At 37.9% G+C, this 72089-nt stretch overlaps 2 non-coding genes across 2 annotated transcripts; both read left to right on the forward strand.

Annotated features, from left to right (window-relative positions):
- Positions 1 to 42366: 42366 nt before the first annotated feature.
- On the forward strand, positions 42367 to 42472 carry LOC112704437 (small nucleolar RNA R71). The gene has a single exon (XR_003155062.1). It is a non-coding gene; the product is annotated as a small nucleolar RNA R71 (small nucleolar RNA).
- An 8953-nt stretch (positions 42473 to 51425) lies between these two features.
- LOC112704562 (small nucleolar RNA R71) lies at positions 51426 to 51529 on the forward strand. Its single transcript, XR_003155181.1, has one exon. It is a non-coding gene; the product is annotated as a small nucleolar RNA R71 (small nucleolar RNA).
- Positions 51530 to 72089: the final 20560 nt, after the last annotated feature.

Raw genomic sequence — 72089 nt, forward strand, 5'->3', positions numbered from 1 at the left:
TTCTCAAAATTTTTTTTTGGTGACTCTTTTATTCTCAAAATTAATTGTTGGTTCTTGGTTGACGAATATTAAAATAATTTTATATTTTTATTTAATTATATAATATCATATCAGTTAAAATAAGACTTAATTGTTCTATTATTTTTATAATTTTATTAAACTTTTAATTAAGTGTGTTTTAAGTGTGTTCTATTCACAAATATAATTAATTGATGTTTTAAGTGTGTTTTCTTGCTGGTTTTGGTATTCCATTAATTCTCACTGTTTGTTGCCTTTTGCCTAAACAGTATTTTCACCTCTAATGGCCTTATTTATTATTAGCTTTCTCCTAAAGAGGTTTTAAGTTACTGACTTTATATGATGTCATTTCTATTGGTGGATTGTGACTTTGTGAATGAATTTTAAGATAATCATACAATCGTCTTACTTATCAATACTTGATATGATGTCGTTTATTTGAACTAATTAGTTACCTTTATTCTTTTTCAGCATGGCACTCTCGGGCCACTTGTCCAAGATTCTGTTAAGAGCCACTACGAGACCCCATTTTACTATTTTCCCTTCCCTTCCCCTGCTCCAATTCTCTGCTTTCCAGGTTCCCCTTTCATCTCATTTGATTTTATTTCTGTTTGATTAATCTGGTTTAGCTCATTCTGTTTAGCTTGTTTAGTTCAACTAATTTAGTTTAGTTGAATTAGGTGGTTAGAGAATCTGGACTGGTTAGTGGATGTAGGTTTTGTTTTGTTTACTGCTGCTGTTCGGAATGAATTTGTCTTTCCTCTGAAAGTTGCCCTGGATGAACTTGTTTATTGTGCTGTTTTGGTGTTGAATTCTGGACCTGTGATTGCTGTTTGTTGTATTTTTTTTCATTGTCTAAAATAGATGCTGTGGAAGTGTTACTGTTTCATTAATTTTTCTTGGTTTGTTGTTGCTGAGTTCTGCTTTGCTTGTTGCTTGGTCCATATTATATGAACTGCAATGATTTCAGTTTGTGGAACTGGTTAAGTCATATGAATTCTGTTTGGTGCTTGCTTGAACCTGGGAAACATGCTATTTACTGCTGCTGTTTATTAAGTGTTGCTGCTTCCTGCCATGTGTTAGCAACTCGTTTCCTTGTTGAGATTCTTTGTGGTTATTATGCATTCATGCTCATTACATCCTTAATCATTGGCTGCTGCTGATTTCTCAATTTGCATTTCCTCTTCTGCTCACTTTCTATGCATGCATATATGATGTTCATTCTTGGATTCTTTTTGAGGGGGGGGGTTGCCTAAATTTGCTTGGCATTGGGAAATTGTTGTGTGATCATGCAATTGCACTTGGATTCTTTTGCAACAATTATTCATGGATCTTATTTTTCATTTTCTTTTCACCATTAAGTAAATAATTAAATTAATTTCACATTGTACAAAAGCACATGGGACTGTGGCCTAAAACATTGGATATCTGAAAGTAAATAGAAATTAAATTGATGTTTTCAGTGAGAAGGATTTCTGCTAATTCTGAGAGATTGAGGTTATTCATTTGTTTGTGATAGAAAACATTGTGTCCCTACTTTGATGTGGTTTCTGATGCTTGCATTGTGTTGCCATTATCTAATATAATCTGAAATTCTGAACAGCCATTTGAATTTGTATTTGCATTTCTCAATCATGCACTATTATTATATTGTCTATTGTTAATTCAAGTATAGTACACACGTCCTTTTCTTTTCTTTTAGCAAAAAAAAATCCTGAAAATATATAGAATAACATTGGAAGTATTATTTTTGCAGTAACAACCAATAACAACACTGAAGCTATTGAGAGAGAAGAAGAACAAGTTTGAAGAGGTTCCACTGTTTTGGCTTTGGTCCTTCCTCCCTGCTGGTGCCTTCGTCTCTGTCATTCCCTACTCAGTCTTCTCTGCCATTAGTCTTCTCCTGTGGATACCTCAAGTAGCAAAGCAAAAAATACTCCTCGCTCCTCCGAAGCAACTCACATTCCACACAAAGATGATGTAGGTAAAATTGTGGCATGATTCACATTTATTATTTTGTTAAAAAAGAGATAAAATTGAGAGAGAAATAGTCAAATAGTAGGCTTCAATTTCAAAAAAGGTGAGTGCTATTTCACTTTGATAAAGTCTATTCAAGTCTTGTATTTACTAGCTGGAGGAGTTTTATCTATAGAAGTCCTACTTAGCTTGACCAGGTTAGTTGATCTCTAGTTGACTAAGGATAGAACTGATTTAGGATTGTAAGTGAAGAAAGAAAAATATCCTGCTAGTAAATGGAGATTCAATGACTGAAACCGCTGGATTAGAAAAATATTCTGTTATTTTGACTCCTTAAAAGACTTTATTACCAGCAATGTCTCTGGTCTTTTAGAATGTAATATTTTTGTCTATGTCTGTATTTTTCCACTATGATTGTTTATGTCTGTAATACATTTGATGACTTCTTCCATTTAGATATTAGTCTACATGTTAAAGCTTCTGCCTGCTGTTTAGTTGCTTTGATGATGTCCACATAATTATAGTTCCAAGCTTGTCATGCTCAAAAAGCAGATGAAAATAACGTAGATCTACTGAAAATATTATGCATTTTCTGTTTTTTTGAATATGTTATATCAATGCATTGAAGATTGAAGATGCTTGTTTAGCATATGCTTACATTCTCTTTGCTTTTTGAATATGTTATGTCAATTTGTAGTTGTTCATTTGTGTTTTTTATTTTGCAGGGCACAGGTCAAAACAATTTACCTTGCAATGATGATGCATGAAGTACAAGAAGACTTTGATTAGGAATTCTAATTCATGTATTAGGAATTTCACACTTTTGGTATTTTGAAGACGACTTTGATTAGAAATTCTAATTCATGTATTAGGAATTCATGAGTAGTTATGATTTTCACTTTTGGTATTTTGTTAATGTATGTTGTTATGTGATCACACACTTATTTTGGTGACAATTTTATGAAAGTTGGACTTGATAATTGGTTATTGACTAAATTATAAAATTATCTATGAATTCATATTAGGTTTTATATATTTATGAAGATTAAAAAGGGAATTAGGTAACTGGCCATCTTTTTCGCCACGCTTTAAAAACGTGGCCATAGGGCCATATCTCTGTCTATTGCCACGCTTAGAAAGCGAGGCTGTATCTAAGCTTTTCCGCCACGTTTTTCAAGCGTGGCCAAATCTCCTCTACTACCACGCTTTTGCCACGCTTTAAAAGCTTGGCCATATTTCGTCTACTGTCCCGCTTAAAAAGCATGGCCAGATCTACCCTATCGCCACGCTTTTAGAGCGTGGCCATATCTGGTCTACTGTCACGCTTGAAAAGCGTGGCCAGATCTACCCTATAGCCACGCTTTTACAGCGTGGCCATATCTCTGCCTATCGCCACGCTTTAAAAGCGTGGCCGTATTTCCCACCTATAGCCACGCTTTTACAAGTGGCCGTTTGTAAAAAGCGTGGCTAACAAAAAGCGTGGCAATAGGCTGCAAAAAGCGTGGCGATAGAGCAACCGCCACCCTTTGATAGGTCACCCTTTCAAAAGCGTGGCGGTAGCTCAAAAAGCGTGGCGAAAAGCTATCGCCACGCTTTTTTGAGCTTTTCGCCACGCTTTAAAAGCGTGGCAAAAAACGTGTTTTCTTGTAGTGTGATTTTCGTCACTGCGATGCGTCTGCGTGGAGCACGCATTCGCATCGCTTAGCTATATGGCCACTATGGCAAATTATATATTAAATTGAAGCTCCGAACGTTAGCTTTCCAACACAACTGGAACCGCATCATTTGGATCTTTGTAGCTCAAGTTATGACCGTTTGAGTGCGAAGAGGTCAGGCTGACAGCTTTGGCAATTCCTTCAATTCCTTGTATTCCTTCCACTTTTGTATGCTTCCTTTCCATCCTCTGAGCCATTCCAACCCTGTAATCTCTGAAATCACTTAACACAAATATCAAGGCATCGAATGGTAATAAGAGAGATTTAAACATAGTAAAATTTCAAGTCAAAAGAAGCATGTTTTCAATCATAGCACAAAATCCGGAAGGAAAAAGTAAAACATGCATATCATATGAATAAATGGGCAAAGAGTTGATAAAAACCACTCAATTGAGCACAAGATAAACTATAAAATAGTGGTTTATCACAGAGTCTTATGCTTAAGTCATAAAACAGAGGTGGCGAGGTATTACGACCTCTAAAAGTAAAATTTATTATATATAGTAGTGTGAAAAAGGTTTATAACTAGAAGACTTAGAAGAAAATGGGTAAATCAAAACTGTTAAATTAAAAAGCGCAACACTCCAATTGAATACGTAAACGAAACATATAAAGAATAAGCTAACGCGAGAACATATACAGGAGAATGCCAAAAATACAGATATCAAGGCTCGAGACTCGGTTTGCGAAGGTAACCGGTCCGAGCATAAAAGTATACATATATATATATATATATATATATATATATATATATATATATATAGTAGGAAATCCCAAAAGAACCCAAAACACAAGTGGTGGACGAAATTGTGATCACTATTTTGTGCCTTTTGGTATCATTGTAAAATTATGGAATTTAAGAAATTGGCATGAGTGGACACAATTCCGTTCAACTAACCAGCAAGTGTACTGGGTCGTCCAAGTAATACCTTACGTGAGTAAGGGTCGAATCCACAGAGATTATTGGTTTGAAGCAATCAATGCTTATTTTATTAATCTTAGTCAGGAGGCTAAAGAAGTTATTTGGATTTATTTGTAAAAAGCCAAACTACAAATTTCATAAAATTGTAAGTTAAAATAATAGAGTTACTTGATTTTCAGTACTGGGGAATATGTTGGAGTTTTGGAGATGCTTTGTCCTCTGACTTCAACTCTTCCTTGAAATCCTCTTCTCACACGCAGGTTCCTTCCATGGCAAGCTCTATGTAGGGTGTCACCGTTGTCAATGGCTACTTCCCATCCTCGCAGTGAAAACTATGCACGCACTCTGTCATAGTACGGCTAATCACCGGTTGGTTCCCGCTCCTACTGGAATAGAATCACTCTTTTGCGTCTGTCACTAACGCCCAGCAGGTTAAAGTTTGAAGCACGTCACAGTCATTCAATCCCGGAATCCTACTCGGAATACCACAGACAAGGTTTAGACTTTCCGGATTCTCATGAATGCCGCCATCAATCCGGCTTATACCACGAAGATTCTGTTGGGGAATCTAAGAGACATTCATTCAGTCTGATGTAGAACGGAGGTGGTTGTCAGGCACACGTTCATGGGTTGAGGAAGGTGATGAGTGTCACGGATCATCACCTTCTCCACAGTTAAGCGCGAATGAACATCTTAGATAAGAACAAGCGTGTTTGAATGGAAAACAAAGGAATTATATTAAATCATCGAGACGCTGCAGAGCTCCTCACCCCCAACAATGGGGTTTAGAGACTCATGCCTTCAAAGAGTATGTAATTCAGATCTGAAAATGTCATGAGGTACAAGATAAGTCTGTAAAAGTTGTTTAAATAGTAAACTAGTACCCTAGGTTTACAAAAAATGAATAAACTAAGATAATTGGTGCAGAAATCCACTTCTGGGGCCCACTTGGTGTGTGCTGGGGCTGAGACTAAAGCTTTTCACGTGTGGAGGCCTTTCTTGGCGTCAAACTTCAGGTTGTGACGTGTTTTGGGCGTTCAACTCCGGATAATGACGTTTTTCTGGCGTTTAACTCCAGACAGCAGCATGAACTTGGCGTTTAACGCCAAGTTACGTCGTCTATCCTCGCTCAAAGTATGGACTATTATATATTGCTGGAAAGCCCTGGATGTCTACTTTCCAACGACGTTGAGAGCGCGCCAATTGGACTCCTGTAGCTCCAGGAAATCCATTTCGAGTGCAGGGAGGTCAGGATCCAACAGCATCAGCAGTCCTTTTTCAGCCTAAGTCAGATTTTTGCTCAGCTCCCTCAATTTCAGTCAGAAAATACCTGAAATCACAGAAAAACACACAAACTCATAGTAAAGTCCAGAAATATGATTTTTGCCTAAAAACTAATATTATTCTACTAAAAACTAACTGAAACATGCTAAAATCTACATGAAATTACCCCCAAAAAGCGTACAAAATATCCGCTCATCACAACACCAAACTTAAACTGTTGCTTGTCCTCAAGCAACTAGATGAATAAAATAGGTTTTAACAGAAATAAAGAAGTAATAATATTCTCGAATTTTAAATGAAGCTCAGAGTCTTATTAGATGAGCGGGGCTTGTAGCTTTTTGTCTCTGAACAGTTTTGGCATCTCCCTGTATCTTTAAATTTTCAGAATGATTGGCATCCTTAGGAACTCAGAATTTCGGATAGTGTTATTGACTCTCCTAGTTAAGCATGTTGATTCTTGAACACAGCTACTTATGAGTCTTGGCCGTGGCCCTAAGCACTTTGTCTTCCAGTATTACCACCAGATACACAAATGCCACAGACACATAACTGGGTGAACCTTTTCAGATTGTGACTCAGCTTCGCTAAAGTCCCCAGTTAGTGGTGTCCAGAGCTCTTAAGCACACTCTTTTGGATCACGACTTTAACCACTCAGTCTCAAGCTTTTCACTTGGACTTTCATGACACAAGCACATGGTTAGGGACAGCTTGATTTAACCGCTTAGGCCTGGATTTAACTTCCTTGGGCCCTCCTATCCATTGATGCTCAAAGCCTTGGATCCTTGCTACCCTTGCCTTTTGGTTTTAAGGGCTATTGGCTTTTTCTTTTTCTTTCTTTTCTTTTTTTTTTCGCCTCTTTTTTTTTTCACTGCTTTTTCTTGCTTCAAGAATCAATTTCATGATTTTTTTCAGATCATCAATAACATTTCTCTTTGTTCATCATTCTTTCAGGAGCCAATATTCATCAAATTCAAAGTACATATTATGCACTATTCAAGCATTCATTCAGAGAACAAAAAGTAGTGCCACCACATATAATTAATTATAAATTTTATTATTAAGAACTCGAAAAATATAGATTACTTCTTTATTCTAAAAAAAATCTACTACTTTATTCATGCCTAATGATGATGAGAAAAATAAATTATAGCTTAATTGGAAATAAAATCAAAATAGACATACTAATTACTACTACTACTATATAACTTCTAAGGTAAAATCCTATAATCATACTATCACAGAGTTAAAGCTGGAATTAGAACTTAACAACCTGTATTTTGGGAAGTGGATGTTCCTCTAATCTGTGGAGTGCCTTCAAGAATTAATTTCTGACGCTTCAGCTCCCTTAAGTTCACATCCTTGCTCTTCCTGTTCTCTTAGGTGCCATGATCTTAATGAGTTTTAGCTCAGTGATCATGGCAAATCACACCAAACTTAGAGGTTTTCTTGTCCTCAAGCAAAAGAAAGGAAAGGAGAGGAGTAGAAGGAAAGGCATTTTTCAAATAAAGATAAGATGAGTTGAAAAAGATATGAGAAGAAATTAAAAATATTTGAAAAAGAATTGGATTGGAAAAAGATTTATGTTTATGAGTTAAGATACATTTGATATTTTTGAAAAAGGGATTTTAGAAATTAGGGTTCTTTAGAAAACCAATTTGATTTTGAAGGGTGACATTTTGAAACATGTTTATGCAAGAAATCATGAATTGAAACATAAAAATTTAGAAAAATTGTAAAGAAAAACGAATTTTACCTCCTCCCCACCATCCTGGCGTTAAACGCCCAACTGCTGCATGGTTTGGGCGTTTAACGCCCAAATGCTGCTTCTTCTGGGCGTTCAACGCCCAGCTGATGCATCTTTCTGGCGTTTAACGCCCAGATGCTACCCTTACTGGCGTTAAACGCCCAGTGGGTGCTTCTCATGGGCGTTCAACGCCTAAATTGTTTCTTACTGGCTTTTTCACGCCAGTGAGCTTCCAATTTTCCTTGTAACTCTGTGACTTCAATCAATTGCTATTTCACCTTTTGAAGATACTCTAGCATCTACCTGTAAAACTAGATCAAATAAAATTATATTTTGTGAGTGGCTGGGTTGCCTCCCAGCAAGCGCTTCTTTAATGTCATTAGCTGGACTGAGTTTTAATCAAGTCTCAGTTTTGAGCATTCTTGCTCAAAATTGCCCTTAAGATAATGTTTGACTCTTTGTCCATTAACAATGAACTTTTTGTTAGAGTCATTATCCTGAAGCTCTATGTATCCATATGGTGATACGTTTGTAATGACATATGGACTTCTCCACCGGGATTTTAATTTCCCAGGGAATAATCTGAGCCTAGAATTGAATAGCAGAACTTTCTGCCCCGGATCAAAGACTCTGGATGACAATTTCTTATCATGCCATCTTTTCACTTTCTCTTTGTAAATCTTTGCATTTTCGAAAGCATTGAGTCTAAATTCCTCTAGCTCTGATTCGAGACTCTCAGCCATATTGACCTCTCTTACCAGAGAGTCAATAATATCAACACTCATACAGTCATTTGGGGTGTCTGGATGTTGCATGGCTTTAACAACATTCAGCTTGAACTCTTCCTCATTGACTCTCAAGGTTACTTCCCCTTTTTGGACATCAATGAGGGTTCGACCAGTTGCTAGGAAAGGTCTTCCTAGAATGAGAGTTGCACTCTTGTGCTCCTCCATTTCCAGCACCACAAAGTCAGTAGGAAAGGCAAATGGCCCAACCTTGACTATCATGTCCTCAATCACGCCTGATGGGTATTTAATGGAGCCATCAGCAAGTTGAAGACATATCCTGGTTGGTTTGATTTCTTCAGTTAAACCAAGCTTTCTGATAGTAGATGCAGGTATTAGGTTGATACTTGCCCCAAGATCGCATAAAGCTTGCTTGGTACAAACACCTTCTAATGTGCATGGTATCATAAAGCTCCCAGGATCTTTAAGCTTCTCAGGTAAGCTTTTTAGAATGACTGCACTGCATTCTTCAGTGAGGTAAACTGTTTCAGTTTCCCTCCAATCCTTCTTATGACTTAATATCTCTTTCATGAACTTAGCATAAGAAGGTATTTGCTCAAGTGCTTCTGCAAACGGAATCTTTATTTCAAGAGTTCTGAGATAGTCTGCAAAGCGGGCAAATTGCTTATCCTGTTCCGCTTGGCGGAGTTTTTGAGGATAAGGCATTTTGGCTTTGTATTCCTCAACTTTAGTTGCTGCAGGTTTATTACCTACAGAAGTGGGTTGGGAAGCCTTTTTAGAAGGATTGTTATCAGCACTTGTATGTGACTGATCACCCACTGGCGTTTGAATACCAGGGGTGGAAGCTGGGGTGGCGTTAAACGCCACCTCCCTGCTTGTTTCTGGCGTTTGAACGCCAGAACCATGTTTCTTTTGGGCGTTCAACGCCAGATCCATGCTTGTTTCTGGCGTTGAACGCCAGGAATGAGCATGGTTTGGGCGTTCAGCACCAGCTTTGTCCCTTTCTGGGCTCGGACTGTCTTCAGGAGGATTTTGAGTATCCACTTGTTTATTTCTTGGTTTCCTGCTGCTTTGAAGTGAGGTATTTAATGTTTTCCCACTTCTAAATTGAACTGCTTGACATTCTTCTGTTATTTGTCTTGACAGTTGTTTTTCTGTCTGCTTTAATTGTACTTCCATGTTCCTGTTAGCCATTCTTGTTTCCTGTAACATTTCCTTGAATTCGGCTAGCTGCTGAGTTAGAAAGTCTAATTGCTGATTAAACTCATTAGTCTGATCCACTGGACTGAGTTCTGCAGTTACTGTTTTAGCTTCTTCTTTCCTGAAAGATTCATTGCTTAAGTACAGATGTTGATTTCTGGCAACTGTATCAATAAGCTCTTGAGCCTCTTCAATTGTTTTTCTCATATGTATAGATCCACCAGCTGAGTGGTCTAGAGAAATCTGAGCTTTTTCTGTAAGCCCATAGTAGAAGATGTCTAATTGCACCCATTCCGAAAACATTTCAGAGGGGCATTTTCTTAGCAACTCTCTGTATCTCTCCCATGCATCATAAAGGGATTCATTATCTCCTTGTTTGAAGCCTTGGATGCTTAGCCTTAGCTGTGTCATCCGTTTGGGAGGGAAATAGTGATTCAGGAATTTTTCTGACAGCTGTTTCCATGTTTTTATGCTGTTCTTAGGCTGGTTATTTAACCACCTCTTAGCTTGATCTTTTACAGCAAATGGAAACAGTAATAGTCTGTAGACATCCTGATCTACTTCCTTATCATGTACTGTATCAGCAATTTGCAGAAATTGTGCCAGAAACTCTGTAGGTTCTTCATGTGGAAGACCAGAGTACTGGCAGTTTTGCTGCACCATGATAATGAGCTGAGGATTCAGCTCAAAGCTACTAACTCCAATGGAGGGTATACAAATACTACTCCCATATGAAGCAGTAGTGGGGTTAGCATATGACCCCAGGGTCCTCTTGTCTTGTCCATTCATACTTACTTTAGAATTGGAACACAAGAGATAATTTATATGTTGATTTAGAAAAAAATGGAATAAGTAAAAACAATATATAAAAAGGAGTTAAAAATTTATTTATTATTATTATTATTATTATTATTATTATTATTTTTTTTGAAAATTTTTTTTCGAAAAATTTGAAATTAAAATCTGAAATTTATATAAAAATTTCGAAAAAGTGGTTCAAAATTAGTTAGAAAATATAAAATTTTTTGAATTTTGAATTTTATGATGAAAGAGAAAAACACACAAAAGACACAAGACTTAAAATTTTTAGATCTAATGCTCCTTAATTTTCGAAAATTTTTGGAGGGAAAACACCAAGGAACACCAAACTTAAAAATTTTAAGATCAAGACACAAGAAAAACTCAAGAACACCTTGAAGATTCACAAGAACACCAAGAACAAAATAAAGAACACCAAACTTAAAATTTTTAGAAAACTTTAAGAAAATTTTCGAAAATTATAAAAATTAATAATAAAACACCAAACTTGGAGTTTGGCACAAGATTAAATCAAGAAAAATTATTTTTGAAAAAGATTTTTTAAAAGTATTGGTGCTCCCTTGTCAAGAATATGACCCTTCTATTCTAGCCAAATGGGCAGAAAAGGTAACAATTGTTCTGGGCAGGTATATTCTTTTTGAAAGACTAATGCTTTGGATTAGTAAAAGAAAAACAAGAAAAGATACAGAACAAGAAAAACTTAAGATCAAACAAGAAAAATAAACAAGAACAACTTGAAAATCAATGAAGAACAAAGACACAAGTCGAAAATTTTAAAGAAAAATATGAGACATGCAATTGACACCAAACTTAGAACAAGACACTAAAACTCACGAAAATTAAGAATAAAAACGCAAAATAAATTATTCCTAATCTAAGAAATAAAATAAACCTTCAATTGTCCAAACTCAATAATCCCCGGCAACGGCGCCAAAAACTTGGTGGACGAAATTGTGATCACTATTTTGTGCCTTTTGGTATCATTGTAAAATTATGGAATTTAAGAAATTGGCATGAGTGGACACAATTCCGTTCAACTAACCAGCAAGTGTACTGGGTCGTCCAAGTAATACCTTACGTGAGTAAGGGTCGAATCCACAGAGATTATTGGTTTGAAGCAATCAATGCTTATTTTATTAATCTTAGTCAGGAGGCTAAAGAAGTTATTTGGATTTATTTGTAAAAAGCCAAACTACAAATTTCATAAAATTGTAAGTTAAAATAATAGAGTTACTTGATTTTCAGTACTGGGGAATATGTTGGAGTTTTGGAGATGCTTTGTCCTCTGACTTCAACTCTTCCTTGAAATCCTCTTCTCACACGCAGGTTCCTTCCATGGCAAGCTCTATGTAGGGTGTCACCGTTGTCAATGGCTACTTCCCATCCTCGCAGTGAAAACTATGCACGCACTCTGTCACAGTACGGCTAATCACCGGTTGGTTCCCGCTCCTACTGGAATAGAATCACTCTTTTGCGTCTGTCACTAACGCCCAGCAGGTTAAAGTTTGAAGCACGTCACAGTCATTCAATCCCGGAATCCTACTCGGAATACCACAGACAAGGTTTAGACTTTCCGGATTCTCATGAATGCCGCCATCAATCCGGCTTATACCACGAAGATTCTGTTGGGGAATCTAAGAGACATTCATTCAGTCTGATGTAGAACGGAGGTGGTTGTCAGGCACACGTTCATGGGTTGAGGAAGGTGATGAGTGTCACGGATCATCACCTTCTCCACAGTTAAGCGCGAATGAACATCTTAGATAAGAACAAGCGTGTTTGAATGGAAAACAAAGGAATTATATTAAATCATCGAGACGCTGCAGAGCTCCTCACCCCCAACAATGGGGTTTAGAGACTCATGCCTTCAAAGAGTATGTAATTCAGATCTGAAAATGTCATGAGGTACAAGATAAGTCTGTAAAAGTTGTTTAAATAGTAAACTAGTACCCTAGGTTTACAAAAAATGAATAAACTAAGATAATTGGTGCAGAAATCCACTTCTGGGGCCCACTTGGTGTGTGCTGGGGCTGAGACTAAAGCTTTTCACGTGTGGAGGCCTTTCTTGGCGTCAAACTTCAGGTTGTGACGTGTTTTGGGCGTTCAACTCCGGATAATGACGTTTTTCTGGCGTTTAACTCCAGACAGCAGCATGAACTTGGCGTTTAACGCCAAGTTACGTCGTCTATCCTCGCTCAAAGTATGGACTATTATATATTGCTGGAAAGCCCTGGATGTCTACTTTCCAACGCCGTTGAGAGCGCGCCAATTGGACTCCTGTAGCTCCAGAAAATCCATTTAGAGTGTAGGGAGGTCAGGATCCAACAGCATCAGCAGTCCTTTTTCAGCCTAAGTCAGATTTTTGCTCAGCTCCCTCAATTTCAGTCAGAAAATACCTGAAATCACAGAAAAACACACAAACTCATAGTAAATTCCAGAAATATGATTTTTGCCTAAAAACTAATATTATTCTACTAAAAACTAACTGAAACATGCTAAAATCTACATGAAATTACCCCCAAAAAGCGTACAAAATATCCGCTCATCAACAAGCTACAAAACCTATTTCTCCAAAATATCCTCTAAGAGGAGTTAATACAAAATATATATACAGTGGAGAATATAAGTATCTAAACAAGTATATAAGATCAAAATAAAGTCTCGAGAGCTAAGGATCTTCGCCAAAATAGAAGTCTCCAGCATGCCTCAGCGAGGAGCCTCACGTCCTGCATCTGAGAACCACAAAATCTGCATGGGTGAGAACCGGAGGTTCTCAGCATGGTAACAGTGCCCAAATATCTAATATGTAATGTCCTGGGAAAGCCGAAGGCAATCCTAGAACTCCCAATTCATAACCAAAGCATATAAATATACTAAACCATGAGAAATAAAAATAGGCAACTAACTTAAGGATCTTCAGTCTAACTAAATATCCCCTTTCCAAATCCTTCGAACCTCCCAACTGCCAACAGTAACTTGATATGCAAACACAATTATTTCAGACAAGGAAATGCACAAGTAGGAAGCAGATATGACAATTAGTCAATTAGCAAGTAGTGATGCAATCAATTAGGCATTCCAAACAAATCACATATAATGCAAATGATGTATGCCTGTCCTAGTGGCTGATGAGTCTCATTTGTCGGTTATAAAGCCAACCCGACAAGTCCTGGTAGCTAACCATTGGACTATTCCTCTGTCGTGCATCCCCAACTCGAGTTATCCACAACACAAATCATAATTCACATCCAACACCCTCACTAGTGTATATTCACGGGGGCGAGCTCATCTGAAACTTTCACAGTGTCTGGCTACACTTACGACATAGGGTCAGTAGAGTATCGAGTCTCCACCTAGAGCACGTGGTGGCTAGCCACTGCTTTCACCCAGTGAAACTCGTATCTCAGATAGGTGGAGTGCAACAATCACAATATCAATAATTCAATATATATGCATTCAATCTCAGCCATACATTAACATTTATCTCAGCCATCCAGCTTAAAAATCATAATTCATTATCAGCCAAAAACCATCATCACACACATCCATTTGGCTCATAAACATATTCAGCTCTTCGACTCATATCATACCCAGCACTCCACCATCCTCCTTAACAACTCAAATCATCATCATTAATCATAACTCATCATAATATCCCCTTTCTTCATCCACAAGTTACCCTCTTCCCTAGCTTCCTCTTATTCACTAAGCATCTTATATTGATTTCATATTTAAAGGATGAAAATGAGGGTTTATAAGCGTGAAACAACATCTTGGAAGGTTACAAGCTTGTTGGAAAAGTGAAAGAATTGAAAACAAAAGCTTTATAAAAGAACAGGGTCGTGTGCGTATGCACAGGGGTGTGCGTGCGCACGCCCAGAAGTATTTTCAGAAAGCGTGCATGCGTACAGGGTTGTGCGTACGCACAAAAAGAAAAATTCTCATTATTGAGTGCGCGCACAAGGCATGCTAGCGCCATCAACAGAACGTCCTTCCCAACTTGTGCGTATGCACAGAGCTGTGCGCATGCACAGCTTGCAAAACCTTATTGATCGTGTGCATGCACAGGGTGTGCTAGCGCCCCCAGCAGAAGCCACTTCCCTGTGCATGCGTACGCACAAGTGTGTGCGTGCACACAAGCCCCGAAATCCATAGGGTGTGAGTGCGCACACAAACCAGAAATCACAAATTCTGTAAAATTTGCAGAATTCATATTTCAGGCCCAAACTTCCAACGATCATATTTTCTTCCACAAAATTTAGATTTCAACCAAATATAACCCATTTAAAAGCTTGTGAAATTATCTTTCCTTTGATATAAAAAAGCATCTAATTCCAAAAACAATAGCTCGAGATATGATCCGTTGAAGTTCATCAAATTTTCATTTTTACCAAAGTTCATAAATTTCAAACTTTCAAAACATACACTTTCAAATTCATTAAAGACCAACCAAAATTCAACCATTCCAACATCAAGCATTTCCAACTCTCATTCAATCCTCAACCCACTAATTCTTCCATATGTAACCAAATCTTAATTCAATAAATTCAAGTCATAATTCAACACTTCACATCTAAATTTCCAACAAACATTCAATTTCACCAACCACTATATATATACATATACATGTCCATATCACATGCCAAATTGTGCTCACTAATAAGAGCCTCACCTTTACCAACAAGTAATCATATCAAGCCACATCACAAGCCACATCACATACAACATTACATACTTTACCAACAATTAGCACCACTCACAATCATTCAACCATTATTCATATATTCAACTCAATCCAAATCACTCAACAACTACATCAACATTTCAAAATCCTATCTTAGGGTCACTAGCCTATGTTTTCACAACCACATTACATTTTAGATACAGGAAACTAAAACCATACCTTGGCCGATTCCCGTTTAACCAGGAACACTTCCAAACTCAACCTTCAAGATCCCAAAGCCTCACCAACAGATTTTTAAGCTTATTGCTTCACTACAAAGCTTTCCAAAATCATTAATCAAGCCCAAATACACACATATATACTACCTAAGCCACAATATCACACCCAAACTCAATAACTCAATCACTAAATCACAAAATTCCAAGTGTTTAACTTAGGATTGAGAATCTTACCTTACCCAAGGATCAAGGAGGCAAGACTAAGCCTTCCCCTCAAGTTAATTTGACCCTATAACATCAAAACTCAAAAATCTCAACACCTTTTACCCAAAATTTTCAAAATTGAGGGCTGTAAATTCAAAGAAGAAACTGTGACTTACCTAAAAAATAATTGTGTGCATTTTTTAGAGCTCAACACCGCGGTCGCGTGGCCATAAACGATGCGTCAATCGGAGCTCCGGATAAAAAGTTATGATCAATGGAAGATTAAATTGATTTAGGAACAAGGGTTTTATGTTCCCCCCCTTCTCCCTTTCTAATTTCAGCGTGTGTGTGTTGTTCGAGGACAGAGAGAGCTGAGCTCTCTAATTAAAAGAGAGCTTGGCTGGGCCTTAGGCCCAACATGGGTCTGGTTGGCCCGGTTTGGCCTGTTTGACCCAATCTTGGGCTGATTTCTTTAAAATTGGTGTCAAAATTCTCGTTTTAATTTTCTCTATCATATTAAACCACAAAATTCACATTTCTTATTCTCTAGAATATATTTTAATTTATTGGTTAATTAGTCATTAATTAACTGGGTTTTACAACTGTCTACTTCAATAGCAAATAATTCATTCAATGGCAGTCGTAAGTGATTAACTCATGTCCTCTCATCAAGTTAATCTCTTCTAAACCATAGCAGTCCACCATATTCGAGCAACTCATGTCCTCTCATCAAGTTAACTCATGGTTTCTCACTATAGCCGAAGATAAAGCTCTAAGTAATCCACCCCTCTTTGTCATCCTACTCAAAACGCCACAGACAAGGTCGGATCTTTCATATCAGAGAATGCTGCTTTTCTGACTCTACCCTTAGCACCACAGAGACCTCAGTAACCCACGGCCAACGGGATTTCATGTCACGTATCCTAAATTAGCCCAGGTACTCTCTTGAAATCTGCGATGTATTCTCTAGCTGCAGTTCAATGCTATCCGGGTCAGGACTCGCACAAAACCCATGTAGAACAGGGATGAATATCACGTTTTACCCCTAATTCATAAGATTGAAGAACGAGAATGCATCAGAGAATAGAATCAAACATGTATTGAAATAGAAATAGTAATATTATTAATCCATGAGAATCAACAGAGCTCCTAACCCTAACTTAGGAGGTTAGTTACTCATACTGTACAGAAAATAATGTCAAATGTTCTAAAGCTGAAGATGAGGCCAAAAATCCCAAACATGGGTGATCTTTGCCTATATATATTACTCTAATAATGAAGAAGTACAAAAGATATGATAGACTAGACTAGAGGTGTGAAAATCCACTATTGGGCCCACTTTGGTTGAGTGCTTGGGTTGAGCTTGGTGTCCAACATGAGGAATGGGCGTTGAACGCCCATTAAGGGGTAATTCACGCTGTCTTGTGCTCGTTGGATGGCGTTGATTGCTAGGAAGAGGGTGCTTTGGCCGTTCAATGCTGGCATGAGTCCTCTTGGGGTGTTAAACGCCAGAAAAAGAATGATTTAGGCATTAAACGCCCATTATGGGTAAGCTCCTTTGAAGAAAAGTATAAACTATGATATATTGCTAGAAAGCTTTAGACGTTAGCTTTTCAAAAGTCGTTGAGAACACATCATTTGGACCTCTGTAGCTCCATAAATACTCGTTTGAATGCATGGAGGTCAGAATCTGACAACATCTGCTACGCTTTCCTCGCCTTTGACTCGGACTTTGCTAAAACTCCTCAATTTCAGCCAGAATTTACCTGAAATCATCAAAAAACACAAAAACTCAAAGTAGAATCCAAAAATGTGAATTTTGCACTAAAATCTACTAAAACATAATAAAACTCAACAAAACATAACTAAAGCACTATGAAAATAATGTCAAAAAGCGTATAAAATATCTGCTCATCAGAACACCAAACTTAAATAGTTGCTTGTCCCTAAGCAACCAAAAACAAGTAGGATTAAAAAGAAGAGAAAGAAACAATAAATCTCAGAGTTTTCAATGAAGCTCAGTTCCAATTGATGAGCGGGGCTAATAGCCATTTACTCCTGAATAGTTTTGGCATCTCGCTTTCCTTTGAAGCTTAGAAGCATTGACATCCTTGGGAACACAGAATCCGGATGATATTATTGACTCTTTTAGTTTAGTTCTTCTTGATTCTTGAACACATCTTCTTTTTTAGCCTAGCCGTGACCCTAAGCATTTTGTTTTTCCATATTACCACTAGATACATAAACGCCACAGACACTTAATTGGGGAAACCCTTGGATTCGACTTTAGCTTTGCTTAAAGTCCCAGACAGTGGTGTCAAGAGTTCTTAGGCACACTCTGTTGCTTTTGGGATCATGACTTAAACTACTCAGTCTCAAGCTTTTCACTTGACACCTTCACATCACAAGCATTTAGTTAGGGGAAGCAGCTCATTTGAACTTTTTAGGCTAAGATTTTGTTTCCTTAGACCCTCCTAACCATTGATGCTCAAAGCCTTGGATCCTTACTCTTGTCTTTTTCCTTTATTTTGAGCTATCAGCTTTTTCTTTTTCTTTCTTCTCTCTTTTTTTGTTTTTTTTTTTTCGCTGCTTTTTCTTACTTCAAGAATCAATTTTTTTGGATTTTTCAGATTACCAATAATACTTCTCCTTTTTTATCATTCTTTCAAGAGCCAACATTCTTAACTTCAACATCAAATATGGACTATTAATTCATGCATTCAGAAAGTAAAAGCAAGGTCACCACATCAAATAATTGGACTATTCTTATTATATAACTCGAGTTTATGTATCTCAATTTTCTTTTTCAATGAACTGTTTCTTTTAAGCATAGTGTGAGACAAATGGAATATTTCATAGCTTAAGAAAGAATAAAAAGATAATCATGCACTAGAAACTGTAAAGAGACAATAAGATAAAACACAATGAAAAATAGAAAAATAACACAGGCAAGTGAATTAATGGAACGTGACCACCTTAGTGACAGCGGCTACTGCTCCCTCTAGTGGATCCAATGGAGCATTTAAGTTCCTCTATGTCTCGCCCTTGTCTGAATTGCTCCTCCCTCATAGCTCCTTGATCTTCTCTTATTTCATGGAGGATGGTGGACTGCTCTTGGTGTTCTAACCTCAGCTAATCCATGTTGGAGCTCAATTCTCCTAGAGAGGTATTCAGTTGATCCCAATAATTTTGGGGAGAAAAATACATCCCTTGAGGCATCTCAGGGAATTCCGGTTGAGGGGGCTCCACATGCTCTTGCTGTGGTCCATGTGCCGGCTCTCTAATATGTTCCATCATTCTTTTTGTGATGGGCTTGTCCTCCTCAATGGGGATGTCTCCTTCTATGACAATTCCAAATGAATTGCAAAGGTGACATATGAGGTGAGGAAATGCTAATCTTGCTTGGGTGGAGGGCTTGTTCGCCACCTTGTACAATTCTTGAGGTATCACCTCATGTACTTCAACATCATTTCCAAGCATAATGCAATGAATCATTATTGCTCGGTCTATGGCAACCTTAGAACAGTTATTTGTTGGGATGATAAAACGTTGAAAAAATTTAGACCATTGACGTTAGGATTTTTGCTAGTAGAGAATTTTATAAAAATAATCGCGTTGTAAGTATAGATTCTAAACCAACAGAAATCCCTTCGTACAAACGTTTTGGTTGTCACAAGTAACAAACCCCTTTAAAAAGTGATAACCGAGTATTAAACCTCGGGTCGTCTTCTCAAGGAATTGCAGGGAGGTATGTTCTTATTATTGGTTATGGAAAAGCAGTGTTTGGGGTTGAAAAAGGTTTTAAGCAAGAGAAATAGATTACAGAATTGATAAATTGATAACTAATAAAACTTTTGGCAAGATATTAGAACTGGAAGTCCTATCCTTATCAATTGTGATGAGAATTGGATTTTAACCCCACTTAGTTAACCTTTACTAAAGCAAAGGAAAGTCAAGTGAAATAATTAGTTTGATCTTCAAGTCCTAGTCAATCCCTATGGGAAGACTAGCTTTAGAGCGATCTGCCAATTTCAATCACTGCTTTATTTGATAATTCAAGAGTTACCAATTATTTAATCCAAGCCAAAAGGAAAAATTCTAAATTAAATCGAAGACATCATAAATAGAATAAAGTAATCATAAATCTGGAAATACCTCAAATTATATTAAATAGAAATATCAAATGTAACATGGAAAAGTTCATAGACAAATAAAAGAGAAAGTAAATAAAAAGAAATATTGAACCTGGAATCGAGAGTCACTCCTAAAACTAAGAGAAGTCCTAAATCCCTATCCTAAGAGAGAGAGGAGAGAACCTCTCTCACTAAAAACTACATCTAAAATTAAAATTATGAATTATGAAAGCCTCCTTATGAATGAATGGATTCTTCCACTTTCTAGCCTCTAATCTGTGTTTTCTGGGCCGCAAACTGGGTCGAAAATAGCCCAGAAAATGCTGGAGAAGAAATCTGCCACGCTGATTTTTGTCACAGCGATGCGGCCGCGTGGGGTACGCATTCGCGTTGCCTTGCGTCAAGGCAACTATAACAAATTATATATCAAATCGAAGCCCCAGACGTTAGCTTTTTAACGCAACTGAAACCGCATCGTTTGGACTTCTGTAGCTAAAGTTATAGCCGTTTGAGTACGAAGAGGTCAGGCTGGACAGCTTAACAACTTCTTCAACTTCTTGTATTCCTTCCACTTTTGCATGCTTCCTTTCCATCCTCCAAGCCATTCCTGCCCTATAATATCTAAAAACACTTAACACACATATCAAGGCATCTAATGGTAATAAGAGAGGATTAATAATAAGCAAATATAAGATCAAAGAAGCATGTTTTCAATCATAGCACAAAATCAGGAAGGAAAATGTAAAACATGCGAATTGTATGAATAAGTGAGTAAAGAGTTGATAAAAATCACTCAATTGAGCATAAGATAAACCATAAAATAGTGGTTTATCAACCTCCCCACACTTAAACAATAGCATGTCATCATGCTAAGCTCAAGAGAAACTATAAAGAGATGAAGAGGAATGATAGAATGTATGAGATGCAAGCTATGAATGCAACTAAATGCAAAATGTTTCTACCTACTTGGTTAAAAATAAATAAGTTCTCCAAGACAAACATAAATCAGATTTCACTAATTCAAATCATATAATAAAAGACAAGTAAACTTGTAAGAAGATAGCTCATGAAAGCAGGGAACATAGAATTGAGCACTGAACCCTTATTGGTAGTGTATATGCACTCTAATTTCTCAAGTGTCTAGGGTCAATCACTCTAATCTTCTCTAATCATGTTTTCTAAACTTTGTTCTTCAGCTAACCAATCAACAAATGTTTAGTATACCAATGCAAATATCATGAGGTCTTTTCAAGGTTATAACGGGGCCAAGGCAAGGGTGAAGATATATGTATGGCTAAGTGAGCTATAAATTGAATCATTGAATAGCCTAAACTCTCACATAAACACACATACATACTCTATATAACTCTAAATTCATGCCTAACTACCCATAATTCTCACTTTTATATCACATACTCATGTACCAAACTTTTGGTATTTCTTTACTTTTATCACATGTGCATTGATCTTTCTATTAAAGCTTAATATTGGGGTAATTTTGTCCCCTTATTTATCGAATATATACATATATATATATATATATATATTTTTTTTTTTTTTGAATCATGAAAATAAACATAACATTGTCAATGCACATGGATTTTTTTTATTTTCTATTTTGGTTTTTTTTTTGAGTAGGTTCCCAACTTCCCAATATTCAAATAAATTAGAAACATGATACATTCCCTTATTAACACATGTTCCCACAGTTTCCCCACACTTAGTTGATACACAATCTTTATCTTAAGCTAACCAAATATTCAATTGAGATATTTAATTTATTTTTCTGCTTAAGGCTAGTGATGTGGTTATAGAACAGAAGGGGATTAAAAAGCTCAAAGTGGCTAACAAAGGTAATTTAAAGGGTAGGCTTATTTTGGATAAGTGAGCTAAAACAAGTAATGGCCTCAATCATATGCAAGCATGTAAATATACTAATTATTGGACATATAGATTGGAACAAAGTAAAGATTGCAATAATAGAGAAGAAAACATACAAGAATAAAATATTTATGGTTAAATAATGTAACCATGTAAATAAACTCAAAATCTCACAGGTTGTGTGTTCTTTGACTCAAAAAAAATATGTTCCAACTACAACTTCAAACAAATTTAACACAAAAATTTTCAATTTAAATTAATGAAATTTTTCAAAAATAGGATCTTAAAAAAAGCTTATTATTTTAACCAAGCAATAGCTAAATGCATAAAATCAAACAAACATGCAATTAAACATGCAAATGCAATAATGAACAAACAAAGAAAATAAAACAATGGTGTTGCAAAGAAGAAAATAGCTAACCCATGGAGATCGGTATCGACCTCCCCACATTTAAAGATTGCACCGTCCTCGGTGCATGCTAAGATATACAAGTGGACGGGTTGCTTCAACTGGGGCTCTTTTTGTTCCTTTCCTTGCCGGTGATTTGGGAGTAGCTTTTTCTTTACCATTCTTGGTGGCCATCCTGAAAAGGGAAAAAGAAAGTAACTTTTAGAGCTAAGGGTTAGAGCAAGGAAGAGAGCGAGAAAGGTGGTAATCAATGCACAATAAAGAAGAATGACGTTAACACACGCTCATGAGTACATGTGAAAAGTCATCAATGGAAAATAGCTAGTGCATATGATAACAAGTGAATGCAAGGTGTTTATTGGCATGCTGGCAAATGCATGAGTAGCATAGATCAAGCATTCAATGTCCAAGTTAGATTACCAAGTCTTTCAAACTAACAACATGTTTGTAATAACAATTATATTTAATTAATAAAATATAAAAAGCGTTTTGTGAAAAGCAGGCATTTATAATAGTAGATTAAAAGAAATCTTAAAAATAGTGCACAATGCCATACGGACGCGGCCGCGTGGTGCGCAATAAGGTCAGGCGACGCGGACGCGTAGGTCACGCAATCGCGTCACTTGATTTGTGCTAGTGGCGCGAGTGTAGCCTCACATTCGCACAACTCTCTGTTTGAATTGCATTTTGCCAAAAATCGGGGTGACGCGGTCGCGTGGGTGACGCGATCGCGTGGATGGCCATTTTTGAAAGACGACGCAGCCACGTGGGGCACGCGTTCGCGTGGGAGGGCCTGGGCTTCTAGCACGAGTCCAGCCCAATTCCAGCACAACTTTCAGCCATGCACCTTTTTGACGTCGATTTTCATGGCACGCAGCCGCGTGGGTGACGCGGTCGCATGGGAGGCCAAAGTTCCACATGACGCGGTCGCGTGGGGTCAAATTATGCTAAAGGCGTGCCTCCAGCCACGCTTTCGCGTGACTCTCTGTTCAATTATTTTCTCCCCAACGCACTAGTGACGCGGAGCGTCAGCGACACTGCCGCGTCGCGTGCGGGCTTTTTTTTATGCAGTATACAGAATGCAAAATGCAATGGATGTTATGCAAAAATTGCAGGTTCAAGAAAAATTCAAAAACAAACTAAAATTAAAACTAAAAAGAGAACGATCATACCATGGTGGGTTGTCTCCCACCTAGCACGTTTAGTTAAAGTCCTTAAGTTGGACATTTGATGAGATCCTTGTTATGGTGGCTTATGCTTGTACTGATCCAGGAATTCCCACCAATGTTTGTACATCCAATATCCTCCAGGATCCCAAACTTTGCTTGTGCACCCGTCTTCTTGTTGATCATCAGGATTCCATCCGAGTAGCAAATAATCTGAATCCTCAAGGGAGCTGTCAAATAACTTTCTAGAATCCTCAGGGGAGCTACCAAATAACTTCCTAGACCCATTCAACTGAGCTCTACACCAACCTTTACGTTTAAACTTTGAGCACATAACCATGTTGAACCTTGCAGGACAATACTTACCACTAACCATCTTCCTCTTACTCTTGATGCCACAGAGAACTCTAAGTTGACCATCCGTCTCCAGTAGCCCATATTCAAGTGGGAAAGTAAAGGATAAGGATAGGAATTTTACCCACTTGAATGTTGTGTTGGACGGTAATGGTCTTGGGAGAGATATTTCTAATGAATTTGCAAGCTCCACTCCCTTGTGCTCTTCTCTGACAACTTCCACCTCTTTGTAAGCTTCTTCAATCTCAACCTATTCCTCTTGGTAGCTTTCTGCCAATTCAATCTCTTCTTCATTGCTCACCAAGGGCATGGGAGGTTGTGCCTCTTCTTCTTGAATCTCCATCTCTTGATTAACCTCTTCCAAGTCTTCTGTCATGACAAGTCTTCTTGAGTCTCCTTCCTCAACAATAAATTCAAACTCCTTAGAAGAGGGTTCTGTGACTTGAGGTTCCCATGGAGGTTCTGCATCTCCTAAATCTTCAACCACTTCTTCCTCTACAACTATTATGGCTTTCTCCACTTGTTCCAGTATAAAGTCTTGCTCCTTATTGTCCACTGGAGTCTCTAGTGTCTCCCTCATGCTACGTTCTTCATTGGATTCTCCACATGGGGCCATGGGAGTCTGTTGGATGTCTGAACATCTGGAAGATAATCGATTTATTACTTGCTCCAGTTGATGAAGGGTTGTGATGAGCAGATATTTTATATGCTTTTTGGGGGTAATTTCATGTAGATTTTAGTATGTTTTAATTAGTTTTTAGTAGAATATTATTAGTTTTTAGGAAAAAATCATATTTCTGGACTTTACTATAAGTTTGTATGTTTTTATGTGATTTCAGGTATTTTCTGGCTCAAATTGAGGGAGTTGAGCAAAAATCTGAGTTAGGCTGAAAAAGGACTGCTGATGCTGCTGGATCCTGACCTTCCTACACTCGGAATGGATTTTTTGGAGCTAAAAAGTCCAATTGACACGCTCTCAATTGGGTTGGAAAGTAGACATCCAGAGCTTTCCAGCAATATATAAGAGTGCATACTTTGCGCGAAGATAGACGACGTAAACTGGCGTTCAATGCCAGTTCCATGTTGCAATCTGGCGTCCAGCGCCAGAAATAGGTTACAAGTTGGAGTTCAATGCCCAAAACACGTTACAACCTGGCGTTCAACTCCAGAAACAGCCCAAGCACGTGAGAGGCTTAAGTCTCAGCCCCAGCACACACCAAGTGGGCCCCAAAAGTGAATTTCTGCACCAATTATCTTAGTTTACTCATTTTTCTGTAAACCTAGGTTACTAGTTTAGTATTTAAACAACTTTTAGAGACTTATTTTGTATCTCATGACATTTTTAGATCTGAATTATATACTCTTTGACGGCATGAATCTCTAAACTCCATTGTTGGGGGTGAGGAGCTCTGCAGCGTCTCGATGAATTAATGCAATTGTTTATGTTTTTCCATTCAAACATGCGTGTTCCTATCTAAGATGTTCATTCGCGCTTAACTATGGAGAAGGTGGTGATCCATGACACTCATCACCTTCCTCAATCCATGAACGTGTGTCTGACAACCACCTCCGTTCTACATCAGATTGAATGAGTATCTCTTAGATTCCTTAACCAGAATCTTCATGGTATAAGCCAGATTGATGGCGGCATTCATGAGAATCCGGAAAGTCTAAACCTTGTCTGTGGTATTCCGAGTAGGATTCTAGGATTGGATGACTGTGACGAGCTTCAAACTCGTGAGTGTTGGGCATGATGACAAACGCAAAAGAATCAATGGATTCTATTCCGACATGATCGAGAACCAACAGCTGATTAGTCGTGCTGTGACAGAGCATTTGGACCATTTTCACTGAGAGGATGGGAAGTAGCCATTGACAACGGCGACACCCTACATAGAGCTTGCAATGGAAGGAACTTTTCACTTTGCTATTGAGTTGAATATTACATTACAGGAATTCAGAAGACAACGCATCTCCAAAACTCCAACATATTCTCCATCACTGCACAACAAGTAATTATTTCGCACTCTTTTATTTTTCTAATAAGTCAAACTGATAATTATAATTGATATCCTGACTAAGAATAATAAAATAAACATAGCTTGCTTCAAACCAATAATCTCCGTGGGATCGACCCTTACTCACGTAAGGTATTACTTGGACGACCCAGTGCACTTGCTGGTTAGTGGTACGAAATCATAAGAAATCTTGATTTTGATATTGGGATTAAAATTTCGTGCATCAAGTTTTTGGCGCCGTTGCCGGGGATTATTCGAGTTTGAACAACTAAAGGTTTATTTTGTTGCTTAGATTAGGAATAATTTATTTTTGTTGCTATAGAGTCATTAAATTCTGAGTCCTTTATTCCCTTTTCAAAAATTTCTCAAAAATATTATTTTTCTTTATCAAATTTTAATTTTTTCGTGAGTTTAGTGTCTTGTTCTAAGTTTGGTGTCAATTGCATATCTTATATTTTCCTTTAAATTTTCAAATTAGTGTTCTTTGTTTTTCCTTGATCTTCAAATTGTTCTTGTCAATTTTTCTTGTTTAAACTTTGGTTTGTCTTGATTCTATGTCTTTTCTTGTTTTTCTTATGCTTTTTCAAAACATTAACTTTCAAAAAAATTTATTTTTATCTATAAAAATAATACATCTTTAAAACACGTTACATTTATAGCTCAGTTGGCTAGAGCGTTGGCTTATGTTCTTGGCAATTGGGTATCTTCTCTTTTAAAATCTTTTTCAAAAATAATTTTTCTTGCTTTAATCTTGTGCCAAACTTTAAGTTTGGTGTTTTCTTGTTAATTTTGATATAATTTTCAAAAATTTATTTTGGTTTTCTAAAAATTTTAAGTTTGGTGTTCTTTCTTTTGTTCTTGGTATTCTTGTGAATCTTCAAAGTGTTCTTGAGTCTTCTTTATGTTTTGATCTTAAAATTTTTGAGTTTGGTGTTCCTTGGTGTTTTATCTCCAAAATTTTCGAAAAACAAGGAGCATTAGATCTAAAAATTTTAAGTCTTGTGTCTTTTATGTATTTTTCTCTTTCATCATAAAATTCAAAATTCAAAAAAAAATATCTTTTCTAACTATTTTTAAGCTACTTTTTCGAAATTTAAAAAAAATTCAGATTTCAATTTCAAAATTTTTCAAATCTTATCCCCCTAAGATTTCAAAAAAATATATATATTTTATTATCTTTTTCAAAAATATCCTAACCACTTTCTCTCTTTCCTCAATTTTTTTTCGAAAATCTTCACAAAATATTTTTAAATTTTTTATTTTTATTTTTATTTTTATTTCGTCTTTATTTTATCTTAGTTTATTTTATTATTTCAAAAATAAATTTTTATATATAATAAAATAAATAATATCAACATCCATATCATCTCCCTTGCTCCATTATGGAACTAAGTGAAAATGAACAGTCCAGAAGGACTCTGGGGTCATATGCTAACCCCACTACCGCTTCATATAGGAGTAGTATCTGTATACCCTCCATCGGAGTCAGTAGCTTTGAGTTGAATCCTCAGCTTATTATCATGGTGCAGCAAAGTTGCCAGTATTTTGGTCTTCCACAGGAAGAACCTAAAGAGTTTCTGGCACAATTTTTACAAATTGCTGACACAGTACATGATAAGGAAGTAGATCAGGATGTCTACAGATTATTACTGTTTCCATTTGCTGTAAAGGACCAAGCTAAGAGGTGGTTAAATAACCAACCTAAGGACAGCATAAAGACATAGAAACAGCTGTCAGAAAAATTTCTGAATCACTATTTTCCTCCAAAACGGATGACACAGCTAACGCTAAGCATCCAAGGCTTCAAACAAGGAGATAATGAATCCCTTTATGACGCCTGGGAGAGATACAGAGAGATGCTAAGAAAATGCCCCTCTGAAATGTTTTCAGAGTGGGTGCAATTAGACATCTTCTACTATGGGCTTACAGAGAGAGCTCAGATTTCTCTAGACCACTCAGCCGGTGGATCTATACACATGAGAAAAACAATTGAAGAAGCTCAAGAGCTCATTGATACAGTTGCTAGGAATCAGCACCTGTACCTAAGCAGTGAACTTCCCAATAGCAATTAGATTTTCTAACAAAACAGTTAGCCGAATTCAAGGAGATACTACAAGAAACAAGAATGGCTAATAAAAATATGGAAGTACAGCTGAAGCAAACAGAACAATAGTTATAAAAACAAATAATAGAAGAATGCCAAGCAGTTCAATTAAGAAGTGGGAAAACATTAAATACCTCACTTCAAGGTAGCAGGAAGCCAAGAAATGAGCAAACCACCTAAAATCCATCTGAGGACAGTCAGAGCCCAGAGAGGAATAACTCTGGCGCTCAAACGCCAGAAAATGGGTGGAAAGCTGGCGTTGAACGCCCAGACCATGCTCAGTTCTGGCGTTCAACGCCAGAAACAAGCAATGAATCGGCATTGAACGCCCAAAGGAAACAAAGTTCTGGCGTTCAGACACCAGAAACAGGCAAGGAGCTGGCGTCTAACGCCACTCTAGCTTCCACCCTTGGCATTCGAACGCCAGTGGGAGATCAGACACATACAAGTGCTGATAACAACCCCTCTAAAAAGGCTTCTCAACCCACATCTGTAGGCAATAAACCAAGCAGAACATGATAAGCAATTTGCCCGCTTTGCAGACTATCTCAGGACTCTTGAAATAAAGATTCTATTTGCAGAGGCACTTGAGCAAATACCCTCTTATGTTAAGTTCATGAAAGAGATCTTAAGTCATAAGAAGGATTGGAGGGAAACTGAGAAAGTTTACCTCACTGAAGAATGTTGTGCAGTCATTCTGAAAAGCTTACCTGAGAAGCTTAAGGATCTGGGAAGCTTTATGATACCATGCACATTAGAAGGTACTTCTACCATGCAAGCTCTATGTGATCTTGGGGCAAGTATTAATCTAATAGCTGCAGCTACCATCAAAAAGCTTTGGTTAACTGATGAAGTTAAACCAACTCGGATATGTCTCAAACTTGCTGATGGCTCCATTAAATACCCATCAGGCGTGATTGTCAAGGTTGGGCCATTTGCCTTTCCCACCGACTTTGTGGTGCTAGAAATGGAGGAGCACAAGAGTGCAACTCTCATTCTGGGAAGACCTTTCCTAGCAACTGGCCGAACCCTTATTGATGTTCAAAAAGGGGAAGTAACCCTGAAAGTCAATGAGGATGAGTTCAAGTTGAATGTTGTCAAAGCCATGCAACATCCGGACACCCAAAATGACTGCATGAGCATTGATATTATTGACTCTCTGGTAAAAGAGGTCAATATGGATGAGAGTCTCGAATCAGAGCTAGAGGATATCTTCAAAGATGTTCAGCCTAATCTGGAGGAACCAGAGAGAATAATAGAACCTCTGAAAATCCCTCAGGAAGAGGAGAAACCTCCCAAACTCGAGCTCAAACCATTACCACCATCCTTGAAATATGCATTTCTGAGAGAAGGTGATACCTTTCTTGTAATCATAAGCTCTACCTTAGAGCCACAGGAAGAGGAAGCACTAATTCAAGTGCTAAGGACACACAAAACAGCTCTTGGATGGTCCATAAGTGATCTTAAGGGCATTAGCCCAGCCAGATGCATGCACAAGATCCTATTAGAGGGTGACACCAAGCCAGTGGTTCAACAACAAAGGTGGCTGAATCCAGGCCATGAAGGAGGTGGTGCAGAAAGAGGTCACTAAATTACTAGAGGCTGGGATTATTTATCCTATTTCTGATAGCCCCTGGGTAAGCCCTGTCCAAGTCGTCCCTAAGAAAGGTGGCATGACAGTGGTCCATAATGAAAAAAATGAACTGGTTCCTACAAGAACAGTTACAGGGTGGCGTATGTGTATTGATTACAGAAGACTCAATACAGCCACCAGAAAGGATCATTTTCCTTTACCATTCATAGACCAAATGCTAGAAAGACTGGCAGGTCATGAATACTACTGCTTCCTGGATGGATATTAAGGTTATAATCAAATTGCAGTAGATCCCCAGGATCAAGAGAAAACAGCATTCACATGTCCATCCGGAGTATTTGCATACAGAAGGATGCCATTTGGTCTATGCAATGCACCTGCAACCTTTCAAAGATGCATGCTCTCTATTTTCTCTGATATGGTGGAAAAATTTCTGGAAGTCTTCATGGATGACTTTTCAGTATTTAGAGACTCATTCAACTCCTGTCTTGACCATCTAGCAATTATTCTAAAGAGATGCCAAGAGACCAACCTGGTTTTAAACTGGGAAAAATGTCACTTTATGGTGACTGAAGGAATTGTCCTTGGGCACAAAATTTCGAACAAGGGTATAGAGGTGGATCAAGCTAAGGTAGAGGTAATTGAAAAATTACCACCACCTGCCAATTTTAAGGCAATCAGTAGCTTTCTGGGGCATGCAGGATTCTATATGAGGTTTATAAAAGATTTTTCAAAAATTGCCAAACCTCTGAGTAATCTGCTAGCTGCTAACACACCATTTATCTTTGATAAGGAGTGTCTGCAGGCATTTGAGACCCTGAAAGCTAAGCTGGTTACAGCACCAGTCATCTCTGCACCAGACTGGACATTACCATTTGAATTGATGTGTGATGCCAGTGATCATGCCATTGGTGCAGTGTTGGGACAGAGGCATGACAAGCTTCTGCACGTCATTTACTATGCTAACCGTGTTTTAAATAACGCACAGAAGAACTACACAATCATAGAAAAAGAATTACATGCAGTGGTTTATACCATTGACAAGTTCAGATCCTATTTAGTAGGATCAAAAGTGATTGTGTACACTGATCATGCTGCTCTTAAATATCTACTCACAAAGCAGGATTCAAAACTCAGACTCATCAGATGGGTGTTGCTTTTGCAAGAGTTTGATATAGAAATAAGAGACAGAAAAGGGACAGAGAACCAAGTAGCAGATCACCTATCCCGAATAGAACCAGTAGAAGGGGTGTCCCTCCCTCTTACTGAGATCTCTGAAACCTTTTCGAATGAGCAACTCTTTGCCATCCAAGAAGTGCCATGGTTTGCAGACATTGCAAACTACAAGGCAGTGAGATTCATACCCAAAGAGTACAGTAGGCAGCAATCAAAGAAGTTGATCACGGATGCAAAGTACTATCTTTGGGATGAACCATATCTCTTCAAGAGATGTGCAGACGGAGTAATCCGTAGATGTGTGCCTAAAGAAGAAGCACAGAAGATCCTCTGGCACTGCCATGGATCACAGTATGGAGGACATTTTGGAAGTGAGTGAACAGCCACAAGAGTTCTCCAATGTGGCTTCTACTGGCATACTCTTTATAAGGATTCCCGAGTGTTTGTGCTTAATTGTGACAGTTGCCAAAGATCTGGCAATTTGTCTCACAGTTATGCCATGCCTCAACAAGGGATCTTGGAGATTGAGTTGTTTGATGTGTGGGGTATTGATTTCATGGGGCCTTTCCCATCATCATACTCAAACACTTATATTCTGGTGGCAGTGGATTATATATCCAAATGGGTGGAAGCTATTGCAACACCCACTAATGACACTAAAACCGTGCTAAAATTCCTCCAGAAACACATCTTCAGCAAATTTGGTACCCCTAGAGTATTAATCAGTGATGGGGGCACTCATTTTTGCAATAAACAACTTTACTCTGCTTTGGTTCGATATAGAGTCAGCCATAGGGTAGCCACTCCATATTATCCACAGACAAATGGACAAACTAAAGTCTCTAATAGAGAACTTAAAAGAATCCTAGAACAGACTGTAATTAACTGTAGAAAGGATTGGGCAAGAAGCTTGGATGATGCTCTGTGGGCATACAGAACAACATTTAAGACCCCTATAGGGACCTCTCCATACCAGCTTGTGTATGGAAAGGCATGTCACTTGCCAGTGGAACTGGAACATAAGGCCTACTGGGCAACCAGATTCCTAAACCTTGATGCCAAGTTAGCTGGTGAAAAACAATTGCTCCAGTTAAATGAGCTAGAGGAATTTAGACTCAATGCTTTCGAGAATGCAAAAATTTACAAGGAGAAAGCAAAAAGATGGCATGATAAGAAATTATCATCCAGAGTCTTTGAGCCAGGGCAGAAAGTTCTGCTATTTAATTCTAGGCTCAGATTATTCCCCGGGAAATTAAAATCCTGGTGGAGAGGTCCATATGTGATTACAAGTGTGTCACCATATGGATACGTAAAGCTTCAGGATAATGATTCTAATAAAAATTTCATTGTTAATGGACAGAGAGTCAAACATTATCTTGAAGGTAACTTTGAGCAAGAACGCTCAAACTGAGGCTTGATTAAAAGCTCAGTAACAGTCCAGCTAAAGACAATAAAGAAGCGCTCGCTAGGAGGCAACCCAGCCATTTATAAAAGCTTTTTCTTTCTTTAATTAATTAACTTTTACAGGTTTATGTCAATTTTCTTCAAGGTAAAATGGCAATTTGCATGAGTTCATAGAGTTACAGAAGGATTCAGAGAATAAAACAGCAAAAAGAAGCTCATTGGTTCGAAAAAACCAGTAAAAGTTGTTTTGGGCGTTGAACACCCAAAAGAAGCATCCATTGGGCATTCAACGCCAGTAAGGATAGCCATCTAGGCGTTAAACGCCAGAAAGGAGCATCTTCTGGACGTTGAATGCCAGAAAGAAGCACCTTCTGGGCGTCTAACGCCAGATTGACAGCGTCCTGGGCATTCAGAAAAACGCCCAGTAACAAAGGACTTCCTGGCGTTCAACGCCAGAAAGAAGCAACAGCTGGGCGTTGAACGCCCAGGAGGAGCAGCAAATGGGCGTTAAACGCCCAAAACATGCAGCATTTGGGCGTTTAACGCCAGGATCGTGGGGAAGAGGTAAAATTGTTTTTTTTCTTTTTTTCACAATTTTTTATTTTTTATTTTATTTTCCACGTTTTAACTTCATGATTCTTGCATAAACCTGTTTTAAAATCTCGTCCTTCAATTCCAAAAATTTTTATCCTAATTTCTAAAAATCCTAATTTCTAAAATTCCTTTTTCAACAAAATATCAAATGCATCTTAATCCATAAAAACAAATCCTTTTTCAATCCAATCCAACTCTTTTTCAAATCTTTTAAAACTTAACTATCTTTTTAAATCTTTTTCAAACTAAAAATTCAAATTTATCTTTTACAAATATCTTTCACAATTTTTTAAAAAATTATATCTTCTTCTTATCATATTTATCTTTTATAAATCATATCTTTTATCATATATCTTTTTAACATTTTCGAAAAAAACACCCCCTCCCTTTAAATCCCCACTCGGCCTCCCTCTTCTCATCCACCATTCCACACTAGCTCTCCTTTTATCCCTCTCCTTTCTTTTCTTTTGCTTGAGGACAAGCAAACCTCTAAGTTTGGTGTGTTTATCCGTGATCACAAAAAGATACTCACTTAGATCATGGCCCTAAAGGAAAACAACCCACTCCAAGAGGCAAGAAAGAAAGTATTCCAAAACCACTTTGGAATCAAGGGAAGTTCTTAACCAAAGAACATTCAGACCATTACTACAAAATAATGGGTCTAAGATCAGTGATCCCGGAAGTCAAGTTCGATCTGAAAGAAGATGAATATCCGGAGATCCAAGAGCAAATTCGAAACAGGAATTGGAAAATCCTAGCTAATCTTGAAACAAAAGTGGGAAGGAACATGGTTCAGGAATTCTATGCAAATTTGTGGCAAACAGACAGACAGAGAATATCTGAAATTGCCCTTTATGACTATCAGACCTTGGTCAGAGAAAAAATTGTTCACATCCACCCTGACAAAATCAGGGAGATCTTTAAGCTGCCTCAGCTGAAAGATGACCCAGACTCCTTTAATAGGAGAATGATGAGAATAAACAAGGGCCTTGACAAGATTCTAATGGATATATGCATCCCTGAAGCCAGGTGGACCACCAGCACAACTGGCATCCCAAATCAACTCAAGAGAAAAGATCTCGAACCAGTCGCCAGAGGCTGGCTGGACTTCATTGGGCATTCTATATTGCCCACTAACAACCGCTCTGAAGTCACTGTCAAAAGAGCAGTGAAGATTCACTGCATTATATTGGGAAGAGAAGTAGAAGTTCATCAACTAATCGCATGTGAATTTTACAAAATAGCAAACAAGAACTCCAAAGATGCCAAATTGGCTTATCCAAGCTTAATTTCTATGCTCTTCAAAGATGCGGGAGTGAGGATGGGAATGACTGAGTATATCTCAGTTGAATGGCCAATCACTAAAATATCAATGGAAAAACAACAGTTGCAGGATGACCCCATCAAGAGAAGAGCACAAGAATTCCTCCCAGAAATCCCTCAATTTGAATATTGGGAGCATCTTGGGGCATCTGTTTCCAAGTTGCAAGAAGCTATGGACCAAATAAAGGAAGAACAGAATAATCAAAATAGCATGCTTTGCAAATTGCTTAGGGAACAAGAGGAGCAAGGGCGCGACTTGAGGGAACTGAAGCGTCAGAAATTAATTCTTGAAGGACCAAGCACCCCACAGACCAGAGGAACATCCACTTCCCAAAATACAGGTTGTTGAGTTCTAATTTTATCTTTAACTCAGTGATAGTTGTTACTATAGGAATTTGCCTTAAAAGTTATATAGGAGTAGCGGTAATTAGTATATCTATTTCTGATTTTATTCTCAATTAAGTTATAATTTATTTTTCTCATCATCATCAAACATGAATAAAATAGTAGATTTTTAGAATAAAGGTGTAATTTATATCTTTCGAGTTCTTAATAAGAAAAATTATAATTAATTATATGTGGTGGCAATACTTTTTGTTCTCTGAATGAATGCTTGAAAAGTTGATGAGCGGATAATTTGTATACTTTTTGGCATTGTTTTTAGTATGTTTTTGTTATGATATAGTTAGTTTTTAGTTAAAATTCACTTTTCTGGACTTTACTATGAGTTTGTGTGTTTTTCTGTGATTTCAGGTATTTTCTGGCTGAAATTGAGGGACCTGAGCAAAAATCTGATTCAGAGACCAAAAAGGACTGCAGATGCTGTTGGATTCTGACCTCCCTGCACTCGAAGTGGATTTTCTGGAGCTACAGAAGCCCAATTGGCGCGCTCTCAACGGCGTTGGAAAGTAGACATCCTGGGCTTTCCAGCAATACATGATAGTCCATACTTTGCCCAAGATTTGATGGCCCAAACCGGCGTTCAAAGTCACCTCAAGAAATCCCAGCGTTAAACGCTGGAACTGGCACCCAAATGGGAGTTAAACGCCCAAACTGGCACTAAAGCTGGCGTTTAACTCCAAGAAGAGTCTCTCAACGAAATTTGCTTCATTGCTCAGCCCAAGCACACACCAAGTGGGCCCGAAAGTGGATTTTTATGTCATTTACTCATTTCTGTACACCTTAGGCTACTAGTTTCTTATAAGTAGGACCTTTTACTATTGTATTTATATCAGGGGGGATCTTTAAGATCTTTTGATCACATTGGGAGGCTGGCCATTCGGCCATGCCTAGACCTTATGCTTATGTATTTTCAACGGTGGAGTTTCTACACACCATAGATTAAGGTGTGGAGCTCTGCTGTACCTCGAGTATTAATGCAATTACTATTGTTCTTCCATTCAATTCCGCTTGTTCTTTATCCAAGATATCACTTGTTCTTCAACTTAATGAAGGTGATGATTGTCACGAATCATCACCATTCTCACCCATGAACAAAGTGACTGACAACCACTCTTGTTCTACAAGCGTTCAAGGCTCTAGTGAATATCTCTTGGATTCCTGATTGCACGATGCATGGTTGATCGCCTGACAACCGAGTGCTCGCCTGACAAACGAGCCAACCATTCCGTGAGATCAGAGTCTTCGTGGTATAGGCGAGAACTGATGGCAGCATTCAAGAGAATCCGGAAGGTCTAACCTTGTCTGTGGTATTCTGAGTAGGATTCAATGACTAAATGACTGTGACGTGCTTCAAACTCCTGAGGGCGGGGCGTTAGTGACAGACGCAAAAGAATCACTGGATTCTATTCCGGCCTGATTGAGAACCGACAGATGAATTCCGCTATGCTGTGACAGAGCATATGCTATCGCTTTCACTGAGAGGATGGGAGGTAGCCACTGACAACGGTGAAACCCTTGCTTAAGCTTGCCATGGAAAGGAGTAAGAAGGATTGGATGAAGACAGTAGGAAAGCAGAGAGACGGAAGGGAAGGCATCTTCATGCGCTTAGCTGAAGTTCCTACCAATGAATTACATAAGTATCTCTATCTTTATCTTTGTGTTATTTTCGTTCATCACCATATACATTTGAGTTTGCCTGACTAAGATTTACAAGATGACCATAGCTTGCTTCAATACTAACAATCTCCGTGGGATCGACCCTTACTCACGTAAGGTTTATTACTTGGACGACCCAGTGCACTTGCTGGTTAGTTGTGCGAAGTTGTGTAATGCCATGGTATTGAGCTACCACGTTTTTGGAGCCATTACCGGGGATTATGAGAGTTGTGAAAAAGTATTGTTCACAATTTCGCCCACCAACAGTGCATATTTCTTATCTTGAATTTTATGAATATTGGCTCTTGAAAGAATGAGGAACACAAAAAATATTATTGTTGATCTGAAAAATCATGAATTTGATTCTTGAAGCAAGAAAAAGCAGTGAAAGAAAAAAAATTTTAAAATTACAATATTTTATTGGATCAAGACAAATAAAAAAGCCAATAGCCGTTAAATCCAAAAGGCAAGGGTAAAAAGGATCCAAGACTTTGAGCATCAGTGGATAGGAGGGCCCAAGGAAGTAAATCCAGGCCTAAGTGGCTAAGCCAAGCTGTCCCTAACCATGTGCTTGTGGCATGTAGGTCCAAGTGAAGAACTTGAGACCGAGTGATTAAAGTTGTGATCCAAGGCAAAAGAGTGTGCTTAAGAGCTCTGGACACCTCCAATTGGGGACTTTAGCAAAGCTAAGTCACAATCTGAAAAGGTTCACCAAATTATGTGTCGGTGGCATTTATGTATCCGGTGGTAATACTGGAAAACAAAGTGCTTAGGGCCACGGCCAAGACTCATAAAGTAACTGTGTTCAAGAATCAATATACTACACTAGGAGAATCAATAATACTATCTGAATTTTGAGTTTCTATGGATGCCAATCATTCTGAATTTCAAAGGATAAAGTGAGATGCCAAAACTGTTCAGAAACAAAAAGCTACTAGCCCCGCTCATCTAAATTAGAATCTGAGCTTCACTTGAAACTCGGAGATTTTATTGCTCCTTAATTTCTTTTTATCCTATTTTGTTCATCTAGTTGCTTGGGGACAAGAAACAGTTTAAGTTTGGTGTTGTGATGAGCGGATATTTTATACGCTTTTTGGGGGTAATTTCATGTAGATTTTAGTATGTTTTAATTAGTTTTTAGTAGAGTATTATTAGTTTTTAGGCAAAAATCATATTTCTGGACTTTACGATGAGTTTGTATGTTTCTCTGTGATTTCAGGTATTTTCTGGCTGAAATTGAGGGAGCTGAGCAAAAATCTGAGTTAGGCTGAAAAAGGACTGCTGATGTTGTTGGATCCTGACCTCCCTACACTCGGAATGGTTTTCTGGAGCTATAGGAGTCTAATTGACGAGCTCTCAATTGGGTTGGAAAGTAGACATCCAGGGCTTTTCAGCAATATATAATACTCCATACTTTGCGCGAAGATAGACGATCTAAACTGGCGTTCAACGCCAATTCCATGTTGCAGTCTGGTGTCCAGCGCCAGAAACAAGTTACAAGTTGAAGTTCAATGCCCAAAACACGTTACAACCTGGCGTTCAACTCCAGAAACAGCCCAAGCATATGAGAGGCTTAAGTCTCAGTCCCAGCACACACCAAGTGGGCCCCAAAAGTGAATTTCTGCACCAATTATCTTAGTTTACTCATTTTTCTGTAAACCTAGGTTACTAGTTTAGTATTTAAACAACTTTTAGAGACTTATTTTGTATCTCATGACATTTTTAAATCTGAATTATATACTCTTTGACGGCATGAATCTCTAAACTCCATTGTTGGGGTGAGGAGCTCTGCAGCGTCTCGATGAATTAATGCAATTGTTTATGTTTTTCCATTCAAACATGCTTGTTCCTATCTAAGATGTTCATTCGCGCTTAACTATGGAGAAGGTGGTGATCCGTGACACTCATCACCTTCCTCAATCCATGAATGTGTGTCTGACAACCTCCTCCATTCTACATCAGATTGAATGAGTATCTCTTAAATTCCTTAACCAGAATCTTCGTGGTATAAGCCAGATTGATGGCGGCATTCATGAGAATCCGGAAAGTCTAAACCTTGTCTATGGTATTCCGAGTAGGATTATGGGATTGGATGACTGTGACGAGCTTCAAACTCGCGAGTGTTGGGCATGATGACAAATGCAAAAGAATCAATGGATTCTATTCCGACATGATCGAGAACCAACAGCTGATTAGCCGTGCTGTGACAGAGCATTTGGACCATTTTCACTGAGAGGATGGGAAGTAGCCATTGACAACGGCGACACCCTACATAGAGCTTGCCATGGAAGGAACTTTGCACCTTGCTATTGAGTTGAATATTACATTACAGGAATTCAGAAGACAATGCATCTCCAAAACTCCAACATATTCTCCATCACTGCACAACAAGTAATTATTTCGCACTCTTTTATTTTTCTAATAAGTCAAACTGATAATTATAATTGATATCCTGACTAAGAATAATAAAATAAACATAGCTTGCTTCAAACCAATAATCTCTGTGGGATCGACCCTTACTCACGTAAGGTATTACTTGGACGACCCAGTGCACTTGCTGGTTAGTGGTATGAAATCATAAGAAATCTTGATTTTGATATTGGGATTAAAATTTCGTGCATCAGGTTGCATGAAATTGATCTGCTGTTTCCTTGAAATGATCCTTTGACTCTTGTTCCTCCTTGACGATTACCTTTCCATGACAACTCCCTTCATTTACTCCTTCACCTTCAAGGGTCTCTTCTACCTTCACCTTTAGTGCCTCCTCTAGCTCCTTATGAAGTATGGATTCACGAAGACGATCCTCTCTCTCTTGTTCCATTTCAATAGCATAATCGGGATCATCTTGCTCTTGGATTGATAGATGTGGGTGCTCTTCTATGGATGGTGGTGATGGGATGGGTGGATTATTATGCAGTTGAGATGGAAGTGCATTGGAGCTTGAGGGTTGAATATTGAAGGTATTCAGTGGTCCGATTTGGTTGGCGAGGGCTTGTATAGTAGAGTTTAGATCAGCAAATGCTTTCTCCATGGAGGTTTGGGGTGGATAGGAGAGTTCATTTGTTAGGAGAAAGGGTTCATGGTAGAAAGGTGGTTCATCTTAATAAGGATAAGGAGATGGTGTATATTGAGGTGGCGGTTTTGTGTATGGTTGATTTGGCTGAAGGTGGATGGTATGGTGGATAAGGATTAGGGTCATATGGTGGTGTTTGGTGGAAAGAGGCTTGTGAGTATGGTGGTCCAAAGTCATGTTAAGGATATCTATCATTTTGGTATGCATTGCAGAATGGTCTTTGTCCATGATATCTTGGAAGGTGTTGTTGCCTAAAGGGTTGATCAGATCCTCTTGGCTCCGTCCATCTTTGATTGCTTTGACCTTGATGCATATTCCTGGTCTCATTATAGTGTCCATTCCTAACAATAACATTGGAATCAAACTTGAAGCCAGAGGGGTGAGAATTCATAGTAGTAGAAAAAAATAGAAACAAAAACTAACAAAAAAAATATTTTGAAAAAGATAAGACTTTGAAAAAGATAAGATAAGATTTTGAAAAAGATATAATTTTTGAAAAAAGATAGGATAAGATTTTGAAAAAGATATGATTTTTTTTTTGAAAAAGATTTGAATTTTGAAAAATAAGATAAGATAAGATAAAAAAATTTTAAAATAAAAATCTGAAAATTTTTTTTAAAATATTTACAGTAACCAATAATAAGGCACACGTTTGCAATTCCCCGGCAATGGCGCCATTTTGACGTTAGGATTTTTGCTAGTAGAGAATTTTATAAAAATAATCGCGTTGTAAGTATAGATTCTAAACCAACAGAAATCCCTTCGTACAAATGTTTTGGTTGTCACAAGTAACAAACCCCTTTAAAAATTGATAACCGAGTATTAAACCTCGGGTCGTCTTCTCAAGGAATTGCAGGGAGGTATGTTCTTATTATTGGTTATGGAAAAGCAGTGTTTGGGGTTGAAAAAGGTTTTAAGCAAGAGAAATAGATTACAGAATTGATAAATTGATAACTAATAAAACTTTTGGCAAGATATTAGAACTGGAAGTCCTATCCTTATCAATTGTGATGAGAATTGGATTTTAACCCCACTTAGTTAACCTTTACTAAAGCAAAGGAAAGTCAAGTGAAATAATTAGTTTGATCCTCAAGTCCTAGTCAATCCCTATGGGAAGACTAGCTTTAGAGCAATCTGCCAATTTCAATCACTGCTTTATTTGATAATTCAAGAGTTACCAATTATTTAACCCAAGCCAAAAGAGAAAATTCTAAATTAAATCGAAGACATCATAAATAGAATAAAGCAATCATAAATCTGGAAATACCTCAAATTATAATAAATAGAAATATCAAATGTAACATGGAAAAGTTCATAGACAAATAAAAGAGAAAGTAAATAAAAAGAAACATTGAACCTGGGATCGAGAGTCACTCCTAAAACTAAGAGAAGTCCTAAATCCCTATCCTAAGAGAGAGAGGAGAGAACCTCTCTCACTAAAAACTACATCTAAAACTAAAATTATGAATTATGAAAGCCTCCTTATGAATGAATGGATTCTCCCACTTTATAGCCTCTAATCTGTATTTTCTGGGCCATAAACTAGGTCGAAAACAGCCCAGAAATCGCTAGAGAAGAAATCTGTCACGCTTATTTTCGTCACTGCGACGCGGCCGCGTGGGGCACGCGTTCGCTTCACCTAGCATTAGGGCAACTATGGCATATTATATATCAAATCGAAGCCCTGGATATTAGCTTTCCAACGCAACTAGAACTACATCGTTTGGATCTCTGTAGCTAAAGTTATAGCCGTTTGAGTACGAAGAGGTCAGGCTGTACAGCTTAACAACTTCTTCAACTTCTTGTATTCCTTCCACTTTTGCATGCTTCCTTTCCATCCTCCAAGCCATTCCTGCCCTGTAATATCTGAAAACACTTAACACACATATCAAGGCATCTAATGGTAATAAGAGAGGATTAATAATAAGCAAATATAAGATCAAAGAAGCATGTTTTCAATCATAGCACAAAATCAGGAAGGAAAATTGTAAAACATGCGAATTGTATGAATAAGTGAGTAAAGAGTTGATAAAAACCACTCAATTGATCATAAGATAAACCATAAAATAGTGGTTTCTCAACCATCCTCTTGCCACGGGCTTGAGGTCAAGCCTACCTAGTTGGTATGACTTGCCTTGCACATTCCTCCTCCATTGTGCTCTTTCCACACAAATGTCCCCAAGCACTTGGTCCAACCTTTGGTCGGTGTTGACCCTTCTTGTGTAAGAGTGTGGGTCTCCTTTCATTTGTAGTAATTTGAGCGCCACTCTTATACTTTTTGGGCTGAAATCCAAGAGTCTCTCTAGGACCATGGTGCACCAATTCTTGGGGCTTGGGTTCATGCTAGTATCATGCTTTTTGGTGACCCACGCATTTGCATAAAACTCTTGCACCATCAAGATTCCAACTTCTGGGATAGGATTGGTTAGAACTTCCCAATCTCTTTTACAGATTTCTTATTGGATCTCCGGGTACTCATCATTTTTTAGCCTAAAGAGGACCTTGGGGATCACCTTTTTGTGCTTCACCACATCATAGAAGTGGTCTTGATGAGATTTGGTGAGGAATCTCTTCATTTCCCAAGGTTCGAAAGCGAAATCAATTGCTTTTTCTTTCCTTTTTTTAGAGGATTCTCTGAATTTGGGTGCCATATGTTGGCGTTCAACGTCAATGACTGCTCCCTAATAGGCGTTGAACGCCCAGCTACTCCTTTGCTGGCGTTCAATGCCAGAAGCTCCTCTTTAGTTTTGGCCTCAGCTCCAATATTGAGGGCTTTGCATTCTTCTCTTGGGTTTACTTCAGTGTTACTTGGAAGAGTGTTAGAAGGGATCTCATGGATCCTCTTACTTAGCTGACCAATTTGTACCTCCAGATTTCTGATGGAGGACCTAGTCTCTATCATGAAACTGTGAGTTGTCTTAGAGAGATCGGAGGCTATGGTAGCTAAGTTAGAGAGGCTCTGCTTAGAAGTCTCCATCTCTTACTGAGAAGGTGAGAATGGTCTGTTATTGAACCTATTCTGGTTTCTTCCACCTTGATTGTTGTTGAAGCCTTGCTGAGGATTCTGTTGATCCCTCCATGAAAAGTTGAGATGATTCCTCCATGATGGGTTGTAGGTGTTTCCATAAGGCTCATTGTTGGAATTCCCTAAGGAATTTCCTATATAGTTAACCTCCTCCATCATGGGTTGATCTGGATCATAGACATCTCCGTCATAGGAGGCTTCTTGAGTGCTGTAAGCTGCAACTTGCATTCCAGTCAAATACGAAGAGATCATATTGTCCTATTAGGTCAGAATTTTGTTTTGAGCCAATATGGCATTCAGAGTGTCTACCTCCAGAACTCCTTTCTTCTGAGCTACCCCATTGTTCACAGAGTTCCTCTCAGAAGTGTATATGAATTGGTTGTTTGTAACTATTTTAATGAGTTCATGTGCGTCTTCAAATGTTTTCTTTAAGTGGAGTGATCCACCAGCAGAGTAGTCCAATGACATCTTAGACATCTCAGAAAGGCCATCATAGAAGATATCTAGCATGGGCCAGTTTGAGATCATGTAAGGAGGGCACCTTCTGATCAGTTGCTTGTACCTCTCCCATGCTTCATAGAGGAATTCACCCTCTTTCTGTCTGAAGGTTTGAACTTCCACCCTAAGCTTGCTCAGCTTTGAGGTGGAAAGAGCTTGGTCAAGAATGCGTTGACCACCTTCTCCTGAGAGTCTAGGCTTTCCTTAGGTTGAGAATCCAGCCAAAGCCTAGCTCTGTTCCTTACAGCAAAGGAGAAAAGCATAAGCTTGTAAACCTCAGGATCCACTCCATCGGTCTTAACAGTATCACATATCTGCAGAAAGTCATATATGATTTTATTTAGATCTTCTTGTGGAAGTCCATGAAATTTGCAATTTTGCTGCATTAGCATAACCAATTGAGGCTTCAACTCAAAGCTGTTGGCATTAATGGCCGGAATGGAGATGCTGCGCCCATAGAAATCAGAATTGGGTGCAGTGTAAGATCCAAGGACCTTTCTTGTGTCTCCTCCATCATTAGGATTGGCTGCCATATCTGTATTTTAAACTTCTTGTTCGAAAAGCTCTGTGAGGTTTCCTCCGGAATGCTATGCTTTAGCTTGTTGTAAGTGCTTCCTTAAGGTCATCTCAGGTTCAGGATCAGGATCAAAGAGAGGTGCTTTATCTCTGTTCCTGCTCATAAACAAGAAAAAGAAAACCAAGAAGGAGAAAGAATTGGAGTTTCTACGTTAGAGTGTAGAGAACTCCCAGTGAGATATCTAAAGAAGAAAAAGAATGAAGGTAGAGGAAGAGATGGAATTCGAAATAGAGGGGTAGTGGATTTCGAATTTAAGGAATAAAAAGGAAAATTAGAATAAAAATTTTTTGTTTTACTTTTTTTTTTATTTAAATGATTTGGAAAGAATAAAAGAGAATAAAAGAAAATTAAAGGCTAGGACCACTAATTAACTAAAAAGATTTGAAAATTTTAAAGGTAGTTTTCGAAAATAAAAGAAAGAAAAAGTCAAACAAAGATTTTGAAATTCAATTGTAAAAGAAGGTAAAGATTTAAAATTTAAAAGTTTTAAATTTAAAAAGAAGATAAGATAAGTTGAAGATTCTTGATGGCCTAGAGAAGGGGAGGTTGAATCTATGGCCTTCTTTTAAGTTGATTGATGAACCCTTGAAACCAGGAAATAAAAATTTGCTTCTGTTTGACTGCGTGATGGGTTATGCAGGAGACAATTTAGTTTTGTCTCATAAATCGCAGAGAGACAAAATAGTGTAGAGAAGAAGAAAATGGCACCAGCATATATCCTGGTTTAGTTGCTCTATGCAATGCAACCTACATCCAGTCTCCACCACAACGTTGGTGGAATTTTCACTATACCTTCAAGTGTTACAAACACCAATTCCCTAGGATTCAACATAATCCTATCTGGGACAAACCAAACTTCAACATAAGCTTGATTTGGCTAGACAACATCCTAGACTCTCACTACACTATGTGCTTACCCAACTTAGTAAGGGATATACCATATACAAGATGCAAAACAGAAATACAAACAAATAGAAATCTGAAATCAACTTTGGCTTTTCTCTCCAAATTTCTCTCTTTGCCTTTTCTCTCTATTTGGGTTTTTTAAAATGCCTCTGATTTAAGTCTTTTTCCACTCAAGAGAAAACAGAGAAAGTTAAACATTGAAATAGAATAATAAACCAGTAAACCATGAAGGAGATGATGATCATAGCCTTAAAGCTATCAGATGAACCAACTTCAAAACACTCTATGATTGTTCTTCATTTTGGCGGTATGTTTCTTTGATGTAGAAACACGGTCCAAAGCATTGAACTCTCACTAGAAATGCTCTCAATGCAACTCAGATTCTGGTTCTCTCTCTTTGCCTTCAAACTAAAGTGATTTTCCTATTTGAATGTGCTTTGTCTCACACCTAGGGCTTACTTCACAAAGTTAGCTTCTTCTTTCTTTCATCAGCCCCAAAAATCAGGGATTTGAAATCAGAGACAAGTAATACACCTTCCTTGAAAATAGATTTTCAATGGATTTGATAAATCCAAGCCCTCAGATTTGTGCTTTGCCTCCAAGAAATAATTGTAGCCATTGATTCAAAGCAGATGTAAACAGTAACCACTTTCTTCATCTTTTTTTGAAACGGTATGTGTAGAAGAAGGTAGGTTTCAATCAAGCTATAAACATGCATATAAGTGGAAACAATCTACCTTTATCTTCTGATCAAGCTAGAGGAGCCCTCTGCTTTTAGCTTCATTGATTTGACCTTTTCTTCAAGAAGCTTCTTTCTCTTTTCTTCATTTTGTATTATCTGAAAGACAAAGCTTGCAATGAAGAACTCTCTTTTTCTTCTCTGTGTTATACCCAAAGGACATCAGGCATTCCAGCTGCTGATTTCTTGCTTTTGAGAAGCTGGTGGACGAAATTGTGATCATCATTATATGTTCTTTGGATTTTGAATGAAAGCTTATTTATGGCACTGGTTGAATTCACAACTCCGTTCAACTAACCAGCAAGTGTACTGGGTCGTCCAAGTAATAAACCTTACGTGAGTAAGGGTCGAATCCACAGAGATTGTTGGTATGAATCAAGCTATGGTCACCTTGCAAATCTCAGTTAGGCAGATTAAAATAGTTTTATGGGTTTCGATTAATTAATAATAAAAAGAAATAAACAATAAAAGGGATAGAACACTTATGCAGATTCATTGGTGGGAATTTCAGATAAGCGGATGGAGATGCTGTAGAGCTCTTGGACGCCTGCTCTCCTACTGCTGTTACTCAGTCCTTCTTACTCCTTTCCATGGCAAGCTTTGTATAGGGGTTCACCATCAACTGTGGCTACTTTCATCCTCTCGGGGAAATATCCTATGCGGCTGTCACTCGCACAGCTAACCAGTCTGGAGGCATCACCCATGGCTGATGGCTACATCCCATCCTCGCAGTGAAAACTAATGCTCACGCACTCTGTCACAGTACGGCTAATCACCGGTTGGTTCCCGCTCCTACTGGAATAGAATCCCTCTTTTGCGTCTGTCACTAACGCCCAGCAGGTTAAAGTTTGAAGCACGTCACAGTCATTCATTACCGGAATCCTACTCGGAACACCATAGACAAGGTTGGACTTTCCGGATTCCCAGGATCCTACTCGGAATACCACAGACAAGGTGAGACTTTCCGGATCCTCATAAATGCCGCCATCTATCTAGCTTATACCACGAAGATTCTGTTGGGGAATCTAAGAGATACACATTCAAGCTCTGTTGCATGTAGAACGTAAGTGGTTGTCAATCACGCGCGTTCATAAGTGAGAATAATAATGAGGGTTATCTAACTCATTACATTCATCATGTTCTTGGGTACGAATGAATATCTTGGAATAAGAATAAGAAAGATTTGAATAAAAGAAAGTAGAATTTCATTAATACTTGAGATACAGCAGAGCTCCACACCCTTAATCTATGGTGTGCAGAAACTCCACCGTTGAAAATACATAAGCAAGAGGTTCAGGCATGGCCGAATGGCCAGCCCTCCTAAACGTGATCACAGGATTCAAAATACAATCCAGGATGTCTAATACAATAGATAAATGTCCTATATATACTAGACTAGCTACTAGGGTTTACATGAGTAAGTAATTGATGCATAAATCCACTTCTGGGGCCCACTTGGTGTATGCTTGGGCTGATCTTGATCAATCCACGAGCTAAGGCATTTCTTGGCGTCAAACTTTGAGTTATGACGTGTTTTGGGCGTTCAACTCCGGATCATGACGTTTTTCTGGCGTTTAACTCCAGACAGCAGCGTGAACTTGGCATTTAACGCCAAGTTACGTCGTCATTCTTCGATTAAAGTATGGACTATTATATATTGCTGGAAAGCCCTGGATGTCTACTTTCCAACGCCGTTGAGAGCGCGCCAATTGGAGTTCTGTAGCTCCAGAAAATCCATTCCGAGTGCAGGGAGGTCAGATTCCAACAGCATCAGCAGTCCTTTTGTCAGCCTTTTTCAGAGTTTAGCTCAAATCCCTCAATTTCAGTCAGAATTTACCTGAAATCACAGAAAAACACACAAACTCATAGTAAAGTCCAGAAATGTGAATTTAACATAAAAACTAATGAAAACATCCCTAAAAGTAGCTTAAACTTACTAAAAACTATATAAAAACAATGCCAAAAAGCGTATAAATTATCCGCTCATCACAACACCAAACTTAAATTGTTGCTTGTCCCCAAGCAACTAAAAATCAAATAGGATAAAAAGAGGATAATATACTATAAAGTCCAAAATATCAATGAATATTAATTTAATTAGATTAGCGGGACTTGTAGCTTTTTGCTTCTGAACAGTTTTGGCATCTCACTTTTTCCTTTGAAGTTTAGAGTGATTGGCTTCTCTAGGAACTTAGAATTTCAGATAGTATTATTGACATTCCTAGTTAGGCATGTTGATTCTTGAACACAGCTATTTTATGAGTCTTGGCTGTGGCCCTAAGCACTTTGTCTTCCAGTATTACCACCGGATACACAAATGCCACAGACACATAACTGGGTGAACCTTTTCAAATTGTGACTTAGCTTTGCTAAAGTCCCCAGTTAGTGGTGTCCAGAGCTCTTAAGCACACTCTTTAGCTTTGGATCACGACTTTAACCATTCAGTCTCAAGCTTTTCACTTGGACCTTCATGACACAAGCACATGGTTAGGGACAGCTTGATTTAGCCGCTTAGGCCTGGATTTTATTTCCTTGGGCCCTCCTATCCATTAATGCTCAAAGCCTTGGATCCTTGCTTTCTTAAAATTTTCGCCATTTTTTTTTTGCTGCTTTTTCTTACTTCAAGAATCAATTTCATGATGTTTTTCAGATCATCAATAACATTTCTCTTTGTTCATCATTCTTTCAAGAACCAACAATTTTTAACACTCATAAACAACAATATCAAAAGACATATGCACTGTTCATTCATTCATTCAGAAAACAAAAATTATTGCCACCACATCAATATAATTAAATTAAATTCACTAATAATTTCAAAAATTATGTACTTCTTGTTCTTTTGAATTAAAACATTTTTCTTTTAAGAGAGGTGAAGGACTAATGGATTTTATTCATAGCTTTAAGGCATGGTTACACACTAATGATCATAAAGTAGAGACACAAAAACATAGATAAACATAACACTTAAAAACCGAAAACAGAAAGAAAATAAAGAACAAGGAATGAATCCACCTCTAGTGGCGTCTTCTTCTTGAAGGACCAATGATGTTCTTCAACTCTTCTATGTCCCTTCCTTGCCTTTGTTGCTCCTCCCTCATAGCTCTTTGATCTTCTCTTATTTCTTGGAGGGTGAGGGCGTGTTCATGATGTTCCACCCTTAGTTGTTCCACATTATGGCTCAAATCCTCCAAGGAGGTGCTGAGTTGCTCCCAATAGTTGTTGGGAGGAAAGTGCATTCCATGAGGCATTTGTTGATGATGAACTTCCTCATGTTCTCCTTGGGGGCCGTGAGGAACTTCCCTTGTTTGCTCCATCCTTTTCTTGGTGATGGGCTTGTCTTCTTCAATGGAGACATCTCCATCTATGATAACTCCGGCTGAATAACATAGATGGCATATGAGGTGGGGGAAGGCTAGCCGTGCCATGTATGAAGGCTTGTCAGCTATTTTGTAGAGTTCATTAGAGATGACTTCATGAACCTCCACTTCCTCTCCAATCATGATGCTATGAATCATGATGGCCCGATCCACAGTAACTTCGGATCGGTTGCTTGTAGGGATGATGGATCTTTGGATGAACTCCAACCATCCTCTAGCTACAGGCTTGAGGTCCAGTCTTCTTAGTTGGACCGGTTTGCCTTTGGAGTCTACTCTCCATTGGGCGCCTTCCACACAAATGTCCATTAGGACTTGGTCCAACCTTTGATTGACGTTGACCCTTCTTGTGTAGGGGCGTTCATCACCTTGCATCATAGGTAAATGAAACGCCAACCTCACATTTTCCGGACTGAAATCTAAGTATTTCCCCCGAACCATTGTGAGATAGTTCTTTGGATTCGGGTTCATACTTTGATCATGGTTCCTAGTGATCCATGCATTAGCATAGAACTCTTGAACCATCAATATTCCGACTTGTTGCATGGGGTTGGTTATGACTTCCCACCCTCTTCTTTGGATCTCATGTCGGATTTCCGGATACTCATTCTTTTTGAGCTTGAAAGGGACCTCGGGGATCACCTTCTTCATTGCCACAACATCATAGAAGTGGTCTTGGTGGCTCTTGGAGATGAATCTCTCCTTCTCCCATGACTCGGAAGTGGAAGCTTTTGCCTTCCCTTTTCCTTTTCTTGAGGAAACTCCGGTCTTGGGTGCCATTGATGGTGAATGAAAAATAAAAAGCTTAGGCTTTTTACCACACCAAACTTAAAATTTGCTCGTCCTCGAGCAAAAAGGAAAGAAGAGGAGAAGAAGAAGAAGAGAATTTTGGTAGAGAAGGAGAAGAGGGGGTTCGGCTATATTAGAGAAGAAGGGGTTTGTGTTGTGTGAAAATGAAGAAGAAAGGAAAGGTATTTATAGGGAGAGGGGAGGGTGAGGTTTCGGCCATTTTGGGTGGGAATGGGTGGGAAATTGAATTTTGAATGTAGTGGAGGTAGGTGGGGTTTATGGGGAAGAGTGGGTTGATGTGAATGGTGAATGGGGTAATTGGGAAGAGGAATTGAGGTGATAGGTGAAGGTTTTTGGGAATTGTGACATGGGGTATTCAAATCACAAAAATAGGATTAAGAGGGAAGGTGGGAATAGGGTAGGTGGGGATCCTGTGGGGTCCACAGATCCTCAGGTGGGGATCCTGTGGGGTCCACAGATCCTGAGGTGAAAAAGAAATACCATTCCTTCACCCTATAGGCGTGTAAATTGCCTCCATGCACCATTCTGGCGTTCAAACGCCCATTGGTGCATGTTCTGGGCGTTAAACGCCCATGTAATGCTTGTTCCTGGCGTTGAACGCCAGTTTCATGCTTGCTTCTGGCGTTCAGCGCCAGATTGTCCTCTGTGTGCGCATCCTGGCGTTAAACGCCAGGATGTTGCTTGTTTTGGGCGTTCAGCGCCAGAAAGATGCTCTGTTCTGGCGTTGAACGCCGGCCAGATGCATCTTCTGGGCGTTGAACGCCGGCCCGTGCGTCCTCCAGGGTAAAAATTTTTTTCTTCTGTTTTTGACTCTGTTTTTAATTTTTTTGATTTTTTTTCGTGACTCCTCATGATCATGTACCTAATTCAACACAAAAATAACACCAAAACAAAATAAAATAAAATTAGATAAATAAAATTGGGTTGCCTCCCAACAAGCGCTTCTTTAATATCAATAGCTTGACAGTGGCTCTCATGGAGCCACAGAGTGATCAAGTCAATGTTGTCTTGTCCCAACACCAAACTTAGAGTTTGGATATGGGGTTTGAACACCAAACTTAGAGTTTGGTTGTGGCTTCACAACACCAAACTTAGAGTCTGACTGTGTGGGCTCTTCTTGACCTTGAACTGAGAGAAGCTCTTCATGTTTACTCTCTTTTGTCACAGAGGGATTGCCATGTGCTTGAAACACAAGATATTCTCCATTCAATTGAAGGACTAACTCTCCTCTATTGACATCTATCACAGCTCCTGCTGTGGCTAGGAAGGGTCTTCCTAGGATGATGCATTCATCATCTTCCTTCCTAGTGTCTAGGATTATGAAGTCAGTAGGGATGTAAAGGCCTTCAACCTTTACTAGCACATCCTCTACTATCCCATGAGCTTCTCTCATGGACTTGTCTGCCAATTGTAATGAAAATAAGGCAGGTTGTACCTCAATGATCCCCAGCTTCTCCATTACAGAGAGTGGCATAAGATTTATCCCTGACCCAAGATCACATAGAGCTCTTTCAAAGCTCATGGTGCCAATGGTGCAAGGTATTAAGAACTTGCCAGGATTTTGTTTCTTTTGAGGTAGAGTTTCCTGAATCCAAGTATCTAATTCACTAATGAGCAAGGGAGGTTCACTTTCCCAAGTCTCATTACCAAATAGCTTGGCATTCAGCTTCATGATAGCTCCTAAATATTGAGCAACTTGCTCTCCAGTCACATCTTCATCCTCTTCAGAGGATGAATATTCTTCAGAGCTCATGAATGGCAGAAGGAGATTTAATGGAATCTCTATGGTCTCTAGGTGAGCCTCAGATTCCTCAGGATCCTTAATAGGAAACTCCTTCTTGCTTGAGGAACGTCCCAGGAGGTCTTCCTCACTAGGATTTTCGTCCTCTTCCTCCTTTGGGCATTCGGCCACTTTGATCAAATCAATGGCCTTGCACTCTCCTTTTGGATTTTCTTCTGTATTGCTTGGGAGAGTACTGGGAGGAGTTTCAATAACTTTCTTACTCAGCTGGCCCACTTGTGCCTCCAAATTTCTAATGGAGGATCTGGTTTCATTCATGAAACTGAAAGTGGCCTTTGACAGATCAGAGACTATATTGGCTAAGTTAGAATTATTTTGTTCAGAGTTCTCTGTCTGTTGCTGAGAAGATGATGGATATGGCTTACTATTATTCAGCCTATTGCGTCCACCATTGTTAAAACCTTGTTGAGGTTTTTGTTGATCCTTCCATGAGAAATTTGGATGATTTCTCCATGATGAGTTATAGGTGTTTCCATAAGGTTCACCTAAGTAATTAACCTCTGCCATGGCAGGGTTCTCAGGATCATAAGCTTCTTCAAAAGCTACCTCTCTATTACTGTTGGATGCATGTTGCAATCCATTCAGATTTTGAGAGATTATGTTGACCTGTTGAGTCAACATTTTGTTCTGAGCCAATATGGCATTCAGAGCATCAATTTCAAGAACTCCTTTCTTCTGAGGTACCCCATTATTCACGGAATTCCTCTCAGAGGTATACATGAACTGGTTGTTTGCAACCATGTCAATGAGTTCTTGTGCCTCTTCAGGCGTTTTCTTCAGGTGAATAGATCCACCTGCAGAATGGTCCAGTGACATTTTCGAAAATTCAGAGAGACCATAATAGAATATATCTAATAGGGTCCATTCTTAAAACATGTCAGATGGACATCTTTTGGTCAATTGCTTGTATCTTTCCCAAGCTTCATAGAGGGATTCACCATCTTTTTGTTTGAAGGTTTGAACATCCACTCTCAGCTTGCTCAGCTTTTGAGGAGGAAAGAATTTATCCAAGAAGGCAGTGACCAGCTTATCCCAGGAGTCCAGGCTATCCTTAGGTTGTGAATCCAACCATATTCTAGCTCTGTCTCTTACAGCAAAAGGGAAAAGCATGAGTCTGTAGACTTCAGGATCAACTCCATTCGTCTTTACAGTCTCACAGATCTGCAAGAATTCAGTTAAGAACTGATAAGGATCTTCAGATGGAAGTCCATAAAACTTGCAGTTTTGTTGCATTAAAGCAACTAGTTAAGGCTTAAGCTCAAAGTTATTGGCTCCAATGGCAGGAATGGAGATGCTTCTTCCATCAAACTTGGACGTTGGCTTTGTGAAGTCACCAAGCATTCTCCTTGCATTATTATTATTATTATTTGCGTCTGCCATCTCCTTCTCTTGTTCGAAAATTTCTGAAAGGTTGTTTCTGGATTGTTGTAATTTAGCTTCTCTTAGTTTTCTCTTCAGAGTCCTTTCAGGTTCTGGATCAACTTCAACAAGAGTGCCTTTTTCCCTGTTCCTGCTCATATGAAAGAGAAGAAAACAAGAAAAGAAAAAGGAATCCTCTATGTCACAGTATAGAGATTCCTTTGTGTTAGTAGAAGAAGAAAGGGGTATAAGAAAGAAGAAGGATGGATTCGGACTTTGGATGAAGAAAGGTGAAGAGAAGTGTTAGTAATTAAATAATTAAATAGAAGAAGAAAAGAGAAGAGAAATTTCGAAAATAATTTTTGAAAGAGAGTTAGTAGTTTTCGAAAATTAGAGATAAGTTGTAATTAAAATTAAAACATGAAACAATTAGTTAATTAAAAAGAATTTTTGAAAAAGAGAGAGGTATTTTCGAAAATTAGAGAGGGAAAAGAAGTTAAGTGGTTTTGAAAAAGATAAAAAACAAACAAAAAGTTAGTTGGTTGATTGAAAAAGATTTGAAATCAAATTTTAAAAAGATAAGAAGATAAGAAGTTAGATAAGATATTTTGAAATCAAATTTTGAAAAAGATAAAATTTTTGAAAAAGATAAGATAAAAGATAAAAAGATTTAATTTTAAAAATTTGAAATTGTTTACTTCACTAACAAGAAACTACAAGATAAGATTCTAGAACTTAAAGATTGAACCTTTCTTAACAAGAAAGTAACAAACTTCAAATTTTTGAACCAATCATATTAATTATTAGTGAATTTTTTTTTTGAAAATATGATATAAAGATAAGAAAAAGATTTTGAAAATATTTTGAAAAAGATTTTTGAAATTTTTGAAAATTATAAAAAATGAAAAAGATATGATTTTTGAAAAAAGATTTTGAAAAGATAAGATTTTTTTAAAATTGAAATTTTGACTTGACTTGTAAGAAACAACTAATTTTGAAAATTTTTGACCAAGTCAAACCAAAATTTCGAAATTTTGGAGGCAAATAAGGAAAAGATATTTTTTTGATTTTTGAATTTTTAAAGAAAAACACAAAAATGACCCAAAACATGAAAATTTTGGATCAAGACACAAGATGCATGCAAGAATGCTATGAATGTCAAGATGAACACCAAGAACACTTTGAAGATCATGATGAACATCAAGAACATAATTTTGAAAAATTTTTGATGCAAAGAAAACATGCAAGACACCAAACTTAGAAATCTTTAATGCATGGATGCACATGAAAAACAACAAACAACACAAAACAAGAAATCATCAAGTTCAAACAAGAAGACTTGTCAAGAACAACTTGAAGATCATGAAGAACACTATGAATGCATGAGATTTTCGAAAAAATGCAAGAAAAATTTTAAAAGCATGCAATTGACACCAAACTTAAAAATTAACACAAGACTCAAACAAGAAACACAAAATATTTTTGATTTTTATGATTTTCTAATTTTTTGTATTTTTATTTTATTTTTTTGAAAATATTCTTTTAGAAAAACGAAAATAAAAGAAAAATTTTGAAAACTTTTTGAAAAGAAAATAAAAAGAAAATTACCTAATCTGAGCAACAAGATGAACCGTCAGTTGTCCATACTCGAACAATCCCCGGCAACGGCGCCAAAAACTTGGTGGACGAAATTGTGATCATCATTATATGTTCTTTGGATTTTGAATGAAAGCTTATTTATGGCACTGGTTGAATTCACAACTCCGTTCAACTAACCAGCAAGTGTACTGGGTCGTCCAAGTAATAAACCTTACGTGAGTAAGGGTCGAATCCACAGAGATTGTTGGTATGAATCAAGCTATGGTCACCTTGCAAATCTCAGTTAGGCAGATTAAAATAGTTTTATGGGTTTCGAATAATTAATAATAAAAAGAAATAAACAATAAAAGGGATAGAACACTTATGCAGATTCATTGGTGGGAATTTCAGATAAGAGGATGGAGATGCTGTAGAGCTCTTGGACGCCTGCTCTCCTACTGCTGTTACTCAGTCCTTCTTACTCCTTTCCATGGCAAGCTTTGTATAGGGGTTCACCATCAACTGTGGCTACTTTCATCCTCTCGGGGAAATATCCTATGCGGCTGTCACTCGCACAGCTAACCAGTCTGGAGGCATCACCCATGGCTGATGGCTACATCCCATCCTCGCAGTGAAAACTAATGCTCACGCACTCTGTCACAGTATGGCTAATCACCGGTTGGTTCCCGCTCCTACTGGAATAGAATCCCTCTTTTGCGTCTGTCACTAACGCCCAGCAGGTTAAAGTTTGAAGCACGTCACAGTCATTCATTACCGGAATCCTACTCGGAACACCACAGACAAGGTTGGACTTTCCAGATTCCCAGGATCCTACTCGGAATACCACAGACAAGGTGAGACTTTCCGGATCCTCATAAATGCCGCCATCTATCTAGCTTATACCACGAAGATTCTGTTGGGGAATCTAAGAGATACACATTCAAGCTCTGTTGCATGTAGAACGTAAGTGGTTGTCAATCACGCGCGTTCATAAGTGAGAATAATAATGAGGGTTATCTAACTCATTACATTCATCATGTTCTTGGGTACGAATGAATATCTTGGAATAAGAATAAGAAAGATTTGAATAAAAGAAAGTAGAATTTCATTAATACTTGAGATACAGCAGAGCTCCACACCCTTAATCTATGGTGTGCAGAAACTCCACCGTTGAAAATACATAAGCAAGAGGTTCAGGCATGGCCGAATGGCCAGCCCTCCTAAACGTGATCACAGGATTCAAAATACAATCCAGGATGTCTAATACAATAGATAAATGTCCTATATATACTAGACTAGCTACTAGGGTTTACATGAGTAAGTAATTGATGCATAAATCCACTTCCGGGGCCCACTTGGTGTATGCTTGGGCTGAGCTTGATCAATCCACGAGCTAAGGCATTTCTTGGCGTCAAACTTTGAGTTATGACGTGTTTTGGGCGTTTAACTCCGGATCATGACGTTTTTCTGGCGTTTAACTCCAGACAGCAGCGTGAACTTGGCGTTTAACGCCAAGTTACGTCGTCATTCTTCGAATAAAGTATGGACTATTATATATTGCTGGAAAGCCCTGGATGTCTACTTTCCAACGCCGTTGAGAGCGCGCCAATTGGAGTTCTGTAGCTCCAGAAAATCCATTCCGAGTGCAGGGAGGTCAGATTCCAACAGCATCAGCAGTCCTTTTGTCAGCCTTTTTCAGAGTTTAGCTCAAATCCCTCAATTTCAGTCAGAATTTACCTGAAATCACAGAAAAACACACAAACTCATAGTAAAGTCCAGAAATGTGAATTTAACATAAAAACTAATGAAAACATCCCTAAAAGTAGCTTAAACTTACTAAAAACTATATAAAAACAATGCCAAAAAGCGTATAAATTATCCGCTCATCAGAAACCACGTTGGTGATGTGAAAGAGAGAGAAGAGAGAAAAGATGGAATTTTGGTTCGGTGGTGGTGGAAAGGTTCAGAAGCAAATGTGACTTGAAATACTTAGTTAGTAACTAAGTTAAATGAATAGATATGGATGTGGACCACCTCTTTTGGGCTTGGCTATTCTTGGGCCTGTTTTCTTTTCCTCCTTGTTGCTATATCCTAAACAAATAGATTCCCAATTGAACAAAGCTTTACTTTGTTTCAATTTGCATTAGGCTTGGTTGTGGATTTAATATACTTCAGCACATTTGATTTCTTTGTTTCATTGGTTTGGGCTGCTGCACAATTATTTTGGGCCTGCATCACTAAATGAAATAATTAAACCCAATTAGATATTTAACCTAATAAATCAATGTTTGTCATTATTATTAAATTAATTGTATTTTTAACTCAACAATCTCTCCCTTGATGACAAACATTATATATGAGGTAATAATCAGAAGAATTGAATTAAAAAGGTTCAGAGACTTCCCTTTGATGAAACCAAATTAACTTGATGTGCTCCCCCTTTCTTTCATAAGAGTTGCTCCCCTTTAATGTATGCTTATCACTTAACCTGAGGATACAATCAATAATGGCAGCAAAATAATCCAATGTATATACATGCTTATCTAGGATTAAACAGCACAAGTATAAGCACAACAACAAAAAAACATAAATATCCATGAACTTCAAATGGCTTAAAGTCAAACAAGTTCAGTTCACAAACACAGTTCAATTCACAAACATAAGACTAATCATAAATAATATCCAATAATTTCAGTAAGCCCTATGTCTTATCAACCCTCGTATATGTATTTTTCTCCCCCTTTTGTCAACAAGGTGGGAAAAATAAAACAAAAACAGAACCTGCAAAATAGTATGTTAGAGTGCAAAACAGGATTTTTAGAAATATTAATGGCACTCATGTTATCACAAAATAAGGGAATATTATCAGCATTCAATTTATAATCAGCTAATTGTGTTTTTAACCACAACAATTGGGAACAGCAAGAAGATGCAGCAATGTATTCGGCTTCTGTAGTGGAAAGAGCCACTGTTGACTGCTTCTTGCTTGACCAAACAATCAAGGATCTACCTAGAAAATAGCAAATGCCAGATATACTTCTTCTATGAATTCTGTCTCCAGCAAAGTTTGCATCACAATAACCAACTACAGAAAATTTATCAGACCTAGGATACCATAAACCATAGTTAGATGTGCCATGTACATATCTAATGATCCTTTTAACTGTTGAAAGATGTGATTTTTTTGGTTTTGATTGGAATCTTGAGCACATTCCAACACTATGCACAATGTCAGGTCTAGAGGAAGTTAGGTAGATAAGAGATCCAATCATTCCTCTATACCTAGTCTCATCAACATCTTTCTTAGTTTCTCCTTTTCTAATTTGGAGTTAGGGTGCATGGGAGTTTCCATGAGTTTGGCATTTTCCATACCAAATTTCTTAACTAATTCCTTGGAATACTTTTCTTGATGAATAAAAATACCATTTTCAGTTTACTTAATTTGTAGCCCAAGGAAAAAATTAATTTCACCCATCATACTCATGTCAAATTCACTTGTCATGAGTTTTCCAAATTCAGTACAAAGGGTCTCATTGGCTGATCCAAATATAATGTCATTAACATAAATTTGGACTAGAATGAAAGAATCATTAGAATTCTTAATAAATAGAGTAGTGTCTGTGGTACCTCTTTGAAAACTATTTTTCAAAAGAAAAGAACTAAGTCTTTCATACCAAACCCTAGGGGCTTGTCTTAACTCATAAAGGGTCTTAGAAAGTTTGAAAACATGGTTAGGAAATTTCTTATTTTCAAAACCAGGTGGCTGTACCGCATACACTTCTCTATCTATCACACCATTCAAGAATGCACATTTCACATCCATTTGATACAATTTAAAACCACGATAAGCAGCATAAGCTAGAAGAAGTCTTATTGCTTCCATTCGGGCAATAGAGGCAAATGATTCATCAAAATCTATTACTTCTTCTTGATCATATTCTTGTGCTACTAATCTTGCTTTATTTCTAGCAATTCTTCCATCTTCACCTAGCTTGTTCCAGAATATTCACTTGGTGCCTGTCACTTTCTTATCACTTGGCTTTGGGACTAATGTCCAAACTTGGTTCTTTTCAAACTCATGAAGCTCTTCCTCCATTGCCTTTACCTAAGAGGGGTCATTGATGCACTACTATTTTGTGGTACATTTTGTGCTTAATTTAGGTGGATTTTATCCACTTTTACCACATTTATTCAATGAAATGGCATGGTTTCATGATTGTCTCCTAATTTGTGCTTAAGTGTGAAAACATGCTTTTTAGGCCTTTAATTGATTCATTTTGATTCACCTTTGATTCCACTAGATGCCTTGATGTGTTTGTTAGTGATTTCAGGATGAAAAGGCTAGGAATGGATCAAAGGAGTAAAGAGAAAAGCATGCAAAGTGGAGAAATCATAGAAAATCAAGGATTTGGGATACACTTATGATGCAGCAAAAATTGGTGAATTAAAAATTATTAAAATGTGTACGTTGCAAGTATAGTTCTTAACTCACCGGAAATCCACTTATCAATTTAGAAATATGTCACAGAAATTCAAATTTTAAATACTGGGAGTATAAATCCCAGGTCATCTCCCAACGAGTTACAGAAAGGTGTGCTATTTTATTAATCAGATGTTTTCAAAAAGGTTTGAGTTTAATAACAGGAAATTAAATTGATAAATTTGAATAATGTAAATAAAAGCCTTGACTGGGAGTTGATTAGTTGGAATCCCTATTATAGTTGGAATGCTCTCAAGATTAATTGATAATTAAAAGTTATTCTGTTTTGTTATCCTTTACTAAGCAAAGGAAAATCAAACAGGTTGGAATGCTACGTCTGTTCACAAATTGCAACCCACTTAATCAAAAGGGATTGGTGTTAGTGATTAGAAGGCAATCCAACAGTAAACCCAATTACAATCTTTCTTTCAAACCTTCCAACTCAATTGGTTCTTTTCAATCAACTCCCCATCAAGTTAGGGAACTACTCGCTCATTGTGAATGCAAAATTCATAACATATGAGAAGAAATTAAAGAAAGACATTGTAAATAGAAATAAAAAATAATCCAATTAAAATAAGAATAATCCTTATATTGAATAAATCCTAATAATATTCCAATGGTAAAATTAACAAAGCAAAGGACATGGAAGAGTAAAGCCAAGTAAAGAAAACGAACTAGAATGACGAAGTCTTGATGAGGTAACGACTCTTCTCAATATCCCAATGCAAAAGTAGTAGAAAAATAATATCCTAAGAGTATCAATTGTGTAGAGAGAAAACCTAGAGGAGGAGTAAAACTAGATCTAAAAACTCAAAACTGTGTAGAATGAATGTTGTTTTTCGTTTCTGCATGTTCTCTGGCTCTAGTCTGCTGTTCTGGGCCGGGAACTGGGTCAAAACAGGGCCCAAAATCGACCCCAGCAAAATCTGCGGATTACGCAGATCGCGCATGTCACGCGATCGCGTCGTCCACGCGGATGAGTCATTCGCGTTTTTTCGTGCCACGCGTTCGCGTCGTCCACGCCTCCGCATCACTTGTGGTTTTCCTTTCCGTGCAGTCGCGTGAGCCATGCGGCCGCGTCACCGCGATTTTTCCTCTTCCGTGCGAACACGTGAGCTATGCGGTCGCGTCACTTCTCGCTGGTTGTCTCCTCAATTTCTTGTGTTCCTTCCATTTTTACTAGCTTCCCTTCCAATCTCCAACTCATCCATGCCGTATAAAGCCTGAAACACTTAACACACAGATCACGACATCGAATGGGATAAAGGAGAACTAAAATGCATAATAAAAAGTCTCTAGGAAGCAGTTTTCAACCATGTAATAATTCCAGGAAGGAAATATAAATGGATGCTAAATTAATGAATAAGTGGGTAAGGATCATGATAAAACCACATAATTATACACAATATAAACTATAAAATAGTGGTTTATCAACCTCCCCACACTTAAACATTAGCATGTCCTCATGCTTAATTGAAGGAGATAAGATAAATGAGTATGAACATGTAGAAATTCATGCAATGCAATACAACCTATATATATACAAATGCAACTATATGATTCTTGCCCACTTGATCAAAAGTAAATAAGCTCTTCAAAACAATTACAAATCAAATTCCATTAATTCTATCACTATACAGTAAAACAGATAAAAGTGCAAGAAGATAACTCATGAAAGCAGGGAACATGAAAATTTAAGCATAGAACCCTCACTGATGATGTATATATGCTCTAATCCCTCTAGTGTATAGGGTAATCACTCTATCCTTCTCTAATTATGCTCTCTAACTTTTGTTTTTCTCCTAACCATTCAACAACAGTTAATATGCCAATGCAAACATCATGAGGTCTTTTTAAGGTTGTGATAGGGCCAAGGTAAGGATAGGGATATATATATATATATATATATATATATATATATATATATATATATATATATATATATATATATATATATATATATATATATATATATATATATGGTTAAGTGAGCTTATAAATTGAATCTTTAATTAACCCAGCTTTAACCCAACCTATATATTTTATATAACTTTAGAATTCATACCTAGCTACCCAGAATTCCCTTTTACCTTCCATACTCATGTATCAAATTTTTTTTTATATAAAAAAATAAACATAGCTTATCAATGCACATAGATTTGTAATTCTTATAGTTTCACATGAGTAGGTACCCAAATTCCTATTATATTATCATGACACATTCCCTTAATAATTTTTGTTCCCACAAATTCCCATACTTAACTAGCATACACAATTCTATCTTAAGCTAACCAAAGATTCAATTTGGGATATACAATTATTTTTCTGCTTAAGGCTAGTAATATGGTAAAATACAGAACAAATGGGATTTTAAGGCTCAAAGTGGTTAACAAAGGTAATTAAAAAGGGTAGGCTTAATTTGGATAAGTGAGTTTAAACAAATAATGGCCTCAATCACATGCAAGCATATAAACATAATAACTATTGGACATATAGGATGAGACAAAATATAGATTACAATCATAGAGAAGTAAACACACAAGAATAAAATAATTATGGTTAAATAATGTAACCATGCATAAAGGCTCAAATTTTCACAGGTTGTGTGTTCTTTAGCTCAAAAATCATGTTTCAAATACAACTTCAAGCAGATTTATCCTAAAAATTATGATCAGAATTAGTGAAATTTTGTTCTAAAGATATTTTTTTTAGAAGAAACTTATTGTCTTTTCAATCAAGTAGAACATGCATGCAACTAACCTATTCTAAGAAAAAGAAAATCTAACTAAAATATCCTAATTTATTGGTGCTAGGGAAGAGAATTTAACTCCGGAAGTCAGGTCGTGCACGAAATTGTTGTTCATGTGTTAATATTCATTGCTTGTTCATTCCCTGGTAATGGCGCCAAAAACATGATGCCAACACCAATGTTTCTATATAATTTTCCACAATTTCGCACAACTAACCAGCAAGTGCACTGGGTCGTCCAAGTAATACCTTACGTGAGTAAGGGTCGATCCCACGGAGATTGTTGGTATGAAGCATACTATGGTGACCTTGTATTTGTCAGATAGGCAGATTAAATAGTTATGGGTTTCGAAAATTAATAATAAATAGAAAATAAAAGGGATAGAAATACTTATGTAAATCAATAGTGAAAATTTCAGATAGGCGTATGGAGATGCTAGAATCCTTTCGAATCTCAACTTTCTTACTACTTTCATCCAATCCTTCTTACTCCTTTCCATGGCAAGCTGTTTGTAGGGCATCACCATCATCAATGGCTACTTTTAATCCTCTCGGGAAAATGGTCCTATGCGCTGTCACTGCACGGCTAATCGTCTGGAGGCATCACCCTTGTTGATAGTTACATCCCATCCTCTCAGTGAAAAAGGTCCAAATGCTCTGTCACGACACGACTAATCATCTGTCGGTTCTCAATCAGGCTGGAGTAGAATTCATTGATTCTTTTGCGTCTGTCACTAACGCCCAACACTTGCGAGTCTGAAGCACGTCACAGTCATTCAATACCGGAATCCTACTCGGAATACCACAGACAAGGTTAGACTTTCCGGATTCCCAGGATCCTACTCGGAATACCACAGACAAGGTGAGACTTTCCGGATCCTCATGAATGCCGCCATCTATCTAGCTTATACCACGAAGATTCTGTTGGGGAATCTAAGAGATACACATTCAAGCTCGGTTGCAAGTAGAACGGAGGTGATTGTCAATCACGCGCGTTCATAGGTGAGAATGATGATGAGCGTCACATAATCATCACATTCATCATGTTCTTGGGTGCGAATGAATATCTTGGAATAAGAATAAGAGAGACTTGAATAAAAAGTAATAGTAATTGTATTGAAACTTGAGGTACAGCAGAGCTCCACACCCTTAATCTATGGTATGCAGAAACTCCACTGTTGAAAATACATAAGTGAAAGGTTCAGGCATGGCCGAATGGCCAGCCCCCAAAACGTGATCAATAGCCTCTTAGGATGAAGAATAAAATAAAACTGAGACCAAAGATGTCTAATACAATAGTAAGATGTCCTATATATACTAGACTAGCTACTAGGGTTTACATGAGTAAGTAATTGATGTATAAATCCACTTCTGGGGCCCACTTGGTGTATGATTGGGCTGAGCTTGATCAATCCACGAGCTGAGGCTTCTCTTGGAGTTGAACTCCGAGTTATGACGTGTTTTGGGCGTTCAACTCCGGATCATGACGTTTTTCTGGCGTTTAACTCCAGACAGCAGCATGAACTTGGCGTTCAACGCCAAGTTACGTCGTCAATTTCCGAATAAAGTATGAACTATTATATATTTCTGGAAAGCTCTGGATGTCTACTTTCCAACGCCATTGAGAGCGCGCCATTTGAAGTTCTGTAGCTCCAGAAAATCCATTTCGAGTGCAGGGAGGTCAGATTCTAACAGCATCAGCAGTCCTTGTTGTTAGCTTTTTTCAGAGTTTTGCTCAAGTCCCTCAATTTCAGCCAGAAATTACCTGAAATTATAGAAAAACACACAAACTCATAGTAAAGTCCAGAAATGTGAATTTAACATAAAAACTAATGAAAACATCCCTAAAAGTATCTTGAACTTACTAAAAACTACCTAAAAACAATACCAAAAAGCGTATAAATTATCCGCTCATCACAACACTAAACTTAAATTGTTGCTTGTCCCCAAGCAAATGAAAATCAAATAGGATAAAAAGAAGAGAATATACTATAAATTCCAGAATATCAATGAATATTAATTATAATTAGATGAGCGGGACTTGTAGCTTTTTGCTTCTGAACAGTTTTGGCATCTCACTTTTTCCTTTGAAGTTTAGAATGATTGGCTTCTCTAGGAACTTAGAATTTCGGATAGTGTTATTGACTTTCCTAGTTAAGCATGTTGATTCTTGAACACAGATACTTATGAGTCTTGGCCGTGGCCCTAAGCATTTTGTTTTCCAGTATTACCACCGGATACATAAATGCCACAGACACATAACTGGGTGAACCTTTTCAGATTGTGACTCAGCTTTGCTAGAGTCCCCAGTTAGAGGTGTCCAGAGCTCTTAAGCACACTCTTTTGCTTTGAATCACGACTTTAACCACTCAGTCTCAAGCTTTTCACTTGGACCTTCATGACACAAGCACATGGTTAGGGACAGCTTGGTTTAGCCGCTTAGGCCTGGATTTTATTTCCTTGGGCCCTCCTATCCATTGATGCTCAAAGCCTTGGATCCTTTTTACCCTTGCCTTTTGGTTTTAAGGGCTATTGGCTTTTTCTACTCCTCTTTTTTTTTCGCCAGCTTCTTCTTGTTCACTGCTTTTTCTTGCTTCAAGAATCAATTTCATGATTTTTTAGATCATCAATAACATTTCTCTTTGTTCATCATTCTTTCAAGAGCCAACAGTTTTAACATTCATAAACAACAAGATCAAAAGACATATGCACTGTTCAATCATTCATTCAGAAAACAAAAGTATTGTCACTACATCAATATAATTAAACTATATTCAAGGATAAATTCGAAATTCATGTACTTCTTGTTCTTTTGAATTAAAACATTTTTCATTTAAGAGAGGTGAAGGATTAATGGATTTTATTCATAGCTTTGAGGCATGGTTACATACTAATGATCATGAAGTAAAGACACAAAACATAGATAAACACAACATTAAAAACCGAAAAGCAGAAAGAAATAAGAACAAGGAATGAATCCACCAGAGTGAGGGTGGCGCCTTCTTGAAGGTCCAATGGTGCTTTTTGAGCTCCTCTATGTCTCTTCCTTGCTTCTGTTGAATGATTCCTAGTAATTTTGGTGTTTCTACCCTTAGTTGCTTCCAATATTTGTGTGGAGGACAACTTATCCCCTGAGGTATCTCAGGGATCTCTTGATTTGCAGCCACATGTTCTACCACTGAGCTATGACGGCTTTATATGAGTCTTTCCATCTCCCAAGACTCAGAGGTGGAAGCTTTTGTCTTCCCTTTGAGGTTTCTCTGGCCTTAGGTGCCATTAATGGTAATGGAAAAGCAAAAAAGCTATGCTTTTACCACACCAAACTTAAAATATTGCTCGCCCTCGAGCAAGAGAAGAAAGAAGAGAGGAAGAAGAAGAAGAAGAAAATGGAGGTGAGTGAGGGGAGATGGATTCGGCTATATGGGTGGGATTGGGTGGGAAAGAGAAGTTGAATTGTAAAGGTAGGTGGGGTGTATGGGGAAGAGTGGATAGATGTAGGTGGTGAATGAAAAACAAAAGGGATGACCATGAATGGAAAGAGAGAGGGCGAGGTAGGTGGGGATCCTGTGAGGTCCACAGATCCGGAGGTGTCAAGGAATTCCATCCCTGCACCAAATAGGCATGTAAAATGCCTTTGCACACCATTCTGGCGTTTAAACGCCCATTGGTGCACATTTTGGGCGTTCAACGCCCATGTAAAGCATGTTTCTGGCGTTGAACGCCAGTTTCATGCTTGTTACTGGCGTTCAGCGCCAGTTTTTCCTCTCTGGGCACATTCCTGGCATTCAGCGCCAGGATGTTGCTTGTTTCTGGCGTTCAGCGCCAGAATGATGCTCTGTTCTGGCGTTGAACGCCAGCCAGATGCATCTTACTGGCGTTGAACGCCAGCCTGTGCGTCTTCCAGGGTGTAAATTTTTTCTTCTGCTGTTTTTGATTCTGTTTTTAATTTTTATGATTTTTTCGTGACTCCTCATGATCATGTACCTAATAAAACACAAAATAACAATAAAATAGAATAAAATAAAATTAGATAAATAAAATTGGGTTGCCTCCCAACAAGCGCTTCTTTAATGTCAATAGCTTGACAGTGGCTCTCATGGAGCCACAAGGTGATCAAGTCAATGTTGTATAGTTGCCAACACCAAACTTAGAGTTTGGATATGGGGTCTTAACACCAAACATAGAGTTTGGTTGTGGCCTCACAACACCAAACTTAGAGTTTGACTGTGTGGGCTCTTCTTGACTCTGAACTGAGAGAAGCTCTTCATGCTTACTCTCTTTTGTCACAGAGGGATGACCATGTGCCTTAAACACAAGGTAGTCCCCATTTAATTGAAGGACTAATTCACCTTTGTTGACATCTATCACAACTCCTGCTGTGGCTAGGAAAGGTCTTCCAAGGATGATGCAATCATCCTTTTCCTTCCTAGTGTCTAAGATTATGAAATCAGCAGGGATGTAAAGGCCTTCAACTTTTACTAACACGTCCTTTACTATTCCATAAGCTTGTCTCAATGACTTGTCTGCCAGTTGTAATGAGAACAAGGCAGGTTGTACCTCAATGATCCCCAGCTTCTCCATTACAGAGAGTGGCATAAGATTTATCCTTGACCCCAAATCACACAGAGCTTTTTCAAAGATCATGGTGCCTATGGTACAAGGTATTAAGAACTTGCCAGGATCTTGCTTCTTTTGAGGTAGAATTTTCTGAATCCAAGTATCCAATTCATTAATGAGTAAGGGAGGTTTACTTTCCCAAGTCTCATTACCAAATAACTTGGCATTCAGCTTCATGATAGCTCCTAAATATTGAGCAACTTGCTCTCCAGTCACATCTTCATCCTCTTCAGAGGAAGAATAGTCTTCAGAGCTCATGAATGGCAGAAGGAGATTTAATGGAATCTCTATGGTCTCTATATGAGCCTCAGATTCCTTTGGATCCTTAATAGGAAGCTCCTTCTTGCTTGAGGGACGTCCCAGGAGGTCTTCCCCACTAGGATTTTTGTCCTCCTCCTCCCTTGTGCATTCGGCCATATTGACTATGTCAATGGCTTTGCACTCTCCTTTTGGATTCTCTTCTGTATTGCTTGGGAGAATACTGGGAGGAGTTTCAATGACTTTCTTACTCAGCTGGCCCACTTGTGCCTCCAGATTTCTAATGGAGGATCTTGTTTCACTCATGAAACTGAAAGTGGCTTTTGACGGATCAGAGACTACATTGGCTAAATTAGAGGTGTTTTGTTCAGAATTCTCTGTCTGTTGCTGAGAAGATGATGGATATGGCTTGCTATTGTTCAGCCTGTTGCGTCCACCATTGTTAAAGTGATGAGCGGATAATTTATACGCTTTTTGGCATTGTTTTTATATAGTTTTTAGTAAGTTTAAGCTACTTTTAGGGATGTTTTCATTAGTTTTTATGTTAAATTCACATTTCTGGACTTTACTATGAGTTTGTGTGTTTTTCTGTGATTTCAGGTAAATTCTGACTGAAATTGAGGGATTTGAGCTAAACTCTGAAAAAGGCTGACAAAAGGACTGCTGATGCTGTTGGAATCTGACCTCCTTGCACTCGGAATGGATTTTCTGGAGCTACAGAACTCCAATTGGCGCGCTCTCAACGGCTTTGGAAAGTAGACATCCAGGGCTTTCCAGCAATATATAATAGTCCATACTTTATTCGAAGAATGACGACGTAACTTGGCGTTAAACGCCAAGTTCACGCTGCTGTCTGGAGTTAAACGCCAGAAAAACGTCATGATCCGGAGTTGAACGCCCAAAACACGTCATAACTCAAAGTTTGACGCCAAGAAATGCCTTAGCTCGTGGATTGATCAAGCTCAGCCCAAGCATACACCAAGTGGGCACCGGAAGTGGATTTATGCATCAATTACTTACTCATGTAAACCCTAGTAGCTAGTCTAGTATATATAGGACATTTATCTATTGTATTAGACATCCTGGATTGTATTTTGAATCCTGTGATCACGTTTAGGAGGGCTGGCCATTCGGCCATGCCTGAACCTCTTGCTTATGTATTTTCAACAGTGGAGTTTCTGCACACCATAGATTAAGGGTGTGGAGCTCTGCTGTACCTCAAGTATTAATGCAATTCTATCTTCTTTTATTCAAATCTCTTTTATTCTTATTCCAAGATATTCATTCGTACCCAAGAACATGATGAATGTAATGAGTCAGATAACCCTCATTATTATTCTCACTTATGAACGCGCGTGATTGACAACCACTTACGTTCTACATGCAACAGAGCTTGAATGTGTATCTCTTAGATTCCCGAACAGAATCTTCGTGGTATAAGCTAGATAGATGGCGGCATTTATGAGGATCCGGAAAGTCTCACCTTGTCTGTGGTATTCCGAGTAGGATCCTGGGAATCCGGAAAGTCCAACCTTGTCTGTGGTGTTCCGAGTAGGATTTCGGTAATGAATGACTGTGACGTGCTTCAAACTTTAACCTGCTGGGCGTTAGTGACAGACGCAAAAGAGGGATTCTATTCCAGTAGGAGCGGGAACCAACCGGTGATTAGCCGTACTGTGACAGAGTGCGTGAGCATTAGTTTTCACTGCGAGGATGGGATGTAGCCATCAGCCATGGGTGATGCCTCCAGACTGGTTAGCTGTGCGAGTGACAGCCGCATAGGATATTTCCCCGAGAGGATTGAAAGTAGCCACAGTTGATGGTGAACCCCTATACAAAGCTTGCCATGGAAAGGAGTAAGAAGGACTGAGTAGAAGCAGTAGGAGAGCAGGCGTCCAAGAGCTCTACAGCATCTCCATCCGCTTATCTGAAATTCCCACCAATGAATCTGCATAAGTGTTCTATCCCTTTTATTGTTTATTCCTTTTTATTATTAATTATTCGAAAACTCATCAAACCATTTTAATTTGCCTGACTGAGATTTACAAGGTGACCATAGCTTGCTTCATACCAACAATCTCTGTGGATTCGACCCTTACTCACGTAAGGTTTATTACTTGGACGACCCAGTACACTTGCTGGTTAGTTGAACGGAGTTGTGAAACAAATTGTGAACACTCGTGCCAAAAATCCTAAATTCCACAACACAACAATAATGCAAATCAAAGAACATGGATCACAATTTCGTCCACCAAGTTTTTGGCGCCGTTGCCGGGGATTGTTCGAGTATGGACAACTGACGGTTCATCTTGTTGCTCAGATTAGGTAATTTTCTTTTCAAAAATCTTTTTCAAAAATTTTTTATTTTCTTTTTCGTTTTCTTTAAAAATATTTTCGAAAAAATTAATAAAAAAAATACAAAAAAATTAGAAAATCATAAAAATCAAAAATATTTTGTGTTTCTTATTTGAGTCTTGTGTTAATTTTTAAGTTTGGTGTCAATTGCATGCTTTTAAAATTTTTCTTGCATTTTTTCGAAAATCCCATGCATTCATAGTGTTCTTCATGATCTTCAAGTTGTTCTTGACAAGTCTTCTTGTTTGATCTTGATGATTTCTTGTTTTGTGTTGTTTGTTGTTTTTCATGTGCATCTTTGCATTCATATTTTCCATGCATTAAAGATTTCTAAGTTTGGTGCCTTGCATGTTTTCTTTGCATCAAAAATTTTTCAAAATTATGTTCTTGATGTTCATCATGATCTTCAAAGTGTTCTTGGTGTTCATCTTGACATTCATAGCATTCTTGCATGCATCTTGTGTCTTGATCCAAAATTTTCATGTTTTGGGTCATTTTTGTGTTTTTCTTTAAAATTTAAAAAATCAAAAATATCTTTTCCTTATTTTCCTCCAAAATTTCGAAATTTTGGGTTGACTTGGTCAAAAAATTTTCAAAAATTAGTTGTTTCTTACAAGTCAAGTCAAAATTTCAATTTTAAAAATCTTATCTTTTCAAAATCTTTTTCAAAAATCATATCTTTTTCATTCTTTTTTCTATTTTTCGAAAATTTCAAAAAAATCTTTTTCAAAATATTTTCAAAATCTTTTTCTTATCTTTATATCATATTTTCAAAAATTAGCTAACAATTAATGTGATTGGTTCAAAAATTTGAAGTTTGTTACTTTCTTGTTAAGAAAGGTTCAATCTTTAAGTTCTAGAATCTTATCTTGTAGTTTCTTGTTAGTTAAGTAATTTTTAAAATTAAATCTTTTTCAAACTATCTTTTTCAAATATATCTTTTTATCTTCTATCTTATCTTTTTCAAAAACTTTATCTTTTTCAAATTTTGATTTCAAAATATTTTATCTAACCTCCTATCTTCTTATCTTTTTCAATTTTGATTTCAAATCTTTTTCAATCAACTAACTAACTTATTATTCGTTTCTTATCTTTTTTAAAACCACCTAACTACTTTTCCCTCTCTAATTTTCGAAAATACCTCTCTCTTCCTCAAAAATTCTTTTTAATTAACTAATTGTTTCAAGTTTTAAATTTAATTCCAACTTATCTCTAATTTTCGAAAATCACTAACCCCTTTTCAAAATTATTTTCGAAATTTCTCTTCTCTTTTCTCCTTCTATTTAATTATTTAATTACTAACACTTCTCTTCACCTTTCTTCATCCAAAGTCCGAATCCATCCTTCTTCTTTCTTATACCCCTTTCTTCTTCTACTAACACAAAGGAATCTCTATACTGTGACATAGAGGATTCCTTTTTCTTTTCTTGTTTTCTTCTCTTTCATATGAGAAGGAACAGTGAAAAAGGCACTCTTGTTGAAGTTGATCCAGAACCTGAAAGGACTCTGAAGAGAAAACTAAGAGAAGCTAAATTACAACAATCCAGAAACAACCTTTCAGAAATTTTCGAACAAGAGAAGGAGATGGCAGACGCAAATAATAATAATAATAATGCAAGGAGAATGCTTGGTGACTTCACAAAGCCAACGTCCAAGTTTGATGGAAGAAGCATCTCCATTCCTGCCATTGGAGCCAATAACTTTGAGCTTAAGCCTCAACTAGTTGCTTTAATGCAACAAAACTGCAAGTTTTATGGACTTCCATCTGAAGATCCTTATCAGTTCTTAACTGAGTTCTTGCAGGTCTGTGATACTGTAAAGACGAATGGAGTTAATCCTGAAGTCTACAGACTCATGCTTTTCCCTTTTGCTGTAAGAGACAGAGCTAGAATATGGTTGGATTCACAACCTAAGGATAGCCTGGACTCCTGGGACAAGCTGGTCACTGCCTTCTTGGATAAATTCTTTCCTCCTCAAAAGCTGAGCAAGCTGAGAGTGGATGTTCAAACCTTCAAGCAAAAAGATGGTGAATCCCTCTATGAAGCTTGGGAAAGATACAAGCAGCTGACCAAGAGATGTCCATCTGACATGTTTTCAGAATGGACCCTATTAGATATATTCTATTATGGTCTCTCTGAATTTTCGAAAATGTCACTGGACCATTCTGCAGGTGGATCTATTCACCTGAAGAAAACGCCTGAAGAGGCACAAGAACTCATTGACATGGTTGCAAACAACCAGTTCATGTATACCTCTGAGAGGAATTCCGTGAATAATGGGGTACCTCAGAAGAAAGGAGTTCTTGAAATTGATGCTCTGAATGCCATATTGGCTCAGAACAAAATGTTGACTCAACAGGTCAACATAATCTCTCAAAATCTGAATGGATTGCAACATGCATCCAACAGTAATAGAGAGGTAGATTTTGAAGAAGCTTATGATCCTGAGAACCCTGCCATGGCAGAGGTTAATTACTTAGGCGAACCTTATGGAAACACCTATAACTCATCATGGAGAAATCATCCAAATTTCTCATGGAAGGATCAACAAAAACCTCAACAAGGTTTTAACAATGGTGGACGCAATAGGCTGAATAATAGTAAGCCATATCCATCATCTTCTCAGCAACAGACAGAGAACTCTGAACAAAATAATTCTAACTTAGCCAATATAGTCTCTGATCTGTCAAAGGCCACTTTCAGTTTCATGAATGAAACCAGATCCTCCATTAGAAATTTGGAGGCACAAGTGGGCCAGCTGAGTAAGAAAGTTATTGAAACTCCTCCCAGTACTCTCCCAAGCAATACAGAAGAAAATCCAAAAGGAGAGTGCAAGGCCATTGATTTGATCAAAGTGGCCGAATGCCCAAAGGAGGAAGAGGACGAAAATCCTAGTGAGGAAGACCTCCTGGGACGTTCCTCAAGCAAGAAGGAGTTTCCTATTAAGGATCCTGAGGAATCTGAGGCTCACCTAGAGACCATAGAGATTCCATTAAATCTCCTTCTGCCATTCATGAGCTCTGAAGAATATTCATCCTCTGAAGAGGATGAAGATGTGACTGGAGAGCAAGTTGCTCAATATTTAGGAGCTATCATGAAGCTGAATGCCAAGCTATTTGGTAATGAGACTTGGGAAAGTGAACCTCCCTTGCTCATTAGTGAATTAGATACTTGGATTCAGGAAACTCTACCTCAAAAGAAACAAGATCCTGGCAAGTTCTTAATACCTTGCACCATTGGCACCATGAGCTTTGAAAGAGCTCTATGTGATCTTGGGTCAGGGATAAATCTTATGCCACTCTCTGTAATGGAGAAGCTGGGGATCATTGAGGTACAACCTGCCTTATTTTCATTACAATTGGCAGACAAGTCCATGAGAGAAGCTCATGGGATAGTAGAGGACGTGCTAGTAAAGGTTGAAGGCCTTTACATCCCTACTGACTTCATAATCCTAGACACTAGGAAGGAAGATAATGAATGCATCATCCTAGGAAGACCCTTCCTAGCCACAGCAGGAGCTGTGATAGATGTCAATAGAGGAGAGTTAGTCCTTCAATTGAATGGAGAATATCTTGTGTTTCAAGCACATGGCAATCCCTCTGTGACAAAAGAGAGTAAGCATGAAGAGCTTCTCTTAGTTCAAGGTCAAGAAGAGCCCACACAGTCAGACTCTAAGTTTGGTGTTGTGAAGCCACAACCAAACTCTAAGTTTGGTGTTCAAACCCCATATCCAAACTCTAAGTTTGGTGTTGGGACAAGACAACATTGACTTGATCACTCTGTGGCTCCATGAGAGCCACTGTCAAGCTATTGACATTAAAGAAGCGCTTGTTGGGAGGCAACCCAATTTTATTTATCTAATTTTATTTTATTTTGTTTTGGTGTTATTTTTGTGTTGAATTAGGTACATGATCATGAGGAGTCACGAAAAAAATCAAAAAAATTAAAAACAGAGTCAAAAACAGAAGAAAAAAATTTTTACCCTGGAGGACGCACGGGCCGGCGTTCAACGCCCAGAAGATGCATCTGGCCGGCGTTCAACGCCAGAACAGAGCATCTTTCTGGCGCTGAACGCCCAAAACAAGCAACATCCTGGCGTTTAACGCCAGGATGCGCACACAGAGGACAATCTGGCGCTGAA

The sequence above is a fragment of the Arachis hypogaea genome, chromosome 7 (assembly GCF_003086295.3).
Source record: "Arachis hypogaea cultivar Tifrunner chromosome 7, arahy.Tifrunner.gnm2.J5K5, whole genome shotgun sequence".
Lineage (NCBI taxonomy): Eukaryota > Viridiplantae > Streptophyta > Magnoliopsida > Fabales > Fabaceae > Arachis > Arachis hypogaea.